We start from the raw sequence: 72,089 nt of genomic DNA, 5'->3' as shown, positions 1-72,089 counted from the left end.
TCACTTCCATCTGTACCGTTGAGCGTCAACACGTACGCCGGAGCATCGTATCGTTGCTGTGTACCTGCAGGAACATTTACATTATTTATTTTTTCCTTACCTGTTTTTCAATCAGCACTTTTCAGTGCTAAAATTATTTTCATTTTCTTTTATTCATATTTTTCTCTTTTCTTTCCAGCATGGGGAAGTCATCGGCCGGCTCAAGGGCCGGAAGAAAACGGATTGCCGAACCTAATTCAGGTCGATCGCCCAAAAAAGTTGAAATTTCCAATTCATTCGATGTCCTTCATAACATCGGTGATGAGGAAATATTCATATTTAATTCTGATAAGAGTACTAAGAAACCTTCTTCTTCTTCTTATACTCTTAAAAACGAAAAGATTCCACCAATAACGGTCACGATTCCTGACTTCAATGCCTTTCGAAAAGAAATCGTCACTTCCGTCAAGCATGTGAAGATTTCTTTTCAGATCGGTCGAAGGGGAACTGCTCGTATTTTGGCGGAATCTTTTAATGATTTTCAAAAAATTTTAAATTATTTGAATAATAAAAACCACCAATTTTTTACGTACGACACTAGAAATGATCGTCCATTTAAAGTTGTACTTCGTGGTCTCACCGGCGATCAGACACCGGATGAGATCACAACTGAATTGAACTCTTTGTTAGGTTTTTCTCCAATTCAAGTAATTCAAATGAGGAAAAGAACCAACACGAATAATATCAGTAGTGTTGGTTTTGCTCCTGAACTTTATTTGATCCATTTTAAAAAGGATCAGGTTAATAATTTGCAAATTCTTGAAAAGGCTCGTCTTATGTTTCATTGTCGAGTCAAATTCGAACCTTTTCGAAAATCTTCAACCAATTTTCTCCAAAATATTACGTAATGTCGTCGTTGTCAAGCTTTTTATCACGGCACTAAAAATTGTAGAATGAATGCCAGATGCATGCTTTGCGGTTCATTCGATCATGAGAAATCTAATTGCCTTTTTGGTGGTGATAAGCCACAAAAAGAATTTTTTAAGTGTGCGAATTGCGCAGGTAATCATTCCTCGAATTCTATAAACTGTCCAGTTAGGGCAAAAATTATTGCTTCTAGAAAAAATCCCAAAGTTTCCAGAAAAGTTTTATCTCCTCCTTCCTCTTTTTCGTCTTCACACGTCAGACCGGCAAACATTGGAATCACGTCTTGGTAATGCTCGAAGTGATTTTATTGTTACCTGTGCCGATTCTGCGCCACAGACTCGTTGTTTAACGTTCTCAGAGGTGGTTAAAAATGGGTTGCCCTCTCCAGGCATAACTAATAAAAATGGGAAAAAAATAAGTCTCAACGTTCATGCGAAGGCATGGGAAAGTCCCCGAAATTCAAACTCAAACACCTGTTCTTCTCCTTCATTTTCTGATCCTAACAATTTTGCTGATTTGGGTGAGATTACTGAGGAAAAATTAAAATTTTTGCATCAAAATTTATTGGAAATGATGCAACTTATGTTGAAAGCAAATTCAATGTTTGAAGCTTTCCAAACTTCTTTTAATTATGCTAACAAAATTATTATGACTTTACGATTCCCTCATGGATCCAAATAGGTGTTTAAATATTCTGAATTGGAACGTCAGATCTTTGCTGGCTAACCAAGATGAGTTCTTTTTATTACATCACTGAAACTTTATTAAAGCCGGACAATAACTTGAAAAGCAATGCTTTCTTTGAAATTTTGCGAAATGATCGACTTGATCGACAAGGTGGGGGAAACCAGAATTCTATTTTCCCTGATGAACAATTTGGTTTTCCTCATGGACCTTTAACTACACATCATCTTTTGAGTGTAACTAATATACTGGTGTTGCTCTTCTTGATATTGAAGAAGCTTTTGACAGTGTTTGGCACAAAGGTTCAGTAGCTCGATTTGCTCGATTTGATTTTCCTGTATATCTCACCAATATTATTCAAAATTACTTGACTAGCCGAACTTTGCAAGTAAGCTATCAATATTCATGCTCGGCAAGGATACCCATTAGAGCTGGTGTCCCTTGGGCCAATTTCATACAATATTTTTACTTCTGATCTTCCTGATGTACCAAAAGGAAAAGGTAGAAGATTATTTCTTGAAAACGTGAACAATTTCTCCTAACGCTTCCAAAACTCAACTTATTTTATTTCCCCATAAGCCAAGAGCTGAGTTTTTTTAAACCTAATGAAAATCATTCCATACCTTTTAATGGGGTTTCATTAGAATGGTCTGATCACGTGAAGTACTTGGGACTCTCACTTGATCGGAATCTTACTTTCAAAACAATATTCAATTTAAATGTAATAAATACACAAAATCTCTTTATTCTCTCATCAACAGGAAATCCAGGCTTTGCGTGAGGAATAAACTGCTCATATACAAACAGGTGTTCCGACCAGCGATAATGTATGCAGTTTCGATTTGGTCTAGCTGCTGCGCGACGAGGAAGAAAGCCATCCAGAGGATTCAGAACAGGTTTCTGAAAATGATTTTGCGGCTTCCACCTTGGCACAGCACCGAAGATCTTCATCGGGTTGCGGACATTGTATCGATCGAAGAGATGGTCAACAAAATCATCTCTAACTTCAGAGGAAAATCGATGCAGTTTTTCATCGCATAGATTCGTGCTCTCTAAAATAAGTTTTATTTTAAGAGAGTTTTTAGTTTTGAGTTTAAAATATTTTTGCCATTACAGGATGTTCTCCCACATTAAATACTTGATTGCGCTCAGCAAATTTATGTCCTATAAATAAATTTTTATTAGCTAGTTAACTATAGGGCTCTGAACAGCTCATTATTGAGCTGAACACATTATTTAATGTAATCTATTATATAAAATTCTCTTGTAACGGTGTTTGTAGTACTACTCCTCCGAAATTACCGAAACGATTCGAATGAAATTATTTTTAGAATATTCTGTAGGCATGCGAATCGGTTTATATCGAATAAAAAAACAGAAAGTCGCATCAATTGTGCGTAATAATTAAATTTGTAGTTTTTTGAATGAAATTAAAGTCATGACATCCATTTTTGAAGATTTTCTTTACTTCGGGCGCCGGGTGATTTGTTTTTCGTCTCCATGGTCGTCCAAGGCGTCGCAAGCAAACGTCGAGAGAGGATAGTAACCATGGCACAGCATACTGATTAGTTGAAATATTTGGGCGCGCATTTCTAAACCAAGCATAATTTCAATACATGTGGTACCGATATGAAGCCTAGATGTGTTTTTTTCCCTCTTGATTGCTAGATCATTTGTACAGCACATAGTAATGAATGATTGATATTTTGCCGATCAAATCAATACCATTTAAACGATTTAAAACAAAACAAAACTTTTTTAAGTTCAGTAGAAATTGTTGTCTGAAAAATATGAATTTAGTACTGATGCATATAAAATTATGGTTTGACTCTTTGCGGACATTCTAAAAAAAGAAAGTGGGAGGATTTACATACAATTTTCAAATCCAATACCCCTAGAAACATTTTTCGAACATTTACAAATGTGCTTAACTGAAGATGTTTCGGGTGCCTTTAAATTTACAAAACAACAACAAAATCCATTGAAGATGAACAGACACATGAACTGAACGAGAGCCTGTCCTTTAAAAAGGATTATATAGGATTGATGTTTATTTTAAGGCCTAATGCAAAGAACTTTTGGAATTTTTTGCAAGCATAAGTGAAAGTTATCAATAAAATAGAAAGAATTTTCAGTTAAAAGATACACTACAGCAAGTGCAAACGTTCAACATTTACAAAAAATGTATACATTATTCATGTATACATGTTCACATTATATCTTCATCTATATTTGGGCTCAACGATCCCAAATAAACAATCTGACTAAATAAACTCAACTTTTTTTTAAAATCATTCACCGAAAAACTGTTTACAGGTTCACTGTTTGTTTACACAGAATTCAAGTACGTACTGAACATGAAAATGTGTTTATATTTAACATATTTTGGCTACATAGAAGAAACTTTAGATTCGCTTTTTTGTTGAAAAGTTTTTCTGTGATTGATATTCCAGAAGCATTATTTTTTTGAAAGCATAAGTAGAAAGTGTCGAAAATGATATTAACTCCTGTCATTTCACACGGTGAAAAAAGTGGCAACCAGCCTCTATGTCATGAAACATATACCATTTAAGAATTATTTCTCCAAAATGATCAGAAAGGGTATGCCGAATGTTAAATCTGAAGCGGATATTCGAAATTATTAAATGTCTTTGTAAATGCAGGTCTTATGGTAAAACAGTGTTCATTGAATCGGAGTAACGAGCATTATTTTATTTTGGAGAAAAACTGCAGATCTATATATATAAAAATGAATTTCTGTCTGTCTGTCTGTCTGTCTGTCTGTCTGTCTGTCTGTCTGTCCCTCCTTTCAGTGGCGTGATAGGAAGGGGAGAGGGGGCTACCTTACAATTTTTCATATAACTCGAGAACTAATCAAGATATTGGATCCAAATTTGGCATGGGAAGGTATTAGGATACGAAAAATATTTCTATGATTATTAGAGACCCCTCCCTCTTTCCAGTTGAAAGGGGGAGGGGCCTCTTTCATATTTTTTTACATAGTTCAAAAACTAATGAAGCAAATGGAATCAAATTTGGCATGGGAATGTATTTGGATACGGAAAACATTTTCATGATTGTTTGAGACCCCTCCCTTTTTTCAGTAGGAAGATATAAAGGGGAGAGGGGCCTTCTTTTCAATTTTTTACATAACTAAAAAAGTAATTAAGCAAATGGAACCGAATTAGGCATGGGCGGATATTTGGGAACGTGACATGTTCTAATCATTGTTTTAGACCCCTTCCTTCTTACAGCGGGGAGGAAGAAAAGAGGGAGGGGAGTTTCATACAATTTTTACTGCATAACTCAAGAACTACAACAGCAAATGGAACCAAATTTGGCATGGAACAATATTTGGGTACGAGAAATGCTTCTATGAATATTTGGTATCCCTCACTCTTTCGAAGAAGTGGATGAAAAGGGGGAGGCAAGGTCTCCCATACAATTTTCTGTATAACTGGAGAGCTGATCAAGCAAATTGAACCATAATTGACATGTGAGTGTATTTGGACACGAGAAATGTTTCTATTATAAATTGAAGCCGTACTTTTTAAGCTGTAAGATATAAAGGAAGAAGGGGAGGTTTCCATTTTTTTTTGCATAACTCGAGAACTAATCGAGCAAATGAAACCAAATTTGGCATCAAAAAGTATTTGAGTACGAAAAATACTTTTATGAATATTAAGTTATCATCCCTCTATTGAAAGAAGAGAACGGAAAGGGGGATGGTACTCCCTTTCAAGTTTGTACATAACTCAAAAATTTACTACGTAAATAAAACCAAATTTGGCATGGCATGGAATATAGGAAGGGAAGAGGGAAGCTTACATTCAACTTTTATTTTACAAAATCCGAGAAATGGACAATACATGATGGACAATACTAATCATGTTGGTATGACTCTATGATTATTTGACACATCATCCTCCTTTCAGTGAGAAGGTACATGGGAGGAGGGAGGTGAGCCCAATACAATTTTGTTAGCATATGTTCTCAATTTATGCTTACGAAGCCAACAAATGGAAACAAATATGGCATGGAAAGGTACTTGGTTACGAGATATGTTTCTACGATTGTTATAGACTCTTACGATTTATAGTGTAGAGAGGGGAAGGCGGTCCATATAAATTTTGTTGTAAAGCTTCAATACTTATCAACCAATGGAACTATATTTGATATAAGAGGATTTTTTGGAACGAAAAAAAATGGATATGATTATTAAAGATCACGATCTCCATTCAGCAGGGGGTTAAGGGAAGGACAGGGAGGGGCTTTCTAATCAGTTTTCTAGCATAAATCCAGAACATATCAAGCGACAACAACCATACTTTATAAGTTAGATTATTTGCGAACGATTAATTTGGGACCATTCTTTTCTAGGGCGAAACTTAAGGAAACAGATGAAAATTATCAGATCTTTAAAACAAATTTATAGATCAAGATTCAGAATATAAGTTATGGTTTGTGTTGCAATTTTAAACTCCAGCTGAAGCTCTCATTTTATAGTGGTTGCTTATTAATTTCGTCATAATTTGATTTAAAATAATACCAAAAACAATAAAAATTTGAATGATTTCTGAAAACATCATTTGATTCTGAAAGGTGTAGCAAAGCACACCGGGTCAGCTAGTAACGTTATATAAATGTTATGATGAATTGATACAAATAAAGACATATTTAAAAAAAAAACGAATAGTGTAGGATATGTGTGGAGTTTACTTGAAATGTGCCGGGATAAGAACGGAGGCATCTTGATGGACAATCGTGAGGTGATCCATAGGTGGAAACAGCACTTCAATAAACACCTGAACGGCGTACATGCAGGAGAACAAGACGGCGGGAGAAGCTACAGCGCCGGTGTAGCCAATGATGTAGGGGACCAACTCCCAACGTTGAGTGAAGTTATGGAAGCCAGCTGAATAGCAATAAATCGGCTGGGAAGGATACTACAGTCCCGGACTAGTTGGACGATTGCCTACACCGGTGTATGGCAAACGAACAAAAGTCGCCGCACGAGCAAGTGGCGGAGAGACTTTGCCGCTGGGAAAAACCGGAATACCGGGAGGAAAAGGCAACCGAGTGGCTTCAGTTCGCACCAGCTAGCCAAGGTACGTCCTTTAGTCGGTAATCAGCCGAAACTTTTACGGGAATGCATTGTTTGCAGATTCATCCGGGCGCACACCAAGCCACGTTACTTTGGAACTGCAATTTCAGTTGTCAGAGGGGACTTTAAAGCAACAAAACGGGCAAAATAATCGTGGGCCGCACAGGTAAGGAGCGAAAACCCCGTAGCCTAGTGAAATGAATCTAACGTGCGCTTTCCCGCACAGACGGCCTTTTTGACACCCTTGATTGTCCTCATTTGCACTTGCGAAACGCCTTTTCCGTGCCATAAACCACGGTGACATTTGCTGACAATTCCACCTGTACCCTCTTACTACTTTTTTGGTGCTTTGGTTAAAAATTCCTTCCTTCGACTGGAGTGGAATCGATCCTCAGAGGTCGTCAACGATCACCAAAACTTGGACAACCAGATCGACGATAGGAGAGGAATTACTTGAAAGGGACCGGACCAGCACATCAAAAGTACCGGTTTCTCCTTAGATCCCCCGGGTGTATCGGTGAGGCTCTTCATTCTCCATTCGGTAAAGGACAGATCGGCTTTGGCCAACTAGCCTTCGAGTCCTTTCCCGTTGAGCGGAGCGCGAAGGTGCCCTGTGGAAATCCATAGCGGTAACGTCAGCTAAATCAGGGATGAGAGTGGCACTGTCATGCAGTGTTCCGAAAATCAATCAAAACAGACACTCAGGATGCGTTTCTTGTTGGAAACATTCTGATTCAATAATGGGATAGCGCCTTTCGCAACTGCTTCGCCTGACTGGTATGCAATCTCGATCAGCGCTCCACTCAGCAATGCATACCGAGTCGCATCATTCAGAATCATCGTTTTTGCAAACATCGCCTATCGAAGATGAGTGAGATACAAACTGATCCATTCTGAATGTCGCTCGCTCAGTATCTGCCTTACTTATTTGTGATTCAAAAATTTTTTTTCGCATTACGAGAAAAATCAAACAGTTGTGCGGGACACCATAGATTCTCAGTAATTTTAACGTAACGGACGACAATTTGATAAGAGAACTTGTTAAAATTTAAAACACGGCAGAAGTGAACATCTTTCCCTCACTAACATAACTACAATTTGATTTTGTTCATACTGATGTTAAAAAACGTTATAAAAAAAAAAATTTGCTATATTTAAAATCAAACAAAATTCGCTAATGATCGGATCCCTGTATCACTAACTCACTGCCTGAACCATTCACTCCTGATCGAAGACCAACTTGATTCGCCGTATGCATCGCTCATTGGTGAGATTCCAATTTGATGATGGTGCTGCACTGTTTTGACAGCAAGCATCGTGCGAGGTGATCTATATTTTAGCGATGAATTGAATGATCGATTATCGGATAGGTCCAGTAGCAATCAATAACAAAACCCGACCGCTGTACGTTCAGGTGCGAAGTGCAATCAGAAACATTCATTGAAAATGAGTGATTTTCGGAACACTGCTGTCATGTAGGTGGCATTATCCTGCAGGTATCGCCATCCAAGGCGTTTTGGAAGCACGACACCAGATCTCAAGGAGGAACACGCAAAGGCAGGACGGAAAGGAGTCACCCTGTGAGCATGTCATTGTTATGAAATCCTTATGTAAGTATACGCACATGGACTGGAAAGTGTGGGATTTTGTTCAAACTGTTGCCCCAATATAAACTCAATCAAACTAAATTATGAATATATTGATTCCGGCTTCTTTTTAGAAGTTGGGAACTATTGTTGGTGGGACCGATTTCTTCCAGCAAGTCACGGCTCAAACGAGGTTAGGTTCGGTGTGAACAGGCTTCAACTGTAAATAGTTTTAGTTTTAGGTATAATCACTATTTTAAATGTTTATGTTTACTTACAAATTTCGGTTTAGATTGTAGGTTATCAAATTGTAGTGTAACGAATAGTAGGATAACAAATTGTAGATTTTTGAGAACTAGAATGACAACGATTTTAGCAAACTGATGAATTTAGGTACATAGGTTAACAATTTTCAATTAAATCTCACCGATATCGATTCTGTTCTAATCAATTCACTGCTATATCGTTGCTATTATGTGGTAGATGTTAGGCACTATAATGGATTAACAAATTATAATCGTATACTTCCAGAATTTAGAAATACAAGCAAATTAACTGAAAAACAAACGTGGTAATCCGCTCAGACGAAGGAAAGAAGTGAAAGAGTGATGTTTGTTTTTCATCTTCCATCTCATTCGATGCTGGTTTTCTCTTGTTGTTCTTTCTGCTCGACTGAGGAAGGGTTGCCAGCCTTTCCGTCAGCAACATCTTCCCTCCCCCCCTGTAACACTGATCGTTTGAATGGTCGGGATCAGCTTTACCATCTTTCGCCACAGCTAGTATAGCCAGCTTGCCAACGCCCTTTTAATGAGCCCCCCCTTTCGAAGTCTGTACCAACGCCCTCCTGACTCTACCATCAGCCCCCGGAAGTAACTTGACAACCCGGCCCCGAACCCAATTGTTCCTTTTCGACTCATCGATGATAACGACCAGGTTCCCTTCAGCTATTGGCGGCATCTCCTCAAACCATTCGGTGCAACAAGTAAGCGTCGGCAAGTATTCTTGGATCCATCGGTGCCAGAAGATGTCCAACTGTTGATTTACCTGCCTCAGGGTTGTGCGTAGCGCGTCCACGACGTTGGTTGGCTGGGCGGTAGGCGGTTTTATGCCCTTTGAACTACAGTGGAGAAAGTGGTTCGGAGTGAAGGCTTCGCTTTCGTTCGACTCCAAAGGCATGTACGTCAGTGGTCTGGAGTTCACCATGTACTCTACGTCAATGGTCAAGATCAACAGCGCTTCGTCGTCTAAGCTTCGTTCTCCGTTGGCCGCTTCCATTGCCTGGGTGCCTGGTGGGATGAAGACCCATTTGGTAAATAGTGGTAGTAGTGAACGTCTTGGCTAGATTATCGTGAACTGCTTTCATCTGCTCTTGTAGAACTCGCGAGGCTCCATAGAAGTTGGTGCCATTTTCGGAGTGGATTTCAGCAGGAGGTCCTCTGCGCTCGATGAACCGTAGGATGCTCATGATGCAGGACTGCGTGGACAACTTGTGGACAATTTCTACGTGGCCAAAAGCTGAAAGTCTCTCTAATAAAGACAAAATAAAAAAAAACTTCTACGTGGACTGCTCGTATCGTCAGGCAGGTGAAGAGCGCTACCCATCTCTTGACTTGGCTTCGGCCGACTTTGACTGTTAGAAGTCCGAATAAGTCCAGGCCGACGACAGTGAACGGACGCACTAATGTTGCCAGCCGTGGCGTGGGGAAATTGTTGCCCCAATATAAACTCAATCAAACTAAATTTCTATTTTGGGCTACCGAAAGCCAAAAATTCATTGTTACAGGGATAATATGGCCAATCTACAGGAAAGGCGACAAATTAGACTGTGAGAACTACTGAGCGATCACTGTCCTACAAAGTGTTGTCCCGAATCCTACTTCGCCGTCTAACGCCACAAGCAAACAGATTCGTGCCTTGGGGTCACGATCGACCGTGACGAACTATGGAAAATCATGGACTAGAACGGGTTTTCCGGGAAGCTGACCAGACTGATCAAGGCAACGTTGAATGAAACGCAGCGCTGTGTGCGTATTTCGGGTGAATTGTCGAGTTTATTCGAACCACGCAGCAGGCTTCGACATGGCGATGGTCTATCCTACATGATGTTCAACGTGGCGCTAGAAGGTGTTATTCGACGAGCGGTGGGCGAAATGCGGGGCACGATTTTCAACAGATCCAGTCAACTTATCTGCTTTGCCGATGACATTGATATGTATAGTCGGCAGAGCATCTGCGGCGGTGGAGGAGATCTACCGCAAATTGAGACGCGAAGCATTAAGGATTGGATTGATGATTAATACGACCAAGACGAAGTACATGCTGGCCTGCGGATGCGAGAACCATCTTTGACGGCGTGCAGGAGAACGGAGTGTGGAGGCGAATGATGAACAACGAGATCACGCGACTCTATTGCAAACTCAGTATCCAGAAGGCGTAGGCTGGGCGGATACGCTGAGAAGGACATGTTGCGAGAATGCCGGATGACTGTCCTGCAAAACAGGTGTTCGCTGCCAATTCGGTAGGAACGAGACGATCAGAAGCGCAACGACCGAGGTAGTTAGACCAAGTGGAGCGTGATCTGGCGAATGTGGGATGCCCGATAAGTTGGAGAACGGTTGCCATGAACCGAGTGAATTGGAGGAATATTGTTCATCACGTTATGTCGTGAGACGGAAAACCATTTATACTTTATGTATATTAAAATTCGTCATGTAAATGCGGAAAGTTTAAAGTTTTGTTGTTTTGAAAAACCGTTCGATTTTTGCACACATGCCAAACCCGTACCGTTCCAAAATCGAGGGGTTAAGTATTTGCATTTACGAAGCTTCTTTTTAATTCCAACCATCCATTTCAACCATTTCAACCATTCAAATTCTAACCATCCATATCAACCATTTTGTTGATGTATTAAATAGGCAATTATCAAAGGCTTCAGAATAAAATATGAATCATGTTCGTCAGAATAGTTGAAATTAAAAAAGTAGCTTCATAATTGCGAACAAATTAAAATCAGTTTTTGGCACCCCCTCAGCCCTGTTGTAAAAAATGCATTACACGGTTTCAATCTAAATACATAATCCCTGGGAAATGCGTCGCAGTAGAAGAATTTTTCCACCTTGTGCATAGAATTCGCCCCAATGAAGGATCCAATAGCGTGATTTCATGATAACTTTGCTGGATTGCTGCCGCTCGCTCACCAAAAGCCGCCTGTCAACTGGTTTAACACGTGTTTGTTACTCTTGATGTAGGTACATACGTACCTATAGCTCTGGTACAAAGCCGGTCTTAGAGCGATTATTCACTTTTGAGGTTCGTGCATACCGGAAATTACAAAGTATCAAGGCTTATCCCCTTTTCAGCCAGTCTTTGGGGGGTCCTGATACTGTTTGTTGTTGATGTGCTGTTTCGAGGATGAAGTTGATGATGATGATCTTTATGTTGATTTGGCAGGTCTACTTTGGCCCCGGTTAAAATCGAATCTGGAACAAAGAGGTGCAAATTGCACCTTGAAGATTAACATCAGAATTCGTTCAAACTAAACGAGTTTGTGTGTGGGAAGCAATTTGTACCGATTTCTAAAGGGATGTTTAATGATGTTAACAAGTTTCTATTCGAACAATTTTAAATTACTTAGGATGCCAGTTTTTTACAATTTTTTTGTTCTAAATACTTCAATTTCATTGCTTCCCTAAGTTTAAATTTTTCCAAATTTATTTTTAAACTTGCTTACAGATTCAACAGTTTTTCAACTTTGTTGCAAGTTGTCCTTAAAAATAGTAGATACACGCTAATGATTCGAATCAATACCGAAGCTAATTAATGAAACTGACACCAGAACACGACATGTCTGAAAACTTTGACACCAAGTCGCCCAAAAATGACTATATTAGAAGAGGTCCCTTTTTAGATTTCTCTGTTCTACTTGTTCCATTATTTTTGGTGTTTACAATTTTGGAACACCGTGCATGATGCGGCAGCTTAAAAATAATGACTCTCTTTTGAAAATGAAAAAAAAAAAACAGTAGTCTTTAAGCTCACTCGAAATCGGCTGTGGCTGATTTTTTTTCATTATCTGAAAGCTGACTCTGATCGGTAGACGTACTAATGTTAGTCCTATAAATTTTTGTTTATCATTTATAATATAAATAGCAAAACACACACACAAACTTATTATTTGCGAACAATTTCAATATAGCCTTGATTTTTTTCAGGCTAAAGCCAACATTACATTTGTCTACCCTACCTCACCTCTTCAATTGGATTCGATTGCGTGACAAGCTGCAGTTTTCGGCTTTCCCTCGACACTTTGCTTCCAATTTGAACGGTTTGGTTCATTTAGGAGGACACTTTCCTTGCCAGTGAGCTATCCGATTAACAAGTGAAAAATTGATCTCAGAAAATTGAGCAAACCATGGTTGCTAAACCTACTGGAAGCATGATTGAGACTCGGCCAAAATAACATGTCGGACACATTTAGTTATTTAAAAAATTGAGCATTTAGCATTCATTTCAGACAGAAATTAAACAGTCAAAAATCTAACAACGGCTTTCATTTTAACTTTTTCAAAATTAATCTTTTAATTGAGCAAACACTCCAATCAATCATCATGCATCATTCTCTATATCACGATATATTTCACAAAACTGCAACCGGAAAGGTGAAAATAAAATATTCAACTCTAAATTTATTCAAATTCCGCACGTGAACTTGAACTGTCTATCGAATCCAGGTATGTGTAGATAGCTTAGCATAAGAGTGTTCCTTCGTGTCAGTTTCCTCTGAACTACGGAAAGTGTTTGCATGTCTCCTATTTTTTTTCTCTCTATTTTCCACCGAACTTGCGATGACGCAGCGTAGGTGGATTTCCACTTGCACCTTTCATGTCCATTACTTTTGCTGGCAGTTCTAAAAAAAAAAAAATGATGCTACCTACAGTAAAAGAGGCCAAAACAAAATCGTTGAAAATTCACATGCAAGATGCTGTCATTGCTGCTGACTGCTGTTTCTGGTTTTTGCGGTGGCGTTATTGCCGCCCATCGAGAAGCTTGAAATTGAAACATAAATTTGTTTGAATAATAATCAACTAGCTAGCGGGTGATTGAAATTCTAACCGACACCTTCAGAGGGAACGTGCGACCTTCACCTTTGCTAACTGTGTTCGGTAAATGCTGAACTGAATGTTTGAGCACTGTAGGTAAACATTTGTAGCCATATTTTAATTTATCAAATTCAATTTCGAATTGATGAGGTTTTCCAAATGAATTTGTTCAAACAAACCAATTTTAAAATGATTTTTTTTTAAACTTTGACTTAGGGGAGATAAGGGCATAACGAGCACCCGGGTCATATTAAGCACTCCTCTTATTCACGAAAGTACAAAATTTTTCAAATAAATTTTCATGAGGAACAGTTTTGTAGTTATTAATTTCTCAGCAGAAAAGAAATCTACTTATCATCTTTACAGAAACATTTGAAATACAACAAGGTTTTCAAGTGACGAAAATGTTATAATTTTCGAGCAACGTAAAAAAAGCTTTTATGATCGTTAAATCATCTTAATCTATGAGATACGCACTGCAACATGATGTACACATTGTTCCTCAATTTTTACCGTCATTAAATTGGTATTGGAATGGTAAATGAATAAAAAAAACACCCCGACCAGGAATCGAACTCGACTCTTTTGATTAACTCTCTGACACCTAACCAATATGCCAAATCGTCTGATCAAGCTCTATAATTCAGTTGACTTCATCGGATTGTATTCGCTGCTAGATGCTACGGCAGAAAATGGTCATCGTGCCCAGATTAATGATGCTTATACTGCCCCAGTGGGGGTTCTCATGATGCCCCTATAGTGATTGATTTTCAACTTTTTGCAAAAAATTTAAAAATGTATTTTTAAACGTTTATATCAACTTTTCCAAGTTTTAGTCCGTTACGAATTAGACTTTTTTAGTGTCTAAACACGAAACCATGAAGTTACTATTATAGCTGTCAAATAGGTAAAAAAAATGGCATCTTCGATTTACAGCATATTCTCAAAGAACAAAACTGATGATCTCTCTTTCTTCATCAATAATGGCGCCGGCCACGCCCTAGTAGTCAATAGATAGAGAGAAAAATAAGAGAAAAGGATGAAAGAAAATAAACTTATGCTTTAGGACCGAGGTCACCTCTGCATCCTAGCAAAACAATTTTGGTGCGGATATGGGGAAAAGGGATATGATCGGGAGACACTTTTGACAAGTGTAAAGATCTTATTTTTGAAACCTAATTCGCTTTGTTTCTATTGTTTACTTTCAGAATTCTATTGTTTTTGAAAATCTAAATGTTATGATGAAAAAAAGGAAAAAATGCAATTGTATTTGTTTTGAAAATAAGTATTTAGGTGCTTGATTTTTTCATGAGTAATTGAATTCACTGGTTGCCCTTATTGTTGTTCCTATCTTATCAACGAACTCACGATATATATCATGCTATATGGCAATAATACAGAAGTCAATTGAGTGAATATGCTTTGATCAACATGAATTTTGGTTAATAAAAGAAAAATTAGTTTACTGAATTTTGATCCAAAGTCATGATATTGATTAGAAAATTCATATGATACGCTATTTAAAACGAAATTCTTTTCGAACTTCGGAAGTTCTAATTTTAGTCCGTTGACGTATAGCTAACATATCTATGACTCATTTTGAATTAAACAATTGTAAAAATATAAGATTTGAAATTCAGCTGTACGCCATCTATCCAGAAACCTCCACGACGAGTGTTTGGAGAAAAGGTATAGTGTAACATGGAAATCCCCCTGACATGTGTCGAAGTCGCAAGTTTACGACGATTCAGGGATGAGATTTACGTACCTATTATCAAAAATAAAAAAATATAATAAATACACGATTTTCATAACGTTTTTGTAAAAAATTAAAACGGCAAGAAAAAAAACCGCGTGGTAGAACGCCAAAAGTAGTGGACCGAACACACCATACCGAAAGGGTGGTGAGAAATGGAACAATGTTTATACGGTATTTAATAATTGAAAAATCAAATGTTTCATAACATGTTCATCGTATTGTTGTAAACTAACCATTCTTTGGCAAAAAATCATTCATTATTGCTAAACTTATCGAAAATTTAGCTTTTCAAAAAACACTTTGTTATATCTTTATAGGTGAAACGCTTTCAGGTAGGCAATGAAATTCAATTTCTTGATTGATATCGCGGGCAGACATATCGAATATTGGCGCACCTTTTTACCTCGAACAAGGACGATTTGTTATAGTTATGCATTGTTATTGTTATTTGAGAGTCAGCAAATAAAAAGAATGAAAACATTCCAAATTGGAGCGTAAAATACGTGGTCTTGTGGGCGTTCTTCCCCAATTTTGATATGATTGATTTTAGTTAAAATTTGTGGGAAGTTAGTAAAACACAACAAAATTTTTATAGTCTTCCGAAAGTGCATACGTGTGGAAATACAATAAGCTGTAGTTTCATCAGATTTCGAAGGCTGTTTTACCATAAAACCTTATATGTTACCTCTGAAAAATAAAAAGTTTCACGCTGATTCCATTAATCCTTCTGCTTCTAAGAACTTAAGCCGTTTTTGTGAACTTTACATCTAATAAATGATTAGGTAGGAGTAGTCCATGACTTTCGCGAGCTGCACGCGTTTTTTCTTCGTCCGCGAAAATTTTATCAAAATTAAAGTTTTTAAAGAGTTTTTTTTGTGATTTTGTTATTTGAAACGAATTTTTAATAGTTTAACAATAGGAGAACTAAAGGTGAACCGCGAAATTGTGTTAACTGTGTTGCTAGGGTTGGCATAACGAGGCATAGAAAACAAGTTCGAAGTTTAACCGAACAGCCAATCATGCTGCTCTGTGTGTTCCGTATTCCGGGTCCGTATAATCCAGAGATTTTTTACTACACTTGTTAAGTTAGACGATATATTGTATAAGACAGAATGAAATTCCGAAAAGCAAAGATTCTTCATGTCAAAGAAAACAAATGCGCATTAAAACAAGGTCTATAGCTGGGAGTGCCTAAGACCGAAACGAAGAAAAACTGTTGCTTGCTGTGTTGGGAAGTAACTAGGGAAAAATGGAACGGTTTTAAAGAAGTTTTCAAAATAGCGAAAATCTTAGGCGTTTGAATTCAGATTTGATAGATTCAGTATGTAGTTAAGAATAACAGTGATTGTTATTCGCGATAAAATTGATTTCTTTTTGTAAGTTGTGGTGAAGCTTAAAAAGGAATTCACATAAAAAAGCAAGCTCTCCATTGTGACAACATCGCTACAAGGACAATTGTCATCGAAAACAAAAGATAAGAATGTTTTCATACAAAATAATGATAAATTTCTATCGGACGTTATGAATAACGAGTTTTTGTACTCTTTGGTTTATTTGTTTTCTTCTCCGTAATCACGAAACCATTATGAGGCAAAGATTAGAATTGTATTGATGTATTTCCAAAAACGACCTTATTCAATTATCACAACTGACAACTCAATGAAAAATTGAACCAAAATATTAAGGTTCACCCTTTTCGTTCCCGAAACATTCACATTTCAAATATTTCATTTCAGATATACTTTGAAGTTTGATTTAAGTACCTAACTCTGGAAAGTATTTTTTGGAAATGCATCAGTGTAACAGGATTAACGACTAGAGAAACAAGCTAGCTTAGAGAAGATTGAAAACAAAAAGTTCTACTATACTGTAATAACATTTCTTTAAAAAAAAATCTTCAAAACAGCTCTTGAAGCTAATCACTGCCTCATGGATAGAATAAGGAGTTTCCTTAGGAAATATCTAGGAGCATAGAAGGTGTAGCACGGTGTGTTTATAGAAGAAGTTTAAAATAAAAAATACAGTAACTCTAATTTTTTCAGAAATGGAAAATTTAGCCTTTTCTGAATCATTTTCAGGCAAAATTAAAATATTTGGTCGGTGAGTCCCCATACGTTTTATTTTTTTGAATTTTTTTTGTCCATATTTAGAAATTTTTATCTGTAAAATTATTCAAATGCAATGGAATAGTAACTTTTTTCATTAAAATTTTATTTTTTTATTTTTATTCAAGTTTTTGTCATTTTGAAACAATATAAAATGTCAACGCCTGGAGAGCTAAATCATTTGGATTTTCTGGAAAACTGATTTTTATATGAGCATTTTATTCAAAATGTTATTATTTGAAATATCCTTGTTATAATTGGTGTTATACAAATGTCACATGAATTTATATTCATTTGTGTATATCTTGAAGAACCAATTCTGGTTTAAAACAAAATTATGACACATGACTAAAAACAGTCCTACACCATTTGATTGGTTTTCAACAAAGTATTAAAAATCTTTTCTTTATTTCAAAATTGTTCTTTGAAATATTCCCACATTATTTGCAGGCTCTGATGCATATGGATATGCACTTTAGAGAACAAATATACAAATTTTGATGATAGTTTATGACGTTTTGAGTTTTGTTTACCTCACATAAAATTGAAATATATCCAAGCAGACCAGTTTTAAATAAAATTTAAAATATAAAATTAAGTTAAATGCTCAAGTACTTGCACCGAAATCCGTTTATCTTCCGCTACATAACATATATTTTAAATCTTTTTTTCTAATATTGAAGGTGAATAAATTTTCTATAAATCATTTGCACATAATTTTTGCTTAAGAATTGAAGTACTGGTGATATTTTGGAATTCATTATCAATAAAACGATGAAAAAAAAAATTTCAAGAGAAATTTCAATATTATCGAAGGTTTTAGACTAGATTTATGCGTTTTATTTATTTTTTGTTTAAATGGATTTTTATGATTTGTCCAAACCAATGATTATTATAGTTTTTGACATTATTAGTATAAAATTGTAGAAGTTATGATTGTTTAACTGTAATATTAATGCTTCATTAAGGTTCTTTTTAATAATAAAGAAGAACATCAGCGTACAGTAGAATAACTAAAATTTATTTATTTATTTATTCCGCCAAAAAGTGTAGGCTACATATATATAATAGCTTAAACCTAGAGATTACAATAAAATAAGTAAGGGATGAACAAAATATGATGAATGTTACGTGCTGCAGTCTAGCTTGCTATCGATCTTTTGCAATTCACTTTTGCCAACAATATTGTTGATTTTTGTAAATACAAGATCGACAAAAAGATTAAAAAGCATTTTTTTGGAAAAAAATTAAAATTTATCAGAGTTTTAAACTAGATTCTCCCATTAAATAACATCATTTAAAAAAAAACTGTAAAATTCAAATTTATTTTAAACAAAAAATTCAAGAGATTGTTAAAATAATATAGTGGGTAGGAAACCGTTGAAGCTAGAATTGCTTAACCTTAACAGTTATGCTCTTTGATAAAAATGGAAGCATCACAGAGTACAGCAGGGTTATAAAAATTGGACTAAAAATCGATAAAAATCCGAAGGTTTAAGAAAATTTCAAACTTATAATTATGATTGTATCAAAAGACAGTATCATGCAAAATTTTAGCAAGATTGAACTGCTGTAGCCATTTGCAATGAGTCTGAAGTGCAAATAGAATTTTCAGACATTTAAATCAGGAAAAATATAAAAACTTATTTTTCATCAAAAATTGTCTTTAACGGATCGTTTACTTTTGAATATTGATTTTCTTAATTTTTTAAAAGCTTAAATTAAGACAAACGTTTCTACTCCAGATCGCATCACGATAAGCGTTATCACAAAAAAATTATAGCGCTTCCTAGTGTTAACTGATTTTCTTAATCATTGGCCTTTTTTTAAATAAAGTTCCCCTCAGTGTTGCCACAATCAGAAAATCTTAAGACAATGAATAAAAATGGATTCATATTATTCTAGACCATTCTAATAATTTCAGTTAATTTGACCGTCTCAGACTGCTTACAGGATTTGCCAGCCAAAATTTAAATTTTAGGATAAAAAGACACTTTCTAAACATTTTTTTACGTTCAAACAGCACTGTCACTAGTTTAAAAAAATTTAAAATTTCTCAAAGTTTTTGATGTGATTGTTGAGTTATCAGATAAATTTAAAAGAAGTGAAAGTCAAAATTAAGATAATTAGCATCTCTGAAAATTCTATAACAGTAAAAATATATTTACTTTTTTTAGAATTAAAATAGAAAATTTTCAAAAAAAAATTTGTATGGGGGGTCACCGACAGAATATTTCAATTTTTGGTGAAAATGAATCGGAAAAAGCTCTACTTTCAGCCCATGCAAAAATTAGCGTTACTGTATTTTTTTTCTTTAAGTCCTTCTACGAAATACACCGTGGTAGGAAAACACGATCGCACCATTTACCAAAATGGATCCTGATCTATAACCCTCCCCTTACTAACACAACCCTTTCTTTGGATATTTGAATATATAGATATCGCAGACGTATAGACGGTTTCAATAGTTGGTGATATTGACTTACCTTTTTCCTGAATTTTTCAAAACTGTTTTTTTGGAATATTTGTTTATTTATTTCTCAACATGTAGTATAAGGTAATTCAATGCCTTTTTAAATCACTACACTTTGTATTTAGTAGTTAAAGAAACAGATCTATCTAAATCTATAATTCTCTTATGTTACTTTGTGAAAAAAAAAATTTACTGGTCCCCCCCCATTGAAAAAGATATGAAACTCCCGTCTAAACACATTGAATGAGTTTGAATTTTTGATGCTGTTTGGAAGATGATTCCAAACAGCAATGCCCCTGACAATAATAGTTTTACTATAGCTTTCAGTGTAATGTCGCGGAATTGTATAATGGAATGTACGATTACTTCTGAGGCGGATAAGTTTATTAAATATATAAAAAGGACATCTCGATTTAATAATCTTATAGAAGAAGATACTAGACCTTAATTTGTAAAAATTAATAAACGAAGTGCCCAGTATATGCAATTGATGGTGACTGACTCCGTGATAGCGAGAAAGATTATATACAAAACGAATGCAACTATGTAGAGCAATTTTTAATCGGTTCATTAGAGTCAAAGGAGCACCTACTAGAAACTCAGCACCAAACATAAAATGCGGAACTATGAGTGCTTTAACCAACATTAGCTTTGTATTGACTGGTAAGAAGTATGAGGTTAATCTAAGCATACGCAACGTACCATATATTTTGGAACACTGAGCGTTAACAAACGAAGTCCATTGAAAATTATTTTGGATTACCACGCCTAAATTAGTAGCTTTTTTAACGTAAGAAATAATGTCATTCCCAATTTTAAGAGGCGATAGGTTTGAGGTGTTGTAGGATGATGGGAATAGCATAGCCTTAGTTTTATTACTGTTGATTGGAAGTTGATTATTTATAGACCATCTATGGATATTTGCTAGGTCGTAATTCATACCATCGAGGATGAAATCTGCTTGGGATCTAGCCGAAGAAAAATAAACTTGGACATCATCTGCAAACATATGTATGTTGCAGTTTCTGCACACCGTCGGTAGGTCGTTGATAAACATGGAAAAGAGTATTTTTCCTAAAATTGATCCTTGAGGAACCCCTGACATTACCGGCAAAAGACTCGATGGTTTATTTCCACAACTAACAAACTGTGTACGGTGTTTTAGATAAGATTCTAATAAATAAACAGCAGCTCGAGAAAACATGAATTGATTTGAAAGCTTTGTGAGAAGTTTGGCATGAGAAACCCGGTCAAACGCCTTAGAAAAATCGATCATCAATAGAACAGCCAAATGCTTTTTATCTACGGAACTATGAATATCGTCAAGTACTTTGACGAGGGCAGTAGTGGTGTTGTGTTTTGATCTGAAGCCTGATTGAAATTCATTGAGAAGGTTGTAAGATGTTAAAAAAGTTTGAATTTGATCTTTCAGTATACGTTCAAATACTTTCGAAAGTACGCAGAGGATGCTTATCGGACGAAGATTAGACAGTTCATTGCTATTTGATTTTTTCTTAATGGGTATAATTTTAGAGATCTTCCATACAGAGGGAAATCGGCTAGTTTTGATTATAGAATTGAAAAGTTTGCATAAAGGAATTATTAGCGATGGCAGAAGAATTTTTATAAATTGAAGCGGGATTTCATCAGGGCCAATAGCGTTAGATTTAATTGAGTAGATTGCTTTAGTAATATCACCGATTACGATTGTAGCGAACTGAAAACCATTTTGGTTGTCAGGAAGAATTGGAAGATGTGAGATATCAGTTGTGAAATTTGACGCAAAGTATTCGTTTATGTCATTGCTTGTATGATTGATGATGTCATTATTTTTGGTTTTAATATTCTGGATCTTTTTTAATCGTTTCCAAAGCTCTTGATTAGAGTTAATAGTTTGAAGTCGATTTGAAACGTAATCAATTTTAGCACGTTTTATCAAATTTGTTACTAGATTCCGTAGTCGTTTGTAATTCGCGAAATCGTTAGACAATTTGGTCCTAATCCAGTGTCGATAAGCAGTATCACGATTAATCATGGCTTGTTGTATCTCATGAGAAAACCAAGGGTTTCGTTTTGGTGAAAATTTCTTCAAAGGAACAAACTTTGTAAACAGGTCTAAAATGCGTTCATTTAAAATAGCAAGGATCATTTCAGGTTCATCGATTCGGTCGCAGAAGGTCCAATCAAAAGTATCGAAGGTTGAATGGAGAAGGTCAGTATTGATTTTTGAATAGTCTTTAAAATAACGAACGTTGCAATTGTTGGTTCGACTGAAATTGAGTGAACCGAATATCATATCGTGTTTAGAAAAACAGGGAGCAGATATTTGATCACAGTTTAAGATGAAATTGTTGTTATTGGTAATGAAAAGATCAATCAAAGAACATCCGCTGGCATGAAAGTGAGTAGGAAAAGAATTGACACAGAAAAGTCCAAGATTATCTAGAGCGTCATTGAACTTTCGAGTTTGTTCACATGAATTTAACATATCAATATTGAAATCTCCGAGTAGCACAATACTGTCGTGCATAAGCGAAATATCTGTAAAAAGTTCGGTTAACTTATCAGTGCAATCATTTCTGGGAGGATTATAAAAAGCCGCTAAAACGAAAGATTTGCGATTTAGTGAAACTTCTATGCAGAGATATTCGGTTTTATCAACATTCTCGAGGCTAGTTCTTGAGAAAGCAATGCTGGTACATTTAAGATTATTTCTGTAAAAAATACAAACTCCTCCCCCACGGGAATAGAGCCTATCATTGCGTAGGAGTTGGTAACCATCAATTGCAATGGAGCTATCAGATATTCTACTGTTAAGCCAAGTTTCCGTCAAACAAATAATATCGACTTTGCTGTCCACAAAACAATCTGTAAATTCGTTAAACTTGCACATTTGTCTTGCACATAAACTTTGTATATTAATGTGGCATACATTCAGCATGTCTGAGCGTAGGGAACAGTTCATTACAATTCGGGGAATATTCAAGCTACTTACGTTGTCAGGAGCATTACGAGTACTAAGAGGCATCGAGATTAAAAGAGTTTAACACGAGAGCACATATCTTTTTCCACCCCAAATTGACCAGTAAATTTAAAAAACAACTTATAATTTCTTTTACACAGTTCATTTTCACTACATATTTTATCGGCCGGGTTACGTGATAGTTCGTGTAGTATAATGATGAACTTAGGCACGGAAACAGTTCACGTCGATACAGCAACAGCCCATCGGGAACACACAGCAACAACCCACGGAAGCGGCCCCACCCCCTCGTACATGGCTTTTAGGACAAAAAGGAATCAAGGATGGCTTAGGGATCGGAGTCATGGGATGAATGGGAAGGAATAAAAGTGAAGCAAAACAGGAAGGGTTTATGTATGTAAAGACTTTTAGGAGCGGACGGAGTCATGGGAAAGCAAGGAAAGGATACAAAGGATATTTTGGGAAGGAAGATGATATAAACAAGGATAGGTTTAATTTGCAACTTGTTCGATTGATATGATGATCTTCGGTTCGTCAGCAGCAGCAGTTTTCACGTATACCATTCCATCTCTCGTAAAGGTAGAGTGTACTAGTCCAGAACGTTTGAGTTTGATCGCCTCTCCGCGAAGCTTGCGAGCGGATTCCGAAAGGTTTTCATTGATATAAATCCTCTGATCAATGTTGATACCAATAGGTCACGCTTTTTGAGATAGCGACTGAAGAACTCGTTTCTCACGCTCTTGAATGCGAATTCTAGCAAAATTGGCGGCGAAGTAGAAGGCGCAATCGGAAAACGCGACAAGCGTTTTGAGTATATAAAAGGGAGCTCACCACTAGCATAGCCGAGCGCGTTAGAGATTTTTTCTGATATATTTGCAAGGTTCTCATTAGGGTCGAACGGTATACCGGTGATGATCAAATCGTTGGCTTTAGCGAGGTGGAGAGCTTTTTCTCGGACGACTGTAAGCTCTTCCTGGACGGAGTGAATAGCCTTGGAGCACTCTTCTTTGTATTGGTTCACTTCATCCCTAAGCGTGGCGATTTCGTTCTGAAGATCGGTTTTAATTTCCGTGATTTTCACCAAAACTTGTTCCATGGCAGCGTCGATCATGTTCTGAATGCGTTCCAAAAAATCGGTAGGGACAGTAAAATCATCTGATGCGTCGAGGTCTCTATTCGATCGTTTTGCTCTATCCTTTCCCATTATAGCAAACCAGGTTAGATAGTATAGGTTCAAGCACGGCTCGGGATCGATTATAACAACAACGGGAAGATGGCTGCAGCAACAACAAACTTTGTGGTCGAAACGGATCTCAAAACAGCAATTTTTGCACAAACCAGCCCGGTAAAGAATTAATTTTGTACTTCACTCAGCAGAGCGCACAATAAAGTTGATCCTCACAGAAAATCGACTTGAAATGTGGAGTTTTACACGGTTTAACAAGAGTTTATATCGGCACAAAAAACTGACTAATGCTTGTGCATTTCTTACACTCAGAGAATATGAAGAGATAGAAGGTTGTTGATTGATTCTAGACAATATCTTACTAACAATCCTTCCTTCATTCCCCATTGACTACTAGGACGTGGCCGGCGCTGTTATTGGTCATTTTCAAACGGAGAGCATGAGTTTTGTGCACTGAGATTGTTCTGCTGATCCCAAGCACCATTCTATTTGGGCTTTGCACGAAGTTGATGGCCTCGATCAATCACGGAGTAGCAACCATTGGCGAGGTAGAACGTTTTCTGCTTAGCCACGCCAGCAATCATGGAATTTGAAATGCGCAAGTTGAATAAAGCCAAATTTAATATATTCAAGTTTTATTTTAAAATCTAGACTGAATGATCACCTGAATCACCAATATAGCATTTCATGTTCAATGATTTAAGGTGGATATGAGTAGTCAACCAAGCTAAGCAAAGCTAAGCTAAGAAAGTCAATCATGTACACGTCCTCTCAAGATTTTTCGTGAGTTGATATTTAAAACTTTGTGAAATTATGTTCTGTAGGATGTGACATTACACATCCGCCCAACCCGACATTTTTAAGTGCAGTTTCTGATAGAAAGTTGTTCAATTTTATACGCCAATTCGCGTTAAAAATGTATGTGATCATTAAACTTTGAGAATGTTGTTGAATTTTTAAGCTCAAGATTTTTTTTTAGGATTATTGAAACACCAGTGAATTTGAATCTTACGTTCAAAAATAGAATTATTTTAAAGGGAGAACTTTAATGATAATCCATGCTTGAAACTTACTATTTTTATAATGTGAGAATAGATGATTTACAGAAACCCAAATATAATATTCTATATTCTAATTATTATTGCGGTGAGTATAAGGTTGATAAGTATCGTAATTTCTTAACTCATTAACAGGATTAATGTATCAATATTCCATATATACTTTCCCAAATGACATAAATTCATATTTAGGTCTTTACATATTTAAAATATTATATGAAGCGTTTGGTAGGGATCTCCACGCTTCATTCCGCCCCTGTATCCTGTATCTTTCGCGGTTTTCATCACTTGGTTGGCCTGGCCGTAGTAATATCTACAATGCGTAGGAATATGTAACAGGTAATACGCTGAAAAGAAAAATGATAGACGCAAGTCTTCCATTTTCCAGGATGCCTAAATGTTTTGGCCATGTTGATGTAAGAAGAAGAAGAACTTTACATTTAATAAGTGATTAAAAAGCTTGTTTGCTACAATAAAAATGAAGAAAAACATCATTCGAAACCATAGGTTAATGTGTTTTTGAAAAAGCATGATTTATAAATGCACTGCGTTTACTGAAAAAAAAAGGAAATATTCTTCGCAGAATCAAATTGTTTCAGAAAGTAATCTCGAATCCAACCAACTTAATACAATTTTTTTTGAATCAGGAATAAAATAAGCTAAATCTTTTGTAATTGTTTCACTTAAATGTTGAAACTATTAAAAAAGAATTCTATTAAACTTGCCATGAATTTAAATTCTTTGAAATTTCCAACATATTCTTGTTCCATTTCCAAACTTAAAGCTTCTGAATTTCAATCCGAATGAATTCTATTTCGCTTTTTTTAAGATTTTAGGCACGGTTCGGTAAAAGCTACTGTGGTTTTTTCTAAGCTTTTTTTTCTAACTTTGAACGGAAATTCATTTATCAAGCATGAATAACTACTTGAAATAATTTTGTTGGAAATATTTATCAAAATTTTTCATCTTGTACCTTTCCACACGATTTTGTTTTCTGATAAATACAAAATAAGATTGGGGAAAGTTGAACCATTAGCTGTTTTATTCGTTCAAAATTATAAACGAGGAAATTCACAAAATCTATGTATTGAAAAATCTTCAAAAACATGTCTGCATTGGATATTTCCTTATGGAAAAATAGTAAACATCTGGCATCCCAGCTTGTAGAAGAACGTAAAAAAATCGATGAATTTGAGGGAAATGCGGAAATGTGTATGTCATCGACCTAAATCTTTCACATCACCATCACCTGTACTTTACATAGACTCCAGGTTCTTGACAGTTTCCGGTACGTAAGCTTACCGAAAATTGACAAAATGTCCATTGTAAACTAAGGAAAAAATATATTAAATAAAAACACCTATATCAATGAGTCCTCCGAAGGTTACCGTTTTTCACGGAGGAAGCAGATCCTGGGCCAGTTTTGTAGGCGTTGTACTAGTCCCATAGTCTCAGTCTAGCACAAATCTCAATTCTTCAAAATAATTTCAAATTTCGGGAGCAAAATTTGCAGTCAAAAAACAAACACCTGTCATAAAGTCCGAAAAGTATAAAAGTAGCTTTAAGGCACTTAAATTCAAATTTCGAGATGATTTGTTCCATCTACACGACGAATCCTGAAGAATTGTATTCCATGTGTATTTTGAAGAAAATATTGTCAAAATAATGTACAGTGTAAACATTTGCACCAGCAATGCCAGAAAAAATCTGTATCATAAGTGTGTCTCAATCCCGTTCATAAGAGTCCCAATGAAACAGAATGAGATACACTGATGATACAGACAAAAGTATAACAACGCTGATTTGGACCCAAAATCCGAAAAAATCAAAGTCGCAGGTTGGAAGACCTCTAATCTTGTGTGAAATTTCTCAGAAATACGATATGCCGTCAAGCTAGACCTTAAACATCTAAGCGAAGTGTTGTTGGGCCCTTTTTACCTCATGAAGGAGGAATTTTAATCGATTAACTTTTAGAAATGATAAATTCTTATGCATAACTTTATATCAGCTGGACGATTTTGGGCAATGTTGAGTGCATTCTTAAGCTTTAAATTGATATTCATTATGTAGAAATCGATCAACATCCGAGCTATTCTTTTATAAGATGTCATTTCTTCATAGGGGTGCAGGGGGGTAAAATCGTGTGTTATTTTCCTATGATTTGTCCCTATTAAAATTCAAGTGTCAAGTCAAAATTTCCCCATTGTGCATAGAACACACAGTAACTAAGCCTTTAAAAGGCTTTTAAAATGTGCAACATCAGATCACTCTCCACTTGGCCTAACATAAGGTTGCCAGATTGCCCGGTCGGGTTTGCCCTAATAATTAATACCTATATAATTTGAGAACAGTCTGGCTGTCCGGATTTTGCCCGGGTCCATTCACTATATTTTGCGATTCAAACAACAATGCCCCAAAAACGAAATTTTTCGAGCAAGTTGTATAGAAACAATCATGCAAGGTATTGAATTTCCGAATTTGTAACACTCCTTTATTCGTTCGAAGTTTGACGAGTTTTAAATTCCTACGGGTACAATTCGATTAACAAATTATAATGAAATTATAGTTTTTCTTTCTTACGTTTAGTGGCCTTTCAATTCGTAACCCTTTGCCAGAGCCTTTCAGCTTTGTGCTTCCGTTTTTCACCTGAAGTTTCAATTTGTACATTAAGAACGCGCTTCAATAAGTTCTCTAAATATTTCTCACCTTCGCTGGATTCTTTTGCCGTTCAACAAACTTGCGCACCACCGTACTATCAGGTTAGCACTTTAGCCTACGTTCGAAAAACGTTAAATTTAAAAAGGGATACAAATCTACTTTCCGTTGGCCTACTTTAGCTGGGATGTAGTAAATTTTACTTCTGCTCACTGCCGTACTAATGCACAAAGGTGTACACCGAAAAAACTTTTCACATGAACGCTACGTGAAAATGTACATGGATTTTTGCCACCATGAAAATCACGTGAAACTTACGTGAATTTCAGGTAGCAAACAGAGCTCGCGCAGCAAGCAGATTTCACGTAATTTTCATATGAGTTGTATATGAAATCAACGTAGGTCAAATGTGGTAAGGAATTCGTTCTGCTACATGTAAATCACGTAGATTTCATTGTCACATTAACGTAGGGAGTTTTTTCGGATATTTTAACTAATATGTTTTGATTTTGAAAGTCATCTTTATTGTTCGGCAAAATTGCGCTAACATGTGCATTTTCCATTTTCAGTCACTTTTCACTATTCACTTCATTCAAATTATTAAACACAAAATTTGGCATTTGTTTCGCCGCTTCGACGAGTGCTTAGCCTTGTCAGCTGCCTCAATTTTTAATCCTGTTAAAAAAATATCACAAATGTAAATACGCTACCACACAACAAAATATTATTACTTACGAAATAAATATCAGCTTTTCCATCACTCAGATTTTTTTGTTTTCTTGCACCAACTGTCGGATCCGCGCCATATTGAGAACTGTATTCCTTCACACAGGTTTTACGGGAATGAGCCATTCAGGCTTACGTGAACATCACATAGAATACACAAAATCTCTCTGTACTTGACGGATCACTGGATTCTCACGTAAATCGAATGTGTCTTTATTTTGACAGCATTCAACTATATGAATTTCACGTAAGGATCAAGTGATTTTTTATTAACTCCTAGGTGCTTCACGTAAACCAAGAAAAAATTCACGTAACGAGTGGCTACGTGAAAATCCAGGTAAATTTAACGTTCCTTTTTCGGCTGAGTGTACTGTTGATTAGCACAAACGTTTGGTGCGATACAATTCAACTTAAGAAAAATCTATTGTTGCGTTTCGCAATTTACGTATTGTCTGTTTACAATTCGACCTCCCTCTCTCATCGTCCCAATTTGAGAACTCGCTAGCTTTCAGCTACTCAGTTCAGAGTGACGGCTACTCAGTTGTCGCCAAAACCGCACCTACTCAGTTCTGACTAAACGGCTTTTACTCAGAACTGACTAACAGCCCTTTTCGCGACAACTGAGTCATGGTTACTCAGAATGCGCGAATAATTCTGAAGCGGTTTTTGGCCGCTTTTTCCATGCTAGAATAGTTAAAACCTGTATTATTTTCCAGACAAATGATGGATTTGTTGATTTGATGAATAACAAAAGTCCAAAGGTTGTGCATACACATTTATTTAAAAAAAATCCACAAACTTAATGAACATTTTCTCGCCCGTCGGGTTTCGTCTTCCGGGCCGGGACCCATTATGAAGTAATAATTGTGTTTGGACCATCATCACTTCGTCATAGAACCCTGTAATAAAAATATTATCGGATTAAAAGCCAGAAATTACCTTTAAAATGAATATTCACCATGTAAATTTTCTAGTTTTTGCCGCACGAAAACAACCAAGTCCGACCGCCTCGCACAAACTGATCCACATTTACTCAGTTGTCGCCTTCAAGCACTCGAGTTCTCTGAGTGCCGAATTTTCTGACGTCTGAGTAAATTTTCCGCTGATAAATAAGTTCATTAAGATCAGCCGTCGGCTGCTTCATACATGTGGCGACGTCTGAGTAAAAGGTAGCCGGGCTCTGAGTATTTCAAATTTAGCGAGAACTGTCATCTATATGAGTGCGTTCAATGCTGTCGGCATGTTAGGCCCGTTCAGTGACAAAAGGTTTTATGGAAGCCTGAAATACTATTGAAATTCTGTCTATGAATTTTGATGGAAACAGGTTTTTAATTTTTTTTTCTTGATTTTTGCTAAATATTTTCGGGGTTTTGAAAAAATTTGCCCAGATAGTGCCCGAAATGTTGGTCGTCAATTTTGAAATCAAATGCCCGGATTTCGTCAGGTTTCTATATAAAATTGTCCGGATTTATCCGGCCTGGATACGTCTAACCACCTCTCTCGTTGCGCCCCTGCTCGTCTGTTCTTACGCTCGTAGCTCGAATACTCCGAGTATGCTCAGGTCTTCCTCGAGCAATATCCACGTCTCGTGCCCGTAGAAAACAACTGGTCTAATGAGCGTTGTGTACAGGCTACACTTAGTGAGAGGGCTAAGTCATAGAAGGCACGAACATTCCGCTGAACATTCAGCGCCGGATTTCAAGGCGAGTGTCATTGTCTGCGATCACCTTGGCTCACTGGTGATCGCAGACAATGACACCCGCCTTGAAATCCGGCGCTGAATGTTCAGCGGAAGTCGTGCCTTCTATGACTTAGCCCTTGCACTAAGTGTAGCCTGTACAATAATACACCCTTGATACACCCTTGAATCCTAGTTAGGAACAATTCTACACTTTCTTCTTTCTATACTGAAGAATGTTAGGTACTAAAATGACTGATTCGAAGGTTTTAATTTAATCATTATGATTCTCGAAAACCGCGAGTAGTATTGCCTTATTTTCTCGATAAAACATTATTTCTCCGGAACTAGAATATGGAAGATAATAAATTGATTCAAATGCAGCTTTTTATTTAGGTTTGTTCGTTTGGCAGTAATCAATGATTGATTTTACTCAGAATTGATCAATTTAACAACTTCCACACATCTCTTCAAAACTGAAGATTATAGACAAAATTTGACAAAAGCTTCATAGTCAGAACGTATTATTATTTTTCACGAAAACTAAGATCGACATCTGTTCAATTTGATAGGTAATTTTAATTTTATATATTGGTTTGGTTTCTCGTGATGCGAGCTTGTTACACGAAAGAATCATTCAACCATCCATTTAAAAAACTTGTTCATTGCTAGGTAATTCCAATTTAAATTTGAAAGCGCTTTGCCTACAACATCATTGCTATTGATAGAATCTTAATGGAAAACGGTTGGAAAACAGCTTACACTCTTCTGTTAGACATTGTGTTTCCTCAGTCCTGACACCTGCAAAATCCTTGGGCACGCAATTTGCTGCTACGACGTGTTTGTTTGATTGATGAGCGAACTGAAACCAATTTGTGCTGTGGCATGTGGTGCTATTTTCGAGATGCTTCCTTTCAAGATACTCAAGCAATTGGAATATATTTTACTTTGTTGCGGTTTTATTTGACACCATTGCAAATTTTTTACATGCATATTTTAAACAGAAAAGTTTCGAAGGAGAAAAATCTCTAAATTCCTTTTTAAAACACTGCATTCTCAATGATCCATCTGACGTAGGAGCTGACTCGTGTGTATATTCCAGGATGATTGGCTTCGCCACACCTTATGCCCCAAGAAACGACACCCACAACAACCCAGCGGCGATTCGGTAACTGAATCATCAACGGACCACCGCTATCTCCCTGACAAGAGTCCTTGCCACCTTCGTAATCTCCGGCACAAACGCTCGTTTCATAGATCCGGTTGATGTACACCTGTTGACACTCCCGGTTGGACCAAATCGGCAGCGTTACTTCCATCAACACTTTCGCGTGTGGTCCTCCGAAAAATTGTGTCCCCCAACCGACGACCACAGCCCGATATCCGGACCAAGAATCATCCAGTGGAGGCATACAGATTGGCCAGATGTACGAGTTGAAGAACGATGGTCTAAAAAGCTTCAACAGTGCAATATCGTTCTCGTAGCTGATCGGATCAAAATCCGCATGGCTGCGGATCTCGGTAACCCGGAAGTCTCTGGATCTTGTTTCGTTGTACTGAGTGAAGTCGTACTCCCCCAGCCGGACCATAAACTGGTTCAGTTTCAAGTTTAACACGCAATGAGCTGCGGTCAGAACGTACCGATCGGTGACCAAAGATCCCCCGCAAAACGATTGCTGACCACTGTTGGTAATCAGGGCTGCCATCCAGGGCCACTCGCCGGGATCGGCTGGACGACCTCCGGAGATTTTGGACTGTTGTTTGGTTGATATTCCGCAACCTCTTTCTTCCGGTCGATCTGGCATCTCTCCTGCGCGGGAGTCACCGAGATCATCCACTGGGTCGTACACATCATCACCCTGCGATGGTAGACGGACGGAAAACTCGGGTCCGTTACCTTCTGTCAGGGCATCTGGGCAGCACACTCCGATAGACCTACAAAAAGTTGAATTTGCTTCAAGTCCATTTAAGTTTTAAGCATTCGATTAAACACTAACATGGTCTCGATGATACACAGCTGGCCGAGGACTTTCCAGATGTTTTCCTTCGAGTCAGAGAGTTGTTTGCAGTTTTGGTAGTGCTTACAGTGGCCCTTTGCACCGGAAGGAGTCGTACAGTTCTGGTATGTTTTATTGGGCTAGAAATGAAAAGAAACTTTTTGTATTAATTCTTCACTTCATATTGAGATTAATTATACGAGTTTATATAGGTTTAAATCAAGGTGGCAATGCATTTATGAAAAATATTACATACCTTATCGAATTAAAAAAAATATATCATAAAAGTCTTGAACATTGATTTAAAAAAAAAAAAATTAAAAATCGACCAATTTGCTGCTCACTGTCCCTTCTCCTCCAATTTGATATTATTGAACTAAATCGAAACTATTCAAAAAAAAAAAATGTAAAGTTATGGAGGGATTAATAACCGTAGGGGAAAGTTGGGTAAGACGGACACAGCGGGTAAAACGGACACTTTCAATATTTCGAGAATTACAATGTTTGGCACTAATCTAATGATGCGAATATGTTCGCCTGAATGTATCAACAACACTTTCGAAACCCTTTGTTTATTTAAAGCAAGCAAGGTCCCATAATAGTAAATAAAACAAACAAAACTTTGAGAATCCATTATTTCATGTAATTTTCTCTCCTCATAAAATAGTTCATAACTCGCAAAATTTTCGAAAATGTCAACCGTTTTCAAAGGAAGGGTGTTTATTAGGCTTCTTTTTAGCCATATGGAGGAAAATCAGCGAGTTTCGGTCAATGGGCTTGAACATCAATCGTTTAGAAAAAAAAAGTTGCTAAGGCGGGTAAGACGGACACATCAAGGTCGGGTAAAACGGACACATAAGTTTCTCCAGGTATTTTAAATTTATCATCGGTTTGATCCTCCATAAGCCTTAAGAAGACCTTGGCAAGAGCATTTGCCGGTCGAAAAGCACTCAACATCTCAAACAGGCCATAAAAACTGTAAAAACAGGATCTCCGGTGAAGAAAGCGCCTATAAAATACGGAATTCCGAAACCACACTGTTTCGCTTCTGAACTCGGACCAGTTGGTTCCATTTTGGTTTAAAAACGTTTTCTTATACTTAACTCACAAAAATATCTACATTAACAGCAATTTTTGCGGCAAAATGTACCTTTTCTGAACAGTGTCCGTTTTACCCGACCATTTTTAAACAGTGTAATTTGCAAGCATTTTTTTGATGGCTATAAAAACAGTCTTGATGAAGGAAATTTACTAATTCCAGTGGTCTATGCGATAGCAAACAACCTAAACTGCCCATCAGCACGAAAACTGCGATGAAAATAGCAATATCTGGTTTTCTATTGCGATTCTACCTTAGGGTGTCCGTCTTACCCGACTTTCCCATAATTTATGTTTGTCACTACTAAAAAGGACATCACTTTTCACTGATAAGGTCGATAAATTAAAGTAACAATTCCTAAAATTTTTAACATAAAAAATACGAAAAACATTTTATCAACATTTTTTCGCATTTATCATTACAGATTCGCAGATTGAAGTTGAAGTTGAAGTTGGCTAGTGAAGTAGACAATGTGCAACTCGAGACCCCATACACCCAACCCTCGGGTAGTGGTCATATCACCTCTTGTCTGCAACTCCGATTCTCTACCTCCCCGTGGTACTAGCTGGGGTGCGAGCAACCTTAGCGGAGATCGGGTACCCAACCCCGGTGGATGCTTTGGTCGCATGCAGAATGAGTTAGGGGGCTTTGTACGCGTCTGTTCTCCATGTTAGGGGCGGCGTGTGGAGTGCAACAACGTCCTGGTGGTGTTCGGGACCCAAAACAGCAACATCACGACGGTCCTCCTGCGAGATAGTGGGGTTAGCTGCGGGCCTTGCGAGCCTGTGACTACTAAAAAAAACATAAGCAACGAATAACGAACAACAAATTTCGGATGGAAATCGGCAAAGACCCACGCGACGAAAAGGGACTAGCGATTGGAAACTTGGAACATGGAACTGCCGATCTCTAAATTTTGTGGGCAGTACCCACGTGCTCTCCAACGAATTGAAGAGCCGCAAATTCGACATCGTAGCGCTGCAGGAGGTATGCTGGAAAGGCTCCACGGTACGAACGTATCCAGATGGTCGTGCCATCTACCAGAGCTGCGGCAACACACACGAGCTTGGAACAGCTTTTATAGTGATGGGAAAGATGCAAAAGCGCGTGATCGGGTGGTGGCCGATCAACTCACGAATGTGCCGGTTGAGAATCAAGGGCCGGTTCTTCAACATCAGCATCATCAACGTGCACAGCCCTCACCTCGGAAGTACCGGTGACGACAAAGACGAATTCTACGCGCAGCTGGAGCGTGAATACGACCGTTGCCCAAAACATGATATCAAGATCGTCATCGGGGATTTCAATGCTCAGGTCGGCCAGGAGGAGGAATTTAAACCGACAATTGGAAGGTTCAGCACGCACCAGCTGACCAACGAAAACGGCCTCCGACTTATTGATTTCGCCGCCTCCAAACGAATGGCCGTACGTAGTACCTTTTTTCAGCACCGCCTCCCACACAAGTACACCTGGAGATCACCGTACTAAACGCAATCACAGATCGACCATGTTTTGATCGACAGCCGGCACTTTTCGGACATCATCGACGTCAGATCCTGTCGGGGCGCCAACATCGAGTCGGATCATTATCTGGTGATGGTGAAGATGCGCCCAAAACTCTCCGTAGTGAACAACAAGCGAAACCGGCGCCCGCCTCGGTTAAACATCGCGCGACTGAAGCAACCTGAGGTCGCGGCAGACTACGCGCAATCGGTTGAAGCAGCGCTGCCGGCAGAGGGCGAGCTTGACGAAGTCCCTCTCGAGGACTGTTGGGATACCATCAAAACAGCCATCAACAGTGCTGCGGAGAACGTCATCGGTTATGTGGAGCGATCTCGACGGAACGACTGGTTCGACGAGGAGTGTAGGAGGGTGATGGACGAAGAAAATGCCGCGCGGGCGGCAGTAGTGCAAAGAGGCACCCGTCGAAATGTGGAAATTCACCGACAGCGGAAGAGGCAGCGAGTCCGACTTTTCCAGGAGAAAAAGCGCCGCCTGGAGGAGGAGGAGCTCGAGGAGCTGGAGTAGCTGCATCGTTCCCAAGAAACACGAAAGTTCTATCAGAAACCCAACGCATCCCGCAAAGGCTTCGTGCCGCAAGCCGAAATGTGCCGGGATAAGGACGGGGGTATCCTGACGGACAATCGTGAGGTGATCAAAAGGTGGAAGCAGCACTTCGATGAACACCTGAACGGCGCACATGCAGGAGATCAAGACGGTGGAGGAAGGTACATCGCCGGCGTAGCCAACGACGAAAAGGAGCCATTCCCAACGATGAGTGAAGTTAAGGAAGCCATTCGCCAGCTGAATAGAAACAAGTCGGCTGGGAAGGATGGCATCGCAGCTGAACTCATCAAAATGGGCCCGGACAGGTTGGCCGATTGCCTACATCGGTTGATAATCCGGATCTGGGACATAGAACAGCTACCGGAGGAGTGGAAGGAGGGGGTAATATGCCCCATCTACAAGAAGGGCGACAAATTGGACTGTGAGAACTACCGAGCGATCACTGTCCTCAATGCCGCCTACAAAGTGTTGTCCCGAATCCTACTCCGCCGCCTAACGCCACAAGCAAACAGATTCGTGGGAAGTCATCAGGCCGGCTTCATGGAGGGACGGTCTACGACGGACCAGATATTCACATTGCGGCAAATCCTCCAAAAATGCCCCTACGCATCATCTATTCATCGACTTCAAAGCCGCATACGACACGATCGACCGTAACGAGCTATGGAAAATCATGGACGAGAACGGCTTTTCCGGGAAGCTGATCAGACTGATCAAGGCGACGATGGATGGAACGCAGTGCTGTGTGCGGATTTCGGGTGAATTGTCGAGTTCATTCGAATCGCGCAGGGGGCTTCGACAAGGTGATGGTCTATCCTGCATGATGTTCAACGTGGCGCTAGAAGGTGTTATTCGACAAGCGGTGGGCGAAATGCGGGGCACGATTTTCAACAGATCCAGTCAACTTATCTGCTTTGCCGATGACATTGTGTAACCATTCATTTAATGGTTACAATAAAAATTGTGATTTTTGGGCCAGTTTGGATGAAAACTTTGTAAATATTGTAAATAAAAATTATTGTTCGTAAATGTCTAAAATTAGGATAAGATATCTACATGTTTGTGTGGTGTCTTGTCCTAGTTTTAATAGCAATCGGCTGGTGTCACTTAGGGATTTAGTTTTTGTTTATTTATTTATTTGTTTAATTTTTAATTTTTCGTTATTTATTTATTTATTTATTTATTCATTTGCATATTTATTCATTTTCGCGTTTATTATTTATTCATTTAGTTAACAGTGATTTGTTAGGTATTTGTTTGTTTATTTAATATATTATGTTATGGAATGCACGCCATAAAAAGAGATGTTAAAAAAATAAGACACCAGCCCTCTATATGTCAGTTCCTGTATTGTTCCTGTCATGTTGCTGTCATCGAAGGGGACGAGAACATCACAGACGGGAAATGGGAACAAGGCTGAAATGAGAGGCAGAAAAGGCATAAATAGAAGGAGCTCGCAAGACGCGAGGCTTTTTGATGAAGTTCCGGTCCGAGGTGGAGCAGCAACTGCGCGGTCACACACCCAACGTGACGATCGTTTCAAACCGTAATTGGGTGGCTCTGACCCCCTTCCCCGTTAATAAGGATCTAGTAGAGATTCCCGTGAAAAAACAACGGCCAACTGGAAGACTTCACACCGTTATTTCCCGGTTGGTCGGTCGAGTGTGGCTTCTGTGAAGTGAACCAAGGGACAATAGTCTTCCCCCAGTGCCGCGAATCACCATCAGCCTTCTCGAGAACACACCGGTGTCCCGTGAGTGCTAAGGTCGTGCAAGTGCCAGTGCCCCAACCCGTTACAACCCCCTTCGGGGCACTTCATGCTGTGGTGAGGCCTGGTGGGAATTCCCCCCTTGAGTTCTTGTGCCGACCGAAAAGCTAGAGCCCCTCGATTGAAGTGAGACACTCGCGTGGTAACCAGTGCACGAAATCAAGCTCCCCGGACCGCGTAGTGAACGATAGGCCTACGCCCAACAGGCCGAGTAGTTGCGGGAATTGCCCGAAGAGCGATTCCGGATTCCGCCCTGTTCCTGTTTTCGTCTGATCCCGTTACGTCGTTCCAGTAGACGTCCCCCAACGAGTCGACCATCGAGAAACGGCCGCAACGAGATCATCGAGATTAAAAATAAAAAGCGCAAGTACAAAACCAAACCAACCATCTTATAATTTTCCTATCGAATCAATTTAAATTAGAGAAACAAACAACGAAAGAAAAGTGGATTTAAAAGTTTCCCAAAATAAAATTATGTATGGTCTTTTTCTATCCAAATTGTTGAGACTTTCTTTAGTTAAATGTGCATTCCCTAAAATCTAAAAATATTTCTCTGTTTTTGTTCCTATAAAGTTTCAAAAGGTTTTAAAAGTCCGCCCATTAATCATAGATTTACTAGTTGTTGTTGAATATTTCTCCGGTGATCACTTTGATTTCCCCTGTTGAGCTAGCGCAGGGAAGTAGGGTCAAAACGACTCTAACAATTGATATAGTCGGCAGATCATCTGCGGCGGTGGAGGAGATCTACCGCAAACTGAAACGCGAAGCAGGAAGGATTGGGTTGATGATTAATACGTCCAAGACGAAGTACATGCTGGCCTGCGGATCCGAGACCGACCGAACCCGCTTGTCCAGTAATAACAAGGTCACGATCGACGGCGACGAGCTGGAGATAGTCGAAGACTTTGTCTATCTCGGCTCACTGGTGACCGCAGACAATGACACCAGCCGTGAGATCCGGAGGCGAATTATCAGCGGAAGTCGTGCCTACTATGGACTCCACAAGCAACTGCGGTCGAGAAGACTTAGCCCTCGCACGAAGTGTAACCTGTATACGACGCTTATTAGACCGGTTGTTCTCTACGGGCACGAGACATGGATATTGCTCGAGGAGGACCTGCGTACACTCGGAGTATTCGAGCGACGAGTGTTAAGAACCATCTTTGGCGGCGTACAGGAGAACGGAGTGTGGAGGCGAAGGATGAACCACGAGCTCGCGCGACTCTACGGCGAACCCAGTATCCAGAAGGTGGTGAAGGCTGGCCGGATACGCTGGGCGGGACATGTTGCGAGAATGCCGGGCGGCTGTCCTGCAAAACAGGTGTTCGCTACGAATCCGGTAGGAACAAGACGAGCGGGGGCGCAACGAGCGAGGTGGTTAGACCAAGTGGAGCGTGATCTGGCGAACGTGGGGTGCCCGAGAAATTGGAGAACGGTTGCTATGAACCGAGTGAATTTTAGGAATTATGTTCGTCAAGTTATGTCGTGAGACGGAATACAATGTAAATAAATAAATAACATATGTACTTATTGTTGAACAGAAGCCAGGCGCGGCCCTATGAGGGGGGGGGAGTAATCGGGGTGATCACCCCCCCCCCCCCCCCCCCAGCGGCAAAATACCGTTACGAGGCACTCACAAACGCTGGACTTTATATAAAAACAAAGAACTTTTCCTAGTAGGTGTACTTTTGAATTTTCAAATTTTTCCTCTCCGTGGGGGGTTTGTTCAATAAAAGAATTTATTAATCACTTAATAGCCTTAAATTGAAAAAAAAAGTCAATCCGCCAAACTTTAAACAGCTGTAACTTGCAGTTTCTTGGACCGAATTTCACCAAATAACTTTTGTTGAGGTACTTACAGCGTTCAATTCGAATTTGCTGACCATATATTTACGCTGCCGGCCATAAGTTTGGGATCAACCCCTTAAAAAAGCCAATTTGTTTGGCCATATCTCCGTCATCTTATGACATATTGCATTTCTTTTGATCTCATTCTAAAGTCGATGATCAAAACCTTTTTCGTATGTTTTTGTTAAATGTATATGTTGACTGAATATGATTTAAACTTGGCTTAAAGTTGGAAAATTTCCAAAAAATTCGCACTTTATATTTAAATCCGTTCAGGGTTGGGTGTACCGAATCACCAAATTTGAGTTGCATTTGAATCTTTTTTCGTAAATATCAAAACATTTTGTGCGTATCTCTGTCATCAAACAACGTTTCGCTAATCTGATAAGATATCTTCAATGGTCAAGAGTTTTTTTCGCTTTTTGGCTATTTAGTGAAAATGTTTTTTCAGACTAACTTCGTTATAACTTTAGCTATAGTTTGATAATTTTTGATAATGTTCACCATATAGTCGATATGTTCAAAAAATACCTGCAAACTTGTTTCGACCATAACTTTTTTATCTTACAAGTTATTGCAGATCGGTTTGGCTCCATGTTTTATGGATCAACATATCTCGATCCTTTTTATAAGTAAAAAAGACTTGAGCTTTTAAGTGTACAATTGCCTTTGAGGCCGTTCAGATACCACGTGGTTTTCTTTCAAAACCAAAGCTTTCCATCCTACCTTTAGAATAAGTTTTCCAAAATTCCCGGTTAAATCCGGGTTTGTCTGGATATTTTTAAAAAAAAATTTGAAAAGATTGGTCCGTCCTGGTTGCCTGGATTTCGTTGGAAAAAGCCCTATTATACATTTTTTTATTTATGCGCACCAAAAAATTTTTTTTTGAGCACGTTTTATATAAATAATCATGAAGGGTATTATGGAAACCTAAAATACGAGCAAAAATCAACCGAGAGTCAAACAAATGCTTCAATTGTTTTTTTTTTTAATGATTTTTGTAAAGTAGTTGCTGGGCTTGGACCACATTTTTCAGGATATTCCTCGGATTTTTGGTCGACAATTTAGAAATTAAGTGCACGGAATTTGCGAGGTTTTTAAATTAAAAAGCCCGGATTTGCCGGGTACGTGCTGAAAAATTTCCGTCAACCTTAATCTAGAACCCTTTTTTATCGCTGAATATTCACAGAAGTTGTTTTTCGTGATCACAATACATTTTTGTTTTACAAAAAACCATATTTATGAAAAATATTTAATTTATCAAACAAAATAGTTTATGGCAAGTTTAATAATTTTCAACTAACTTCAGTTTTTTTTCTTCAAAATATCAATTCAGCATCATTGTTAAATTAAGGCTACTTTATTTTAATTCATGACCAATACGTTCGAGCAATACAAGAAAAAAATTTTATGGGATTTTCATCCTATTGGATAATTTGAACCCACTGGAACATGTCATCTCAAATTGATAGTCCGATATCTTACCGAGTGGACCATTGAAACATTCAACAGTTCAGAACTCGGCTTCCCCCCAGTCACACCATTTACGGGTGGCTCCAGAGAGTGCTTATCCAACAATATGAAGTAAGCAATTTTTCACTTGTATTCTAAACCGGGTAATACCGGGCGATATTTTCTAAAAGCTTTGTCAAATCTGAGCATTTGATGAGTGATTATCTGGAAAAATCAAGGCAAAGTCTAGGAAAGATCAAAAATAAATGTTTATCACTTGGCATATTATTTTAAATGTGTTATTCAAGGGATCGACTATATTTTTATGTATGTTAATGTCCAAGCTTTTTTATGACACGAATTTTATCACATTTCCGATGTTTCGGTGTCGTATGACACCATCTTCAGGGATTCTAAAAAGTGTGAATTACAGAAAATGTGTGATGTTTTGTAGTGTTCGGCATCGCTAACTGAAAAAATAGCGCCGCTAATTAGATCGCTAACTTATTCAAAGTTAGCGACCGCTAATAAAATACGCTAAATGTGCCAAAAAAGTTATCGCTTTAAGCTTAAAGCGCTAATCGCTAACTGTTGACTAAGATAAAGGCCGGAACAAATATCAAACACTTCATTTGTCACGCCGCTCCCTTTTTAGATTTTTTTCCAACTCTTCGAGGGGGAATAAATATGTTTCAAGAATAAAATTTAAAATTTGATAAATTGATCGAATTTTCATACAATTATATGAGCAAAACAAAAACAATCAAAGATGGGAATTTTAACAGCTCTCTGTGTTTTACTATTTTACACAAAAACGAATTTTTGTACAATTACAAGAGCAAACGAACAGAATATGGAAGATGGGAGGTATCTCTTTTTACATTTAAGTTTTGGTTTAAAATTTACTCGATTTGTCGGTTTTGTGCAAAATAGATAGTATGCAATTTCGTTGCAGACAATCTTTTGTGCAATTCATTTCATTTTATTGTTTTTTACATTATCTTACTTTATCACAATTAAAAATCTTAAGACTGTTCTCCCCTTTTTCAAACTTGCAGGAGCATTGTCAACTTGAAACGAAAGCTACAATGGAAATATTATCTTATTTTTATATGAACTGATCTGTAAAATCTCTTAAGAACTGTATTGTAAAAAGTAAATATCTCAACCATTTGAGAACAAATGTTGATGAAGGGATGTTAAAAATACTTTTATATTGTTTAAGAACTTTTATTGTTATCCACTTTTGTAAATGTTGCGAAAAAAAGTGCTAAAAGAGAGAAAAATAACACTAAATAAATCTTTTCTCTATCTCGAGTACACATTCTTCTAACTAATCCAAGTAAGCAATCAGAATGATGCCCAATGTCACCTTAACTTGATTAATGACAAAAAGTTTATTCTGTTACTTATAATTCGAGGGATTGATACAAATATATGGGAGTAAGCGGCAGAGCCGGATTAAGCCAAGGGGGGGGGGGGTGATGCAATTTTTCTCGGGGGGACCCTACAATTCCATATTTTTTTCAAATGCTATCCTGAACATTTTAAACGTGTTAAACAACTGGAGATGAGTTCAATATACTCTCTTCAAATTGCCATGTTGTCTGTGTAGCAGATGGTTTCTGATATCTTCAAAAAAAAATATTAATCATTCAAGTGCAAACATTGCGGAAGAGTTAAGAAATTTCTCACAAATGAAAGCTCTGATTTGAGCTTCCAAATGCAAAATTCAATTCTCAATTTGTTTAATACCCTTATCACCAACTAAAATTCTCTTAATTAGAATAATGACCGAATAAATATTTTAAATGTTTTTCATTTCATCATTGATCGTCTGGTTTGTGCTTCATCGAGAAATTTTCACCTTATGACAATTGGAAAGTATCATGAAGATTTGAAACATGAAATACAAAATTCATAAAAATAAACAATACAATTAAATTCAAATTCCATAGAGATACAGATATAAGAGTTTTAGAATTCAAAGCTTTAAATCAAATCATAATCTAAATCATAATTTAAAATCAAGTTTTGAGGAACGAAATATGAATTAAATAAAAAAAAAATTAGATTCATAGTAACAATCAGAGCCAAAGTAGAAATTGCACCAAATTTGTATTTCAATTTTATACCTTTGAAACACAAACTAAACGTTTTCGTGGGATGTTTATGAATATGATTCACATCAGATGAAAAAAATGTTGTCAAATTGTTATATTTAATGTGACAAAAGTTTCATTCGATATTCCCGAAGCCAAAGGTGTATAAATGAAAAAAATGATCACACAAGACTTGAAAATCTCAATGAACTAAATCTGGAATAATATAAGATGAAATAGCATAGGAATATTCCTGTTAAAGGAATCACTCAATGATTTTAGCAACTCAACTATGAGCTCGTATTAATGATTATTTGAGAATGATCATTTGGAAAATGATATGCTGAATTCAGGATATTTTCTTCAGTATATGGTAATTTTTTTTTCAAATCAGTTGAAAATGTTTAAAAACGAATTTTAAACCTAAGACAAAAATTGGGATGGAAATTCAATAGAGAAACTCAATACTATCGATTGGTCAATTTAAGAAACTACAGTTTTTGTTCATAGATTATATTTTCAAGAATTTAAAAGGATTTAGAATTTATCAATCAACGAAAATTTCAATAATAATGATTAAAAAGTGAAAAGATTTAACAATACCCGATATTAATCCGGATACTGGTAAAATTTTGATCCCTGTTAAAATTATGGAATGTTAATAATAAAGCTTCTCTGTTCTCTCTTAGCACTGTGAGCCAGTTTTGACGAAATTAGCTGCTATTTTAGAGAAATAACCATTACTGGAAAGTTCACGTACCTAATAATTAACATTATGATTGTGCAAGACATTTGCATGAAGTTAAAATGAGGAGATGTTTTTTTTTTATTTTACCTGACTGAGATGTTTCGATAAAAAAAGAAAACTTGAGGTGTTTTACCTCATATTCTCTTGATTTTTTTATCGGATTCGGTTTACATTATTTTTGTCTAGATTTTGGGTTGAAAATTTTGAAATTCAATACCAAGATTTTGATATTCTCAGCCCGAAAAATGCGGAAGAACTTCTTCATTGCTTCCTCTAGGGGGCCCCCTTAATTTATGTAAGAGAAAAACTATTCTAGATATTATTTCACGAGGGCCTCTTAAGTTGTTGTATTTCAAGTTTTTATTCCGATTTTCTTGTTTTGATTTCTTTTCATAGATTTGTAGAAATTGAGGTAGTATGATTCAAGTAATGTTGAAATTTGTTTTCTTTTTTTTTCTTTTTTTTTTTGTGATGGTCCCACAGGCCCAATTGGGTCCTTCCTCCACCCCATACGCTTCTTTAGAAGTGGGAGGGACAGTTTATCCTATGGATAATTTTGTTTGCATTATTTTATCTAATTCTGTACGACTTGTTTGTCTAACTCCCGCGTATGTCCATCACCGTACAATTTTATATCTGGTATTTCGCCAGATCTTCATCACAAGCATATGATCCTTTTTAGGATTAGTCCATATTTCAAATTGTCTGTTTAACGTGTTGTATTGCAGTTTCTTGAAAGTTTTTATGTTTGAACTGTCTTTGATATTCTGCGGCAGGCTGTTAAACATTTTTAGACCGTTGTAGAAAACCGATCGTTTTGTCATTTCCTTTCTCGTATTCGGTAATCTGAAATCATGGGCTCTTCTCGTATTGTAGCTATGTACATCGTTGCCGTACTGCAAACCGTCCATTAAGTCCATTTTCCCTCGGGGGGCCCGGGGCAATTGCCCCTTTTGCCCCCCCCTTTAATCCGGCCTTGAGTAAGCGGTCTTCAATTAGCGGAACCAAAAAATAGCGGAACTTTTTAATTCGCTAGCTCGATCAAAACTTAGCGGCAAAATTAAACCGCTAACGAAAAGTTAGCGGACTAACTAGCGAATAGCGGTTTAGCGCTTCTGTGCCGAACACTGATGTTTTGGTGTATCGAAATAATCTAACCCTACTTACAAATAGTCGTTGTGTCTAGCTTTTGTTAAAACGTACTGTCTTAGATTCCGTTACTAAAAAAGTTTCACTTTAAATGGAGTTTTATAATTTAGATCATCCATAAAACTAATATAGGAGTGTACTATTTGAAATTTTTAAATTTGAAAATCTCATCAAATATCAAGAAAACACTTTAACAATACCATTTTGGAATCGTCTAAATACTTTATTTGGTGTTTTCAGGTTTGTTTACTTTTGGTGACATAAGAATTTTTAAGATAAATACAAAATGCTCCGGTAATGATGGTGCTTTTTAACACAATCGTAACAACCGTCAAAATCTGAAGCTCTTTGCAGCTGGATTTGCCTTCATTGGTCAGCAAAAAGTCCAAACTTAGCTTTAGGGCGTACTTAAAGCTTAGTGCATTTAGAAATGGGAAAGTTGCGAATGCGTGTATCTCAAAATCTATTCGTTTGATCAAAATTCTTTTTAAGAAGAGGTAATACTATGATTACTAATGAAAAAATTTTCCAACTTATACTTCTTTTAATCTGTATTTTAGGTGGCTGCATCTTTCTCCTTCAATTTCTACTAATTTTCGGTCCAATACTTCCCCTTTAAAACAAACTGAGGGCAAGGTAGTGGATACAACTGTTTCTAAATTAACAAACCTTGATTATTTTTAGGACACTTAAGAGCGTTTTTAATGGAATGTCTGCTGGTAAAACCAAACAATAAAGAAGTTAAACCATCATGAGATTGAACTTAAAGTACAATCGGCTAGTATAGATCGTAAGTTGCGAAGGGTACATAGAAGATTACTCTTTTTAACCTTTTGAAAACAGCGAAAACTTAAGTTATCGTTTTGAAAAATTTAGTTTTTTTTTCACAGGAGCAGGATCTTGGCAAATCATTATATTTTTTCAAAACAACCAGCAAATACATACTATAAACTGCTAGGGACCTTGTCACGAGCAGAAATGTTATAGGATTCAAACGCTGGAATTTGTTTGAAAATAAGGTTTTTCACAAGTTTTGTCGTTCATCAGAAATAATTTGTCTAATTACCTTGGTACCGGCTATACAGCTTACGAGCTCTGGAACTAGCAAAAAAAAATATTGTTTGGATTAGGTTTGAATGACTCATAACTAGGCAACACTTTCAACTTATCGGAGAATTTTTCTTCACATTTCAGCGATCTACCCTTAGATTTTCGCTCATTAAAAGTTAAAAATTTTAGTATGAGACTTGACCTCTCTGATGACTCTTAATCGTAGTTTCCGATCATGTGCTTCACTCCAACGCATGATTTGAACTTTCTGGACATTTTTGCCAGTGTTTGCCTACTTTTCGAACATTCACACACAGTAGTTCTATGAATAATCAACGGTTTTGTCAGCTATCGATTTAATAATGATGGATTTTGAAGGAAACTGTGTGATTTTTTTTTTCTTTTTTTCTTGCATCGTAAATATCTAAAAAAAACAAGTAAATAAGTTATCAGCAAAAGAAAGTGTCCCATTTCTAAAACTAAGCTTTATGCTCCATTTTGACCTTGTTTCATTCGTTCCACTATTCAAAAGATACCCCTGAAGAGATAAGGAACCAAAGAAGTCACTTTTGAATCAAAGGACACAAATTCAATCAACGCACCGAATTTATGATCCATTGAAAAATATTGTGCTATTTTGTGCACTTAGTGAGCATCTTAAAGAGGTTAATTTTGAGGCAGAAGCTGTTTTCCGAGGTTGTACAAATCTTTGGAGAAGAGTTGGTAATGCAGCTTTGTACGAATATGGTATTGAACTGAAATGTTGTAAATATAACTAAATATCTCAAAAAGTTTAAAGTTTATTATCTGAAAGTTGATGTGGGACATTAGACTAAGGTTGTCAGAATTTTTTCAGCAAGGAGCCGAGCTGGACAAACCCGGGCTATTTTATCTATAAACCTGAAAATAATTCAGGCTTTTGTTTTCAAAATTGTCGATCAAAAATCCGAGCCATGTCCTAGAAAATTTGGCCAAAACTCAGGAATTACTCAACAAAAATCAAGGAAAAAAGGTTTTGTTTTTCATCAAAACTACTCATCAGAAGATTTTAAATCGAATGTAAGGTTTCAAAAAAAAAAAAATCTTTTATGAGTTTTTTTTTTATAAACTTGCTCAGAAAATTGAGTTTGGGCAAATAAATTTAAAGAATTTTTCCCACACACTTTATTTTTTTTTATTTGATTTGACAAATGAAGTGAAGAAATTTGGGCAAAATTTGGGTTTTTTTCAATGAAATCTGGGCAACCGGGCCGGACTGGACTTTTACCATATTTTGTATTAAATTTCCGGGCAAACCTGAATAAAACCGGGCATCTGGCAACATTACACTAGACTGAGTCAATTTTAATTTATTTTTGAATTTCTCAACTCTGTAACTCCGTATTGTATTAGGCAAAAAATGATTAGCTATTTCAAAGGAGTATGTCTTTTGACATTGAAAAACAATCAAATAAACTGTCATCATTGCTGGTGCCTAGCGAGGTATGACATGATTTCTTTTCAAGAAATACTTCTCTTTTTATCAGCAATGATGTCAATTAAATTGATTGTTTTTCAATACCAAAAAATAAAGCCATATTAAACATCGAATATCTGTATGGCTTAGTAAGATACGAAGTAGCGGTCTTGGACCAAGTTGTTGATTGGAAATAAGGCACAAAAATCATTAGCCGACCATGGAAGAAAGAAAAATGTTGTTGATTTTTCCGAACTTAACATTGAATTTTCCTATACAAACCTAAAAGTAAAATTTTACTCATGTAAAAGTTACTTAAAATTTTTGCAAAAAATGACTAACAATGGTAAAAAATTAGTTTAAATTTATGTTACCAAAATAATCACAGTTTTTAGTGGTAATGCGTGAGAAAAAGTTGAGAAAAACTGATTTAAAGCTCTTATTGCTGATTACTAATAAGTTCGAATGAAAGAATAATATCAACAATTTCTTTTAACGGAGATTGTTTAGCATAACATACTAATTGGATCAATCTTAAGGTTAAACCTTATCAGTGGTTAACCATCATCAATGCCTTGTTCATTGAATAGCTTATTTTTAAAATAACTACGAGGCATCGGTGTTAATCATATTATTTTTACCGGATTCAGCATGTTTCCGATGAACCGTTTCTTCCTGATGAGATTCATGTGCATGAATTTCTTGTCTGGATCAGACTTGGGCGTGGAATGTAGCGCTGCTCGATTTTTACCGGATGCTTTGGCAGGGACATTTTTCATCAACTGCTGGTCATTTGTCACTTTATTTCTTCCTAGGGTAACATCTTTTGGTGCTACGAGTAAATTTTGTTGGAGAAGATATAAGGAATAGTTGAAAAATATTTTCTTTTCACAACACATTTTTTTAAGAGTTTTTGACAATGATTTTTCATGGACACTTACAGCTTTCAGACTTCACTGTTTTTCGAACCTCAACTGATAAGCCGGATTTAATCGATACAAAAATCACCACTAAAATCAGCACACAATATTTGGAGACCATTTTCACTGTTTTTTAATCATTGATCATTATTTCCGTTGGAACTAATGTCACTTCACTTCAGCTTCAAATTAACCACTGATCTTCATCACCCAACGCAACGCTCCAGACTGAACCGGGTCGCGAAAATCGTACGCTTATCTTGCGCAAAACTGCAGAATTCTAGTGCAACTGTGAGAAGTCCTATCACCACAACTATGGTATGTTTCATTTTTTATCTTCTATGCTAAATAATAATCGACACACTGAGTGACGTGTGATTGCCCAATTTTTCGTTTGCTTCTTTTCTCTAAGCAGGGAGAGCAGCTAATGAACAGAATGATAAGGAGTTGGGTTTTTTTTGCATTCTACAGCAATGTAACTATGAAAACTAAATTGGATTCATAAGAAATATTGAATTAAGGATTGTGTATTAGTTGAAATCGTTTGAGGGTAATAAACAATTCGCATCATTGATTTAAAAAAAAAACTAAAGAGAGCTCATCTAGCTTACAGTTTGCAACAATGTAGCGAAATATCCAAACCAAGAATCCACCTACGCAATCAATCGACAAATTTCGATTATCGTCTGGCAAGGTAAAACAAATTCCGCCCATTGACACATATCCAGATATTTGCAATCCTATTTTTTACAACTGACACCGAAACAAGGCTCATCCGAATGAAGATCAGCCCATTTTCCTCCCTTATTTTCTGTAAATAAACACCCTTAACCCACATGTCGAGAAAAGCTGTTTTTCCTTTCAATGTTCTGCCAAGCTATTTCATGTTCTGTGCATGTTTTCCGAACGTTGCAGTAGCTGCCACTCACTTTCGATTGGGATGGTTTGCTTGGTGTAATTGCTACGACGCGTGTTTCCTCAAGGTTATGAAAATAAGGCAAAATCACTTTGATTGAGGAAAAATTGAAACCCACGAGGAGGGGAAAATCGTTTCAAAGCAGAAAGAAGAAAGAAGAAAGAAGGATCAAGAAAATAAAAATAAAATAAACAAGAATAAAGCAAAAACGGGAAGGGTGAATTTTAAATGTCATAATAAAAAATAAAATTCAGCATGTTGCCTAATCGATCAAATCGCTTTTGAATATTATTTTTGAAACATTCGACGAGATTTCTTAAGGGGGGGGGGTAGGGTCTAACGGGTATAAAAAAACACCATTTTCACGATTTTTTTCTAGAGCTATCGTTCAAACAAATGTATTCAAATTTTTTGCATTATACAAAGCATTGTTAAAAGAACATTTAGTAATTTTTTCGTAGAAAAATATTGAAAAATGAGCCGGTGACGGAGCATTTTCGAGGATGCCTTTTAGAAAACAGGATTTGCGGTGGACACTGTATCTCAGCACAGAATCATCAGAAGTCAAAAAATCAGAGCAAAATATTTTTAATAGATGTTTTTCTGGACCCCAACGTTTTTATTTAACTTAAAAATATTTTTATGAAATTTTTGTGGCTGTTTGAAGTAAAAACTACGATTTTTCACTTAAAAATCCGCCATTTTTCACTTATAAAATCTCCCCAAAGTAAAAAAATCAAAAAAGAAAAACGTTGGGGTCTGGTATTTTATATGTAGAATATATGTTCCAAATTTGAAAAGAATCGGATAAGTAGTTTTCAAATGACGATGTCCACGAACTTTGAAAATGTGCTTTCGAGAAAAACGCGTTTGAAGTTTCTACTCTTGCTTTCTTGCAGTATTAGATAGGAAGAGATAAAGGCCTATAACTTCTACAGTTTTGCTTCAATTTACTTGAAAATTTGACACAACATTCTTGAAATGTTTTACAATAAGAAAATAAAAAAAATAAAAAAATCGATTTTTTGAAAGTGTTAGACCCTACCCCCCCCCCCCCCCCCCCCCTTAATATCGTGAGTCAAACTATCAGCACTTTGCTGTATCAAGATTGAATGCAATATAGCGCGTAATATTGCGTGCAAATTCAAATTTTGTATTGCATTCAAGCTCTCGTTAGATCGCGATATGAAGTCTTTGCTGAAAGTTTCGATAAAATCACTTCAAATTAAAAATTTAGTATTTTTTTTGTAAATTTCGAAACATTCACACATTTGAAAAGAATGAAAAATGAATAGAAAATTTGGAAAATTATCATAGAAAAACATTTTAAATAAAAGATTTAATACAAATATTAGAAATAGTAATATAGCAATAAGAATCATTAAATAATAATATAGATTGATAAAAAAAGTTTTCGAAGATTTAAACGATTCCCCCTTCCTTCTTACTAACCCAAAGTTAGAAAAAAATACTCCCGCCACATAAAATCTTTACAAGTAAAATGCCTTAATAAAACCATTTGTAAATGAAAATAATTGAAAAGATTAAAAAGATTAACAAGCTTAAAAAGATTAAAAAGATTAAAAAGATTAAAAAAATTAAAAAGATTAAAAAGATTAAAAAGATTAAAAAGATTGAAAAGATTAAAAAGATTAAAAAGATTAAAAAGATTAAAAAGATTAAAAAGATTAAAAAGATTAAAAAGATTAAAAAGATTAAAAAGATTAAAAAGATTAAAAAGATTCAAAAGATTAAAAAGATTAAAAAGATTAAAAAGATTAAACAGATTAAAAAGATTAAAAAGACTGAAAAGATAAAAAAGATTAAAAAGATTAAAAAGATTAAAAAGATTAAAAAGATTAAAAAGATTAAAAAGATTAAAAAGATTAAAAAGATTAAAAAGATTAAAAAGATTAAAAAGATTGAAAAGATTAAAAAGATTAAAAAGATTAAAAAGATTGAAAAGATTAAAAAGATTAAAAAGATTAAAAAGATTAAAAAGATTGAAAAGATTAAAAAGATTAAAAAGATTAAAAAGATTAAAAAGATTAAAAAGATTAAAAAGATTAAAAAGATTAAAAAGATTAAAAAGATTAAAAAGATTGAAAAGATTTAAACGATTAAAAAGATGCAAAAGATTAAAATGATTAAAAAAATGAAAAAGATTGAAAAGATTAAAAAGATTAAAAAGATTAAAAAGATTAAAAAGATTAAAAAGATTAAAAAGATGAAGAAGATTAAAAAGATTAAAAAGATTAAAAAGATTAAAAAGATTAAAAAGATTAAAAAGATTAAAAAGATTAAAAAGATTAAAAAGATTAAAAAGATTAAAAAGATTGAAAAGATTAAAAAGATTAAAAAGATTAAAAAGATTGAAAAGAATAAAAAGATTGAAAAGAATAAAAAGATTAAAAAGATTCAAAAGATTAAAATGATTAAAAAGATTAAAAAGATTAAAAAGATTAAAAAGAATAAAAAGATTAAAAAGATTAAAAAGATTAAAAAGATTAAAAAGACCAAAAGGATAAAAAGATTTAAAAGATTAAAAAGATTGAAAAGATTAAAAAGTTTTAAAAAATTCAAAAGATTAAAAAGATTAATAAGATTAAAACAGATTAAAAAGATTAAAAAGATTAAAAAGATTGAAAAGATTAAAAAGATTAAAAAGATTTAAAAAATTAAATTGATTAAAAACATTTTAAAGATTAAAAATATAAAAAAGATTGCAAAGATCAAAAATATAAAAAAAGATTCAAAAGATTAAAAAGATTCAAAAGATTAAAAAGATAAAAAAGAATAAAAAGATTAAAAAATAATAAGATTAAAAAGATTAATAAGATTAAAAAGTATAAATTAAATAAAAGGTTTGAAAGATCAAATTGATGAAAAGATTGAAAGAAAAAAAAATTAAAAAATAAAAACTTTCAAATATTCAAAACATTGAAATTATCGAAATTATTATATTTGTTCTAAGTGTCATGTCAGTGTGATCAGTGCCTTAAGATTAACATTCCAGAGCTCAATTCTGGGAGTATCCGAGAAAATGCCGAGTATTATCGAAGTTAAAAATGAATGTACATAAAAAAGTGAAAAAAAAATGAAAATCCTTAAAAATATTTTTTTTCGAGCTTTACTGAGAGTAAAACGAATGAAACTAGGCAAACAGGAATGCTCACTTTGTAAGCGTAAATATGAATATGAATAATGTAAAATTTATATTAGCTTTTCGATCATTATTGGAATTTGTGTTGGTTTTTTTTTCAAAATTAATTTTCAAAAATTATCTTCTGCCGTTTTTAAAGTGGACAAATTGGTCATTCCTCTATAATTCCTCATCCGCTTCCTCTCAAACTAAAATTGGAATGGAAATTCATGGATTTCAATTCCAATTAACGTCTATATCGCGAAAACAATATTTGTCTTGTATGATCGACCCCCTTCAGAAGGGATCCAAAAATCTGAAAACATTTTTCATCATTCCTGGTCCTAAAGAGCATCCATGCTGAATTTCAGACCTCTAGCTTTTAAGACGGCTGAGTCGAACTAAAATTTTCTGGTAATTCTATAATTTCGACTGTTTCTTTGAAGTTTTTTTTCTTTTAACTGCAACATTATTTTGAAAAAAAAAAAGTAAGTGATCGGATATGCACTGACAATACTGACTGGACACCCGATTTCATTTTTTGGATAATTTTTTCAACAGTTCGCAATATCAATTCCAGAGTGCGCATCGATCGATTTGAAGAAATGCTATCCCAGTTAGAAAGTGCCACCCAACTTTCTAAAAAAATAGGCAATTCAGGCGATAAAATCGTACTAAACAGGTGCATTTTTCCTACAGGGCATTTGTATCGAAAAAATGGTGGGTTTGCCACCTGGCGTCGGTATTGCGAACCTGCTGAAGTTGACGAAAAAAATTAGCCAGAAAATGATCGAATTTTTGTTCTAAGTGTCCTGTCAGTATGATCAGTGGGATATGTATCAGAAAATGTCATAGGAGAAGCAATTCTACTTTTAAGGATCAATAACTGTCACAGTCAATTGCTTTCGATTTGAATTTAGCCTTTGGTTTTTAACTCTCGCAACGACAAAACTTTACGACCGCACTTCTTGTTCGAGTGTCATAATTTTTTATTTTATTAATCACCCGCGTTTGCCAATTTCGGATAGACAACCTCGTTGCTGGTCGGCACTTTTTCGAGGGAGTTTTATTTCATCGCAATTACTTTTCCAGCTTCCAGCGACAAGCCATGATGATTGTCGTCTGAAGTCAGACGATTCCGTGCGTTGAAAAAGGGCGTTAAATGTTTGAACGTTGTTTATTATTTTTGCATTGAAACTATTTATTGCTGATTTGGCAATGAAATGTCACACTACTTGCTAAACAGTTCGATCGATGCCTTTTTAAGTGATCGTAAACGTCACGTTTCGATCGAAGAAAAGAAATGTTTCGATTAACCTTCGATTCTGGTTTAAAATACTGTGTAGTTGTGAAACTATTAAAGAAAATAAATATTTCAATTAGATAACCAAAATTAACATGTGACTTTCTGATCGAGTTCAAAAGTTCAGGCTACTTAATTCAATCAGGTTCAAATTTATTGTTTGCACCTCCTCTGGCAGGCGATAAGATTTGTCTTTGAGTGACGAAACAAGCATACACGCTCGTTATTATTCAACACGATCGATTTAATCTAATAACAACATAATCGTCTTGTATTTGAGGTCACTCCAATCGGTTGACATTATTAGCACCACAAACAACACAACAAACATCCTTCACAGCTGCTTGAGAATGGGCCCTTGCTCAACAACAACTTTGAGACTTAGAGCATTTCCACCCCCCTTTAGAAAAAAAAGATTCCCCCTTCTGTTGGTCTAACTCTAAAGACGTCTCTCGATCGATCGCGGGCAAACACTTGGGAGACACGATTTTTGCATAAATTACAAATCAATCATCGATTTAACATCTCTCGCCTTCTCATTTCTGAGTTCTCGAATTGGTCGAATGTTTATTCAAAGCCACACAGTTTATGCGCCCATTATAAGGGAAAATCGTCGGAAAACAAATCCCACCTCTAAAGTAAACAACGATCATATGAGGTGGGGTCCCTTCCAAAATAGTACTTAGCCATTTAGCAAAAGTTAGGGGTGAGGTATGCTCTGCGCTGCGCAAAGCTTCTGATCCCCGGGGGTGTTTAAAATACTATGATTAGAGCCATGCTTAAGCATTTAAGTGATTATCACAGCACTTCTATTTGCCGTTGTTGTTGGTGCCAAATAGTATACGGTACCTACTGCACGTGGTTTGAAATCACGGTGTGGAAAGATGCTGGCAGTAGCTGGTTAATGCAGACAGATCCGAAATGGCAGGCTTTAGTCGATGCTCGGCAGACAAATATCCAAAGAAGATTTGGTTGTCGCATGGCAATTTCGAAGCGTCAACAGCCATCCTACATAGGTACACCCAAAGAAGGTTATGATGAACAACTGGGAAATATTCAAAATCAAATATCCTTCCCAATTTGTACTGAATTTCATAATCATTTAGTCTTAACGAGTTTTTTGACTTCTCTGAGCGTTTTTTGTATTTTCAGCATTTGTTTTGAAGAAACCCATTATAAACCGAAAAACAGTAAAACCCCGCTTATCCGATAAAAAAGGTTTTAGAAAAAATATGTCTTGATTTTGGAAACCTAAGTTTTAAAATACAGGAGCACATAATAAATTACATAATATTACAATAAATTACAATTAATTACAAAAAAATAAATTATTCAAAAAGTTGACCTAATAAGATGGATAAATTTTGCTCCCCAGCTCGTTTTGCTACGAGTTCCTTCATTCCAATCACTTAGCTAAAATCAGTTGATTTTTTTTTTATTTACATGGTTTTCCATCTCACGGCATAACCTGATGAAGAATATTCCTCTAATTCACTCGGTCCATGGCAACCATTCTCCAATTTCTCCGGGATTTCACATACACCAGATCAACACTCCTCTTGGTCTTATCACCTTGCTCGTTGCGCCCCTGCTCGTCTCGTTCCTACCGCACCTACCAACCACCTGCTCTTAGGACAGTCTTCCAGAGTTCTCGCAACATGTCCTGCCCAGCGTATCCGTCCAATCTTCACCACCTTCTGGATAGGGGAAAGGTTTCCTAAATAGGCCTATCGGGTTAAATGACCCTACGGCTGTTTGATGAAATGGCTGACTAGACAGCTTATCTGACCAATGCATTTTGAGGGTGATACGCTTAGAACATAAGGCATGAAAGAATTTTATTTACAAGGTTTTGATACATTTTGATGTAATATTTCGACTTTTGAAAATTATATGTAAAGAAGCTTAAAACAAAAACTAGGATGGTTTTTGTTTCTTACTCAAATGAACTTTAGAAATTTAACATATTTCAGCTTTTGTGGAGGTTTAATAATGATTATATAGTGGAATAATAGAGTGTTTTGTATGCCCCCATCATGTTTGTAAAATGCCTCCATCCTAAAATAACAGGTTAAATAGAATAAATAAATGATTTTTATCATTGAACCATCAAATCTAAGCTATGAATCACATCTTAAGAGAGAATCGAAGATCTAAAAACAGATTTGATAAAGTTTTTCTCGTGGATGAACTGCCTCCATAGTATGGCAACAATAACTTTTGTTTTATTCCATACAATTATAATATACATAAATTTTTATGAAACTTCAGCTTTGTCGTACGGAAATTATTACTTTATAGCAGTTTCAATGAAATTATACGGAAATATTGCTAAAAAAACAGAAATTTTGTTCAAAACATAAATAGGCGCATTTAGCCCGTACGGTTTGAGGTTCGGCATTCTAGACAACACTTATAATAAAATCATTTTCTTGGAAACAGAAGAAAATTTTAACATAAAAATTACTCCAATGTATAGAAAACAGATGCCTGAGTTCCATATTAACACGTTCGTCGCCACGTCACCCATATTTAGGTGACGGGTGTATTTCCTGGGGGGCCCCGTCACATCAAAAAGCGGGTGACGCTCTCTTTCTTAAGTTAACCTCTCAGCTTCTCCACACGTTAGAAATTTGTCAGATTTTTCGACACCCTACTCAAATGGCACCCAGATTATGATAACTTTGCGCAAGATTTTCTTATTGAACCTAAATTCACCAGAAAGGAAATTTATTTCTGGTTCTCGTGAAGTTTCCACATTAACGCAAAAGTTTTTGGATAAATTATGAAAAATAGAAATCTGAATACAAATCTTGAACATTTGCGAGAACATATGCAAGGTTTTTTTTCGTTTCCTTTCACCCGGGCGTAGGATTGCTGAGCGGCGGAACGGTCAAGAAATAGGGATTCTCTCACGTTCAACGCAAAAATTCCCAAATGTTGTTTACGTTTTTGATTTTGCTCTCTCGATTTTACCACCCAACCACCCATTGCAGAGAAAATAAAGGACTTGGGGGCAGAGATGCCAAATGTTTTTCAAAACATTATGAATGTTCTGTGTTAAGTAATTTTAAGAACCAATGAATGATGTCGAATGACGTGAAGTTTGTATTCCACTTTTCAAAGTTTGTTTACTGTTGTGGATTTTGTGGTGTGGAAATGGCATAGAACATAAACGTCTGAATAACACTCCACCTGACACCCTCTCACAGAGCCGTTTTTTTTTCACAGTTAGGCGTTTTACGAAATGAAAAAAAATGTGATATAAAGATAAATGTACAACAAACCGATAATTTTTATTTAGCCATATTTAAGATAAACATATAAAATATAATTATTATGTGATGTGTGCATTAAAACATGACAAACACATTTGAGGTGAATTGGGACAGTTCAAACAGTATGATGAAGTTTTTTTTTACATTTTTTTTCGCTTCTTGACGTTCAACAGTTTCTCTCTTCTTCCGGTAACAAAGCGTGCAGTTTCTTCTTATGACCTTACCCTGCTGATTTCTACGAGTTTGTATTTTATGTATGTTATTCATTTTGTTTGGACTATCATCGAACGAAATTGTATTTATAGGCATCAATTCGGCAACAAGGAGTTCTCGAAATTTTCTTATTTCGATTTTTTTGTTGGTTACCTTCTGGTATACAATGTGAGCATTTACTATACTTGTTCCTAGAAGCAAATGAAGCGCTAATTTTCGATACCATTTGATACTTTTCCGTAATGTTGTGGCATATGATACCATCTGATCGCTTCTGTCGATACCAATTTTCCCCTGATTATATTCAAGTACCGCCAAAGGTTTTTGCTTAGGTGGACGGCTGCGATGGGTTGAATCCGAGGAAACCATAATAGGTGCATGTTTTGTTGACAACATCCTAACATCACGAACATCCTTCCACTTTAGCACCACAATACCGTTATCGTCTTCTTTTGCTACCATTTCACCTCTCTTCAAAGGGTATGACATTACAAAACGTGGCATATTTTTTTTATTGTATCGAACGGTTCCAACAACATGCGTCTTAAGTTTTAAAAATTTAGCAGCTAATTCGTAGCTTGTATAAAAATTATCGACAAATAAAGTTCTTCCTTGATTAATTAATTTATCTGCAAGTTCAATGCAAACATTTTCAGCAATGCCAACTTGTCGTGTTCCGCTGATATCTCGACCGGAGTAAATTTTTGTAGACCACGTGTATCCTTCAGTGGAGCACAACTTAAAAAGCTTGATCCCATATTTATGGGACTTTGTAGGTATATATTGTCTAAATTTAAGTCGCCCTCTCCAAGGTACCATTGTTTCATCGATAACAATGTTTTCACCTGGACAAAATAATTTTTGAGAATTATGTGTTAATAAGTCAAGAAGTGGCTGAATTTTTCCAAGTCTGTCACCCTCTACAATAGTTTCATTATTTGCAAAATGCAAATTCGCCAATAGTAATTCAAAACGATTACGAGACATATTGTTGCGCGGAAAGGGGAAGTTATATAAATAACTCTTAGACCAACATGTGGTTAAGGGTGTTTGAACGAGGCCCATCCATATAATAAGCCCTAAAAATTGTTTGATTTCATCTGAATAGGTCTCTTTCCATCTGTTGATTCTGGCGTGATCGGTATTGGCCTGTTTATTTAGTTTTTGCTGCGCGTACCTATTAGTCTCAATCACTATTAAGCTGATCACTTGATCATTCAAAATTTGCGAAAGTACTTCTCCTGCGCTAATACCCAAATTTAAATCGACCAATAGCCCATCATTTCCTACAAACTCGAAGCATTGCTGCTTGTTCGAAAAATCGTTCCATTGAATTTCGTCTAGGGAACAACTGTGCTGTGTTGACTCCTCTTCTTCGCATATGGCGAGCTCCTCCAAAATCTCATCCAGATCAATACTGGAAAATGATTCCTAGAATAATTCAAATTTTAATTCGAACAAATTCTATTGGTAACTTGCTTTTTTACAACTTACTTCTCCATAATCACTGCCTTCATCTTCATCCTCTAATTTTGAACACTGTGTTGGAAACATCACGATGGTGAAAAGACGCCGAACCACTTAAAGACTAAATGAATAATAAACAACTTTAGCTATCCAGCGTGGCTAGATGTACGGTTTCTCTCGTAGATCTATGCTGCCGCTCATAGCAAGTGCGTCCCATTTGACTTCGTAACATTAAGCCGAATAAAGGATCCTTGAGTTGCATTTTACTGAAATCAGTATATTTTTCGGGCTTGTGATATAGCTCAGTTGGCAAGTCTGTTGTCTCCTGAGCCGATGTCCGCGAGTTCGAGCCCAAGAGTAAACATCGAACACAGTTGTACCGGATAAGTTTTTCAATAACGATCCGCCAACTGTAACGTTGATAAAGTCGCGAATGCCATAAAGATGGTAAAACGACTATAATCGAAACAAAAAAAAAGTATATTTTTCCTTTTTGGCAAATATACGGATTTTAGTGGTTCACAAACTGGCAACGCTGTGCTATCCTTTAGCCAGAAACCGAAGACGAAATGTTTTTTCTATCTTCAATTTCACGCTCCGAGAGTTTCTTTGGGCCTGGAAAGCAAAACTACCAAAATGAGCATGGCGACGAACGTGTTAAAGGCTCTTCTCGATACTCCGCAGATAGGTTCAGGTCCAATAAACAGGCCCTGTGATCCTTCTCTAGCTGCTCTAGGTCTGCTTCTTCGTTCTCTAGAATACCGCAGTGGCCTAGAACTCAAAATAAAATTACACTGTTCCGTATGGTCAGATTGTGGAGTCCATAGTGGGCACGACTTTCGCTGATTATTCGCCGCCGGATCTCATGACTGGTGTCATTATCTGCGGTCACCAGTGTGCCAAGAAAGACAAAGTCTTCTACTATATCCAGCTCGTCGCCGTCGATCGTGACCTTGTTATTACTGGACAAGCGAGTTCGGTCGGTTTCGGATCAGCAGGCCAGCATGTACTTCGTCCCGGACGTATTCATCATCAACCCAATCCTTCCTCCTTCCCACTTCAGTTTGCGGTAGATCTTCTCTACCGCCGAAGATGATCGGTCAACTATTTCAATGTCGTTGTTGTTGTAAATCGTGTCCCGCATTTCCTCACGCGTGAAAAATTTGAATTTTTCAAATCGATTTTAACATCCGGTTCACTTTCTTTGGAAGTATCGAAAACAAAACTGGTGACGTTAAAGTGCAAAAACTTTTTCAAATATTTGGAGTCGGAGAAAATTGAATTTGGGAAAGTGAACCAAAAAAGAAAGGCGAAAGGACGCCAGTGAACATGTGAGGTTATCGCTAACGATGGAGGGTGGGCAGGATCCCTCCGATCCGCCTGGAGCAAGCCGGAACCATGAAGAAAGTTGTAGCCAGAAACCGACCGGAAAAGTTTTCGAAGAAATTTTGTATGCCTCTACTGACTCCGCACCCTATCGAGTATACTTTGAATCTGAAAATGCGACCGATAAAATTAACAAGTTCGCCCTGGGAAACACCATCAAAAAGTGGACGTTTTAAAAAGTTTCATTATCGATATGAAGTACGTTAGCTAGAAAAAAATCATCGTTTTCCTGAGTAGCTACGTGAATGCCAACAAGCTTGTGGGGATCGGGATACAAAGCGTATATCCCCAGACATTTGATCTGCATAACAGGTGTTATTATAGGAATACCAACCAATATTGATGTTGAGGAAGCCAAAGGTGAATTTGAGAGTGAGTATCGCCAGAGTGTTCAGAGACAAAGAAAAGGAACCGATAAATCGCTTGCGCATCACTTTTAGATCCCAGCAGTTACCTGATTCTGTAAAGCTTTTCTGCTGCTCGACCAAAATCAGACCTTTCACCCCATCGATGCTGTTATGTGCTCAGTGTCTTAGATTTGGGCACAAAGCAATTCAAAGTTGTGGAAACTGTTCAAAACGCCACGAGGAGGCTGAACTATTCATCAACAGCAGAAATGTGCCCATTGTCGGAGAAACGATCACACCTCCCTCGACAACCAATGCCCCGAAAGGAAGAGACAGCGAGACACAAAAACCCTCATGTACAACAGGTATGCCCCACTTCTGAACGCAGAAGAATTTCCAACCACTTAAGCAGCCGTAAAAATTTTCAAGGACCAACCGAATCAAACAAACAAAAACGTTAAAAGAGCTAGAATGGAAGACTCCCGTGCAAGATCCACCTTTTTTGTAATTTCTTTATTTGAAACGGCTCATGCCTTTAGGCTTTAAGGAGCCAAACTCGTTATGTTTGTTTACAATTGTATGCTAGAGTCTAGTTCATCACTTTTTTTTTAGATGAGATCCACTTTTGAGGAACAAGATAAAATCACAGCACCAGTAGCAGAAACAAGTCACAGCGATACAGCGCTCAATAACCCACAAACGGTGCAAGAAGAGGAAAAATGGGGAAATGCGGTAAAAAAAAAGTAAAATTAAGTTTGGACCGTAGTTATCAGGAAAGAATTATGAGTTTTTATTCAGAATTCATAGGCCTATTAGGACCCCAAGAGGAAGTAAAAACGTTATTTCAAGATAAAACCCAAAGGCATATCAACCTTGCAAATTCTGTTGTATTGAACAAAAAGTAGTAAAAAATCCTCAGTTATTTGTCAAACCACTCCATACAAGATTTTACCTTTTGCTAAAATGGCGAATAATCGCGAAAATGGCTACGAATAATCGTAGCCAGATTTAGAACACGGGTTAGAAACCTTACAATGGTCCAGTGTTATGCGCCAACAGACGTTGCCGATTTGCAGGAGAAAGAGCAGTTTTACAGTCAACTGAACAGCGTGGTAGAGAGAATTCCGAAGGGTGACATTCAAATCCATTTGGGCGACTTCAACGCAAAGATTGGCTCCGACAATCAAGACCTTGAGCGCATCATGGGGCGCCATGGCCTAGGACAGATGAGCGAAAACGGAGAGCTGTTTGTAGAATTTTGTGGCAACAACAACATGGTGATCGGTGGATCGCTCTTCCCCCATCGACCAGCACATAAGGTCACTTGGGTATCCCGAGATGGCCGAACAGAAAATCAAATTGACCACATCTGCATCAGCCGAAAATGGAGAAGGAGCCTTCTTGATGTCCGCAACAAGCGAAGCGCAGACATTGCATCTGACCATCACCTCGTCCTTGGCGAGATACGACTGAGAGTTGCGCGTGTCCAACGGCGTGAGGAGAAAGTCGGGTGTCGATACGACGTCCGCCGGTTGGAGAATCCAGAGGTGAAAAGGGCATACGTTGAACAGCTAGAATCCCGAGCCTCGGAGCTGCCGACAGACGGAACAGTCGAAGAACAGTGGTGTGGAATCAAGAATGCCTTTATCACGACGAGCCATGGTACTCTCGGTAAAGTTTGTGGAAGAAGAAGTGACTGGATGTCGGATGAAACTTGGAGGATGGTCGATGATCGGAGAAAGGCGAAAGTCGGAATTGAGCAGGCATGTACCGGGTCAGCCAAAGCAGCCGCCCGCTTACGATATGCGGAGCTGGAAAAGGCAGTTAAACGAGCTTGTAGACGAGACAAGAGAGCCTGGACAAACTCCCTAGCCGAAGAGGGAGAAAGAGCCGCCGCCAATGGAGATATCCGATTACTTTATGACATTTCTCGCCGCCTCAGTGGTGCAAGGACTAATGCAAGAATGCCGCTGAAAGACCGAGCAGGTCAGTTATTGACCGATCGAACAGATCAGCTCAAACGATGGACTGAGCACTTCGAACAACTCTTCCGAGTCACGAATAGCGATGGCCAACAGAACCCGCAGCTTGAAGCGCCAACAGTAAGTCGCATAAATGGCGTCAACTCGGAAGCGCCTTCGCTGGCTGAAATAGAAGCGGCAATCAAAAACATGAAATCCAACAAAGCACCTGGGATCGATTGCATCCCTGCTGAAATGCTGAAAGCCGACCCTGCCCTGTCAGCACAAATGTTGCACCGTCTTTTCGCTGACATCTGGGATACTGCAACATTCCCGGCCGACTGGATGCAGGGTATCCTTGTAAAGGTCCCGAAGAAAGGAGACCTGACAGAGTGCGGTAACTGGCGAGGCATAACGTTGATCTGTACAACCCTCAAAGTACTCTGCAAAGTGATCCTGAACAGGATCCAGGAGAAAATCGACGCTACACTCCGACGGCAACAAGCTGGATTCCGATCCGGACGATCATGTGTGGACCACATCACAACGCTACGAATCATACTGGAACAAATCAACGAATTCCAGGACTCTCTTCTGCTGGTGTTCGTTGATTTCGAAAAAGCATTCGACCGACTTAATCATGAAAACATCTGGGCGGCTCTAAGGCGACGAGGGGTCCCAGACAAACTAGTCCATCTCATCGAAGCACAATACGAGGCATTTTCGTGCAAGGTCTTGCACGATGGTGTCTTGTCCGAACCAATCCCGGTAACTGCTGGAGTGAGACAAGGATGTATCTTATCACCGCTACTTTTCCTCATCGTAATGGATGAGATTCTGACTGGATCGATCGACTGTGCACCGAACCGAGGATTGCCGTGGAATCCTTTAACAATGGAGCAACTGAACGACCTTGACCTGGCTGACGATATTGTTTTGCTCGCCCAAACACAACCGGACATGCAGAGCAAACTCGACGACCTCACCGAAAGTTCCAAGGCAGCAGGTCTCAAAGTCAATGTCGGAAAGACCAAGTCAATGGAGATCAACACAGGAAATCCCTCCAGTTTCATGGTAGCTGGGCAACAAGTTGAGAAAGTGGAGTGCTTCCAGTATCTTGGTAGCCAGATAACGCCTGATGGTGGTACCAGGAAAGACATCGAAACCCGGATCAGAAAGGCCCGATTTGCGTTTGCGAGTCTCCGAAACATCTGGCGGTCACGCCAGATCTCTCTACGAACAAAAATCCGAATCTTCAACTCAAACGTCAAATCCGTATTGCTGTACGGGTGCGAAACTTGGTGCACATATGCGGTGACGACGCGAAAACTGCAAGTATTTGTAAACCGCTGTCTGCGGAACATCATCCGCGCTTGGTGGCCTGGCAACTGGATCTCGAATGAGGAACTACATCGCCGGTGTCATCAAAGGGCGCTAGAAATCGAGATTCGGGAACGTAAGTGGAGATGGATTGGGCACACGCTGCGAAAAGATGAAAACGAGATTTGCAGAGAGGCGCTTGACTGGAATCCAGAAGGTCATCGAAGAAGAGGCAGGCCCAGAAACTCGTGGCGGCGAAGCCTAGCCGCTGAAATCCGAACTGTCGACGAGAATCTTGAAGTCGCTGGCTCCGGATCGTCAACAGTGGAGGTCTTTTACCACGGCCCTATGCACCGGAGGATCGGCGCGGGATCATTAAGTAAGTAAGTAAGTAAAATGGCTACTACTAGCACTGATTTTAAAATTCTTCAAGAAATGTACAAAGTTTCCATAAAAACAGAGATGAAATTCTGAAAGTATTGTCTGGAGGTGGTTTCGCAGCATCCATACTATCAGATATATGGACAAACGAAGATCTTGAGAAAACTAGCAGATAAAATTTCCCCAACTACCATTTGGTCCCACATTCCCGTAATGACAATTACGGAAGAGCAGGGATTTTGCTTCAAAACTCGTTTAGCTATGATTGACTACCAACACCCTCAAATCTTTCCACCTGGACGCAAACCATGATAATTCGCATTATTCAGCTGGATTTACAATTTGCTCAGTTTATGTCTGTCCATCGATCACCATAAATGAATTCGAGACAGATGTTAACGCTATGGGCGATGGAATCGAAAAGTTATTCGTTCACTCATTTAGAAAAACCCATAAGATCTGTCAAAAGTTGGGTGAAATTTTAGCTGCATCCCACTTGCACTAATGCAAAACCATCACCCAAATTCGGCAGCGCTTCCATCGCCTATTATTGCCAACTTTGACGTTAACACGAAAGTCTTTTTTTTTCTATTATCTGGGATTTTAAACTTGTTTGTTTATTCATCCCGTTGATCAAACCGTTTCACGTTGTTGGCAAGCAGATTTCTCATTGTTTTTGTATGCATTTTTTGGATTTTTGTAATTTTTTTTCCTCGGTTTTTTCTTGTTTTTTTTTTTCTCTGTTATTTTTTTTCGGTTTTTTCTGTTTTTTGTTTTTTTTGTGTTTTTTGTTTTGTGTGTGTGTGTGTGTTTTTTTTTTTAACACGAAAGTCATTCTTGGTGGTGACTTAAAGTCAGTCATTCTTGGTGGTGACTTTAATACTCACCACACAGATTGGGGAGTCAAAATCTGCGATGTGAGAGGAGAGAAGCTAGTGGAGGTTATTAATCACAGCAATTAAATCGTATTAAACAATAATGGTAGCAAAACAAACGTTCCTTTGCAACTAAACAAACGCTCTTCCGCTATCGATATATCTCTATGTTCTGCAAGTTTGGTTGACATGGTACATAATTGGTACTAGACTATAGAATAGGAAGTCATCATATGTGCTCAGAAATCAGAACACCGAAGTTTTGGTGGTCAGAAACCGTCGACGAGGCCTGGAAAGAAAAAAAAACTGCCGCGAGAAAAAAGTTTTTTTTCCAACGAAGTGAGTCTTTTCGCTTGTTCGAAAGAACTCTGGCAAAAAGTCGGTCGTAATGATTTTATGAAAAGGAAAAGTTAGTTGCAAAATGCCGAATCTATGGCCAAATAGTTTCTAGACACTCATTTCGAATGATCCGAAACCGTTCGAGGAACCATTAACTTCATTAAACGGTGGTTTGCTAGACAAAGGTTTCTGGTATCGAACTTTGACTTCGAAAAAGAAAACATCCGCTCCCGGTGAAGACAACCTTTCGTACGATTTACTGATCCATCTCAAACTCGCGATTACCGAAAAGAAAATTGATTTAATCAACGACATGTGGATGAGAGGAAATCTGGACGAAAGTTTGAAGATATTACAGATAATCGCCATACCAAAACGTGGTCTAGACCAGAGCACCGTAGCAGGTAAGCGTCCCATTTCTTTAGTAGCCACGTTTACCAAAATGACCAATTCGGAAGTAATAGAGCGCCTCCAAGATTATCTTGAAATTAACAAAATTCTATTCAAAACTTCATTTGGGTTTCGCAAACACACATCAACCAATGCATGTGTATCTTATGTTCTAAACTGGTTGAAACAAAACAAGAGATGCAAACTATTAACTGCTATGATATGCGTTGATTTTTCAAATGCCTTTAACGCGATAAACATCGATAAGTTGGAAGAAATTCTGCAGCAAATAGAAGTTCCCTACGAAGTGCTTCGTTGGATACTCTCCTTTCTGAGAAACAGAACTATAAATTTACACATGAATTATAAAACGCTTTCAAGAACAATTAACAAAGGTCTACCGCAGGGGGATATCCCATCGCCCACCCTATTCAACGTCTACACCATAAATTTCCATAAAATCGAACATCCTGATGTAATGCTTACCAGTATGCGGATGATTTTGGGATTCTCGTTCTACAAAACCTACAAAACCTTAACGAAATCGGAGAGGCATACCTTTCCAATTTTGCTGGAATTGCGAGGTCTTTAAATTTTAAAATTTACCCAGAAAAAACAAGAACGATTTTGTTCCAACACGGTGAAAAGCAGCTAAATATACTGAACGGCACATTGCTTGAATCAGTGAGATATCATAAATACCTGGGCCTTACATTCGATCGATATATCAATTTCGGTTTGCTCATAAAAGAGGTTCGATCCAAAGTACAAGATCGACTTAATATGATTGAGAGTGGGCCAAAGCACGGAGCACACCCGGAGTCAATGATAAAAATCCACAAGGGACACATTCGTAGTAAAATGGATTACGGGAGCTCTGTGTACAATAACGCAAGCAAAAGTACTCCAGATTTCCATTCTTGCTATCGTCAACAACCAATCCTTGAGAAAGGTCACGGGAACTTCGAGAAGCACACTTAGGAACGTACTGATAGCCCTCAGTGGTCAAGAGACGGTAGATCTTAGGAACAAATACATCGCTTCGAGAGAAATCTGTCTTTCCAGATTTAGAAAGGCTAACGGTATCAAAACGAAACTCTAATCCAATGAGGCTGAAACAACTGGCACACTTCGTTATGAACGGTAGATATCGGTAGATGCGTCCGAAGTTGGATCGGTTTGTGGTAGGTATAGGAGTTTTTGTAGAACAAACAAGAACCAGATTATCACAAAAGCTTGCTGAAGAAACCAGCATCACCTCTGCGGAACTAATCGCTATCCACAAAGCCACAGAAATATTGTCCAGCAGTGTATCGAGGGAGCTGTGATCTACACGGACTCGCAAGCGTCGTGCATGATGTTACTTAACGCACAAAAATCCAAGGAAGCCGAAAGTATTTTGCTGAAAATTCTCCAAACGGCTGCGCTGCTGAAGGGCTGAAGCTGTTGAAGTAAAAAGAAGAAGAAGAAGATGAAAAGCGACGTTCAAAATTTTTAAATTATTTCTTTCGAATTCAAGAACTTTTTGATGTTGTTGATTAATCCTGTATAAGCACGATCGACAAAAATTTTGAGTTAATTCGGTTAAAATTTTAAAATGCATAAATTCCAAAATCGTGTGCTTTGCTGTGTAAAGACTAGCAAATCACTCTGTTAAGCGAAAAATTTTAATGTAAATGTAAATGTTGATATTTCCATGAATTTGTTTCTAATTTTTTGTGATCAAATTTAAATACTTTTTATGTATCACAAAATTGCTATTTTCAGATTCTAAATGTCCTGATAAGGTCAACTTTTCCCCAATAATGAAAAACTTTGAATAATTTTGTGAAAAATTTGAGTTAGCACACTTAAACCAAATAGCACAAAATACATCCCGGCAACCTTTGAGTGTACGGTACAAATGTCGAACAAACAACCCTTCAGCGATACTGGAGTTGACATTTGGCCCGTGGTGCCCAAACATTTCAGAGGCAGAGGAAACCATGAATGAACAACTAACCCGAGTAGCACTTCGGTTGACACCACCATGATCATACGGATCGTGCGCAGCAGTTTGTTTGCACAGTTTGAGGAACATCACCCTGCGCGCGGCACATGCATGGTGAACACAAGACGGGGTCAAGTGACTTGTTGTCATCAAACGGCGATTAGAGCTCGGATTCATTCAGGCTTAGCGTTTTCAGCAGCTTTTGCGGGTTTTAAATATTAATAAATATTACAACGGGCGGCCATCATCATCATCGTCGTATTGGACGTTGTTGGTTTTTTTTTATATAAGTTTATAGGCGATTGCAATTGCACTTGTGGGCTTCCAGTTGCTGTAATGATATGCATTTAAGCGCAGCTTCTGTTGCGCATTATTTGCATCTTCTAGCTGGGATCAAGTGTTTGACCATTCATAGAAGGAACATCTGAAGCGGTTGGTTTGAAGCTGTCGCAAGAAGCGGCGCCTCTAATCAATTATTTTTCCCTGGAGAATTCATGCATGGTGCAGAAAAATTTATGAGATGTGACATCCGTCAGACGTTAGCTGATTTTGTTGTGATTCTGAATGGCGATGTTTCTAATTTTGAGTTTTATGGCTTTAATCTGAGTTCATATTGGATATTACTTCGAGATGTCCATGAGCCTATATTTTTATATGTTTATCAGTCATTGACATATTAAACGAAAATCGTCAAAAGTTGGCACTATCTGATCTGCCAATCCTATTCGGGAAATCAGAACCATAATAACACCCACCCAAAGTAGATGCAATGCCTTAATCGGGTGCCTTTATGGTGATCAATAAAGCTCGCGCGGTAAATGATCAAATTTATTTATTTACGAGTGGCGCTGTTGCTGCCTTTCGAGAATCCAGACGACGACTCACTCAATTCGGATTGTCCATTTTATGACACCTTCAGCTCCAAGTAGTTTTATCTCACCCGATCGCAGTTTTTGGGTGAGGACATTTGAATATTTAAAACGACAGCCAATAAATTTGATGAATCAATAACTTTTTGCAATCCCGCAAACGAACAGTTTGGTTTAACATCCGAAAGGTAAATTTTCAATTATTCTGGAGGTGATTTATGATTGCAAAGAAAAGGTGAGCCAGTATTTCTCCAACCGTGTGCTCATAAATAAAATTCTAAAAAAAAAAAAATATAAAAATGATCAGTACCTTCCAGCTTGTTCAATGTAAAAAGAGCCAAGTCAAGGTTTACCGAAAATTTTTCCTTAAATTTATGCTCACTTTCGCCCTCGGAGCGATCGCGCCGACCCGAATTGTATGAACCTGAGTAATTTGGAAATTCGATTTCTTCATTACCGGTTTCATCTTGTTGGCCAACTGTGAATCCAAACCGGGGCTCACTCGTAATTCAGGACCCCGCGATATGCATTATTCATACTTCCTGGAGGCAGAATCGAATCGAATCGGATCGAATGGCCCCACGATATGGGGACAATCAGATTGGGAAACTGGAAAGCTGACTGGGCTTCTTCAGATTGGTAAATTGATATGCCATTAAACAAAAGTTTAAAAATACCAACCGTAACAAATCAGGAAATGAGAAGATAAATACCTCTTAAGGTAAAGATTTTTTTCGTTGTTCAAAGCTTACAGTTCAACATTTCATATTTTCAAGACCAGAGGGAAAATATGCAATTTCAACCTACCTTCTGTGTCCCTACCGAATATTGTGTAAAATTTAAGGCTATAGATGAAAAACATCGAACAGATTCACATCGTTTGATAATTGAAAACATTAACATCAATATATTGTCATATATTGAAACGCCGACTGCATTGTAGAGATGAGATGACAGGGGCGGTCCTAGAGCTGGCTCTTGGGGGGAGGGGGGTGATTTTCCAATTTAAAAAAATCGATCAATATAAAGGAACGTAATTTTCTGGTGAAAAACGATCATTTATGTGAGCAAAAGAAGGGGGGAGGGGTTGCGCGGGGGGAGATGGTCAGTTCCAAATCAGTCTACAATAAAGCTGCAAAAGTTATACCGGAAACGAGAGCTGATAAAAAAAATACAAATTTTCATTTAGTGCTCCAAAATCTGTTTTAAATTCTTTGCACCTTGCTTGGAAAATGTGAATTTTGTACCTTGTGTTATAGTTTGGAAAGCAGATTTTGGGTTCTGGAGATGAATTTGAATCTCTATCGCTAACAAAAATTCCTTCATATAGAAACAGCTTTTATAAATCCTTTTTTGTTTCATTTTGGCTCTTAAAACTCATAGGGAACGCAAAAGTCATATCACGTTATCTCTTTTTTCGATTTATTGTTGCTGAAATCAAGAGATTTTTTTAAATTTAAACTCTTACTATGAATATTTTATATTTGATCTCTGTTTGGAAGAACTTGTATTTTTTTCATGGTCATCCATAAAATTAAATAAAATCAAATCTGGAATTTAAATTTTTGTTTTTGAATTTCATAATACAAGTTATTAATTCAAAGTTTATAATTCATATTTGAATGGTGGTAAATTGAGGGTGAAAAAACTCGCAAAAATAAAAATCTTTACTGTAATTCAGAACCTGAATTCTTGTTTTGCAATAAGTCATGAATTCTTTGAAAACGCAAGTGAAAAAGCACTACTTTTGATTTTAAATTGTGATTAGCATTTGACATCTGATATGACATTATAAAGTTTAAAAATTCTCAATAAACCATCTGAAAACAAAAGAAAAAAAACGAATTTTAAATTCAAATTTATATTTAAACTAGCAGATCCCATACGAACTCCGCTTCGCTTTCTTCTTGGAATATGTCATGAACAGTTTGTATGGAAGTCAGCCAAGCATTTTCCAGATGCACTTCTACGCACTTCTAAGTAATAATTGCAAAAATATTGGACGATCACTTTGTCTGTCGTCTGTTACTTAATTAGAAATCAGGAATCAATTGACCGTGCCAAAAAACCACGTGTATAAATTTCGACTAAATCATTGCATAAAAACGCAATTATTGCCAAAAAGCTTAACCTCTTTCGGGGGCTCTTATACAATCTGAAATCGATTGCCCTTCCCTCAAAACTCCCCGTGTGCAAATTTTTAAAGCAATCCATTGTATAATAACGTCAATATTGCTAAAAACTGTGAAAAATTAATTTATATGTACGACCCCTTTTGTCGACCCTGGCAAAACATTTGACATCTGAAATTGATTGCCCTTCCCTGAAAACTACCGTGTGCAAATTTTCATTCCAATCCGATGTCAATTAACGACGATATTGCAAAAATATTGAAAGGTTTATATGGACGACCCCCTTTGCCAGCCCCTTACACTGAATTTAATACCTGAAATCCATTGCTCATCTCTCAAAACTCTCGTGTATCAATTTTCGTCTGAATCCGATGTATGATAACGAAAATATCGCATCAACAGTGAATAGTTAATAAGGACGACCCCTAATTTTAGTTTGGATAAGTGAAATCAGCGACAAACGCTCATGTGCAAAATCCGATGTATACTAGCGTCAATATCACTAAGATACAGGAAATTTAATATGGACGACCCCTCATGCCGGCCCCTTACACTGAATTTGATACCTCAAATCGATTGCACGTCACTCTAAACTACCGTGTACCAATTTTCATTTTTTTTAAATTCCCATTTTTGGCGTATGAGATTGGAAACCAAAAACTTCGGCAGTGAATTTTTTTTTTTCATTGAACAAGTTCTGTAATATGGAAAAAACCGGTAATTGATGATTTTGTCGTCTACTTCAGTGATGGTTTGAATCATTTGACTTAATTTTGAATCATTTGCTTATAACTTCTTTTGAAAACATTTTTCCCAGAAATGATGTTCTAAACTTTAGTAGAACTAGATCTTAGCTGCAACTTTTGTGACCAACACAAACCTGTATCTCTTATGCCTTATGAATGAGAAATCGAAAAGTTTAAATTTTTGAGCAATGATCGTAATCACAATCATTTGGATTAGCGGGTTGGATTAAATCCTACAATTCATACCACATTGAAGATACATATTTATGACATACAAGAAAGTTGTAGCTTAGATCTGTATCTACTAAAGTTTAGAACATCATTTCATGGAAAAATATTTTCAAAAGAAGTTATAACCAAATGATTCAAAAATAAGTCAAATGATTCAAACCATCACTGGTCTACTTTCAACCGAACTTCGTCAAACGATTCTTGAATTACCGAAGTTCGTTTAATTCAAAGCCAGGCTGTCACTTCTCGGTGAAAAACCGCCGAGTAGGCTGTGATACAGGTTTCAGACAACGTAAAAGTCAAAATTTCGCTTGGTGTTGTATGAGTGGTATGGAAGCTTTAAAAAAACGTGACGTTATACAAAAAGGGAGGTGACGGAAGTTGTGACAATATGTGACAAGGGGGAGAGAGGGGGTCTATGTTTTCCAAATTTTGCGTGACATCATTTATGGGCGGCCCCTTACCTCTCTCTCTCCGAGATGCCGCAAATAAGCTGGGTGTATCGTCTACAACCGTGCATCGAGCCAAAAACGAGCCGGACTATCGACTTACAAGAAGGTAGTGACTCCAAATCGCGATGATAAACAAAATACGACGGCCAAAGCGCGATCCCGGAGGCTGTACACGACGATGCTGATGAAGTTTGACTGCGTGGTAATGGACGACGAAACCTATGTCAAAGCCGACTACAAGCAGCTTCCGGGACAGGAGTTTTATACGGCAAAAGGAAGGGAAAAGTAGCAGATATTTTCAAGCACATGAAACTGTCAAAGTTCTGTACTTGTGTCTTGAAAAGCAGCATGTTCATAGCTTCCGGGACTGTCAACCAAGGAATTTACGTGAAAGAGTGTTTGAATAAAACAACGTGCAGGTGGTTCCCAAGGACAAGAACCCTCCCAACACGCCAGAGCTCCGCCCAATTGAGAAATACTGGGCTATTGTCAAGCGGAACCTAAAGAAGACCAAAAAAACTGCTAAGGACGAGCAGCAGTTCAAGGCAAACTGGCTTTCTGCGGCGAAGAAGGTGGACAAGGTGGCTGTACAAAATCTGATGGCAGGGGTTAAGCGTAAGGCCCGGCAATTCGGATTTGGAAAAGCGGAAGCCTAACTGAATATTTTTCCTGAATTAATTAATTAAATTTAAC

At 37.2% G+C, this 72,089-nt stretch overlaps 1 protein-coding gene across 1 annotated transcript; it reads right to left on the bottom strand.

Moving 5' to 3' along the window:
* Positions 1-30,943: 30,943 nt before the first annotated feature.
* LOC129754491 (venom protease-like) lies at positions 30,944-47,906 on the bottom strand. Its single transcript, XM_055750600.1, has 4 exons — positions 47,680-47,906; positions 47,380-47,570; positions 32,000-32,139; positions 30,944-31,937 (listed from the first exon to the last, which is right to left on the bottom strand). Exons 1-4 carry the CDS (start codon positions 47,777-47,779, stop codon positions 31,043-31,045), a joined length of 1,326 nt encoding a protein of 441 aa, XP_055606575.1. The 5' UTR covers positions 47,780-47,906; the 3' UTR covers positions 30,944-31,042.
* Between the last annotated feature and the right edge of the window lie 24,183 nt (positions 47,907-72,089).

Source organism: Uranotaenia lowii, chromosome 3, assembly GCF_029784155.1.
Source record: "Uranotaenia lowii strain MFRU-FL chromosome 3, ASM2978415v1, whole genome shotgun sequence".
NCBI classification, from domain to species: domain Eukaryota; kingdom Metazoa; phylum Arthropoda; class Insecta; order Diptera; family Culicidae; genus Uranotaenia; species Uranotaenia lowii.
The sequence above is the reverse complement of the archived record's forward strand: the minus strand, read 5'-3'. Positions and strand labels throughout refer to the sequence as shown.

What these genes read in the sequence shown, in the direction of transcription:
- LOC129754491 (XM_055750600.1), bottom strand. Translation starts at nt 47,779, where the DNA reads ATGGTCTCCAAATATTGTGTGCTGATTTTAGTGGTGATTTTTGTATCG. An exon ending in AACAGTGAAGTCTGAAAGCT is followed by an intron (nt 47,571 to 47,679) that starts GTAAGTGTCCAT and finishes ATTTACTCGTAG; the next exon opens with CACCAAAAGATGTTACCCTA. An exon ending in CTGTGTATCATCGAGACCAT is followed by an intron (nt 31,938 to 31,999) that starts GTTAGTGTTTAA and finishes AACTTTTTGTAG; the next exon opens with GTCTATCGGAGTGTGCTGCC.